General features: G+C 41.6%; 1 protein-coding gene across 2 annotated transcripts; it reads right to left on the bottom strand.

The window, feature by feature from the left end:
- Positions 1 to 32,514: 32,514 nt before the first annotated feature.
- Positions 32,515 to 71,794, bottom strand: LOC130831433 (cyclin-Y-like protein 1). 2 transcript variants are annotated; one of them, XM_057699562.1, is made up of 10 exons: positions 71,569 to 71,794; positions 62,525 to 62,599; positions 60,635 to 60,669; positions 55,512 to 55,612; positions 45,784 to 45,819; positions 43,526 to 43,577; positions 42,554 to 42,673; positions 38,165 to 38,331; positions 34,709 to 34,871; positions 32,515 to 33,586 (listed from the first exon to the last, which is right to left on the bottom strand). In XM_057699562.1, exons 1-10 carry the CDS (start codon positions 71,792 to 71,794, stop codon positions 33,470 to 33,472), a joined length of 1,092 nt encoding a protein of 363 aa, XP_057555545.1. In that variant the 3' UTR covers positions 32,515 to 33,469. The 2 variants fall into 2 exon arrangements, with proteins under 2 accessions (XP_057555545.1, XP_057555546.1); XM_057699563.1 differs by lacking the exons at positions 43,526 to 43,577; positions 55,512 to 55,612.
- Between the last annotated feature and the right edge of the window lie 295 nt (positions 71,795 to 72,089).

Genomic DNA, 72,089 nt, shown 5'->3' with positions numbered 1-72,089 from the left:
TGTATTATTCTGCTATTTTTATTCAGCATGCCCGGCACTAACTATAATGCCTGGCTTGTGGCAGTCATATTCAATATATCTTTCTTGAATGAAGAGAGAAATGAATGAAAAAGTCGAGAGTACCAAGAATCCCAATTTGAGAACTGTTATAATTATTTTTTTATTTTTCAGTCTTCTCTATTCTCTTTTGTGTCTCTGCTTCTAGTTTCTGTTCCCCTATAGCATTTCTAAAACAACAGTCATTTTCTAACTCTCACAATGTCGTGGGTCAGGAAATCAGGCAGGGCACAGTCGGACTGCTCATCCCTGTGCCAGGACAGCTGGGGCCTCAGCTAGAGTGGATCTAGCAAGTGGACACAGCTGAGATGGCTCACGCAGGACCACGCAGCTGCAGTGTCTGTTCCAGCTGTCAGCTGGGTTCCTCCGTTCCTCTCCATGTCACATCTCCTGAGGCTGGAATGTCCACAGTGGCTCCTTCACTCCCACATCAGATCCCTGGCCTGTGAAGGCTGGGACATCTGGGGCTGGCTGGACATCCCTCACCACATGGTGGTCTTGGAGTAGTCAGACTTCTTACTGGACACAGATACGTAATCCCAGTGGGTTTCACTTCTCTGGTAAACACATTAATCTAAAAATACGGGGGAGGGACTTCCTAGGTGGTGCAGTGGTTAAGAATCCACCTGCCAGTGCAAGGGACGCAGGTTCGAGCCCTGCTCCAGGAAGATCCCACCTGCCGCCAAGCAACTAAGCCTGGGCGCCACAACTATTGAGCCTGTGCTCTAGCGCCCACGAGCTGCAATTGAGCCCGTGTGCCACAACTACTAAAGCCCATGTGCCTAGAGCCCATGCTCTGCAGCAAGAGAAGCCACAGCAATGAGGAGCTCGCGCACCACAATGAAGAGCAGCCTCTGCTTGCCACAACTAGAGAAAGCCCGTGCACAGCAACAAAGCCCCAATGCAGCCAATAAATAAATTCATAAAAAAATAAAAATAAAAATAAAAAAATATGGGGGAGGGACTTCCCTGGCAGTCCAGTGGTAAGGCTCTGTGCTTCCAATGCAGGGGGTGTAGGTTCTGTCTCTGGTTGGGGAACTAAGATCCCACATGATGTGCAGTGCAGCCAAAAAATATAAAATATAAATAAATAAATAAATAAATAAATAAATAAATAAATAAATAAATAACAATATGAGGGAGGTGTCGTGAGCAACATTCCTTCAATTAGAGGAAAAAATCTCAGCGCCAACTTCTTCACTGTTATGAAGTTCATCCGGACCATCACCTTACATTGGATTATGCTAAACTTGCTGTAACTAAATCTAAGTCTTAGGCACCACCTGCCATTCAAATAAGTCCTTTCCCTGCTTGGTCACTGAGTTTTTTGGTAGCTAAAAAGAACACAGATTTCTTGCAGAAACAAATTTGCCATAGGTGAAGTTTATTTTGTGATGTCCTAACTTATATGTTGAAAATAACATATAGTATATTAAATCAAATGAAGAAGAGTAATAGAGGAAATATACTAAAGTTTACAGGCTAAGAATATAGTATTTTTCTAGTGATTACTTTGACAGAGCAACTTCGAATCTGTAGTTTCAGCAAAGGAGATGTCCTTTGTAAAAGGAAACCATTGATGAAAACAACATTCTGAATGTTATTATCACTGCTAGTTTTAACTAGCAATTTCCATGTGAATGTGTACTGTGAAGGGTTTGACATGCATAAAGGAATACCCACAAACTCCCATGAGACAGTACTATGAAAGCCCCTCGAGGAAGCTCTCCACCTGGGACCAAAGATCCACCTGACCCCATTACATAAGGGTCTTCCCTTCTCCTAGGAAGGAGGTGGAATGAACACGCTGTTTGCTACTGCCTGCCTTTGAAGCAAGGTATGCCAAGGTCTGTGTGCCCTTCCCCAGAAGTATCAGGGGAGGAGCCTGTCACATCTGCAAACTGTGTTTAGTGCGCTTTGGGGTAGAAATCATGCTCTGCTGGCATTTTATGTTTCTATAAAAGAATAGGGAGAAACTTGCCCCTCAGAGTCCTCAATGAGACAGGAAGACTGTGGTTAGGTAGCAATTGTGATTAGGTATCTGCTGGGGAGAAAGAAATCAACAGGATCAGAAAAATATACATTCCCTTTAGGTATCCTTACAGGGCCTTGACTGAGGGCCAAACAATCACAGAGAGAGCAATGCCAGTTCTGAGGCTCAGGATAATTTGGATAATTAATTATAATTAAGTAGCAATTAATAATGATTTGAATAATTGAAGGTTCCCCACCTTCAGTCTGCAGGCTGGGAGCAGCACCATGCTAAGCCGTAATGGAGCCTGAAACAAAGGAGAAATTAGTAATACTTATCTATCTCTATTAAAAGTGTTGCCATTTTGTTCATTATAGATTTTTAAGCATATTTTATTAAAAATATTCCATTAAATAGTATTTATCTTGATCACTGAGTGTCTTGATAGCCCCTTAAAAAGTTGGCACCTGTGGCAAGTGCCTCATTATCCCTCCCCCTGCCACCCCCGCCAACCAGGCCCTGTGCCCAGAAGCAATGTGAGGGGTACTCGGGATATTGCTTGGCCTGGCCTTGACAGAGAATAAAGGGAGAGTCAAATCCTTGCATTGGTCCCTGAATTTTGGTGTGCTAAAATTTCCAAATCACTGAGCTCCAAAGAATCAAATTCCAGTCTGGGCCAGAGGTGGAAGGCAGCCCCAAGTCTTGCATGTACCACTATGACCCTATTTTATAGATGAGAAACTGAGACTCAATATGATTGACAGGTATGCCTAGATGGCAAATCTAGAAAGTAGCACATGAGCACTTCAATCCAGGCTGCGTAGACTCCACGGGCTATGCCCTAAGCCACTGGGCTCCAAGCGACTGCCCACGCACTGTGTTTCCTACTGTTCCCCAGTGGAAAAGACAAATAATATCCTTTCTCTCTTACCATAACAGCCAGTTACATGTTATGAGAAAATATCTTCTATTAACTTTTAATAAATTCATGGTCTTTTTCCTCTTACAGAAGTAATTGATATTCACTGAAGAGAAATTAGAAAATACATATAAATGAGAAATCAAAATCCCACCCCTAGGGCCACCCACTATTAGCATTTTGTTGCTTATCTCTCCCAGCTTTTATTTATTTATTTATTTATTTATTTGTTGTTCTCTAAGCTTTATTTTAATAAAGATAAATTATATGTATGCGATTGTAAAATGAAACTATGCTATGCATGCAGTTTTTTAAAATATGCTTTCTTCACTTAACAATATACTTTGAACATCTTTCTCTGTCATTGCTTTTTTGCAGAGTAATTTGTAATGGCTTCATAATATGCATTCATCCTTTCATGAATATTTATTGAGGGCCTGCTACTTTCCAGGCATCAGCTAGGCACTGGAGACACATCGGTTAACAAAACAAAGAATTTGGCCCTCTAGGGTTGACACTGAAGTAGAAGGAGACCTTCAAAAATAAATGAATAGAGAGAGAAAAGATGGCGACGAAGTAGAGAGACGTGGAGTGCATCCCTCTCCACAGATGCATTGGGAATGCACGGAAGGACGCAGTCATTCCCACAGAGAACCAGCTGAACATCAGCAGACGGCCTCAGACACCAGAAAGGGCTGCGGGGAGCCAGACATAGCCGGTAGGGAGGCATCTATGAGGGCTCCAAGAGGGTGAAGCGGCGGAGCTGTGGCAGACGGGAGGGAGTGAGAAACATACGGAGGGTCCGCCCTGCAGCTCAGCATTCCCCGACCGAGACATCGATCCGCGGCTGAACGGAGGGTCCAGGAGCGGGAGCATGGGAACCGGAGAGCTGGTTCAGGGTGAGAAACATTGTTGCCGGTAGGGTGACGGACCGAGAGGACAGGAGGGAGGAGGTCCGTGGAGAGGAGTGACCGTCCCTGAGAGCTTCCCAGCCATGATGGCGGCCAGAGGCTGCAGGCTCACGGGCAGGGGGGAGGAGCCGCGCACGTAGCCTCTCCCTCTCTTTCGGAGCCTCTGCAACAGGCAGTGAAGTGGCGCCCCTGGGCCACCTAAGGCGCTCAGGGATAACAAGCACCCTCAAGCGCTCGGGCGGGGCTAAATTAAAACCCCTTGCAACGCCAGCAGTAGGGAGGCTGCCGAGAGAAAAAACAACAACAACAACAACAACAGCAACAACAACAAAAAAAACCCGAGAGAGACCCAACTCTAAGACTTTCTCTTTACGCCTGAGCCACCGGCCTCCCTCTGCAACAGGCACCTCCAAGCCCGACTGAAACAACAGTGCGCCACTGCTCACTCACTCCCAGGAGAAGGAGCCACTATTGTACCCTCTCCCTCCCCACACACCGACGCTTACAGATGAACAATAAAGGAACCTCGGCTGGCCACAGAATAATGCAAAAAAACCCAAGGCAAGGAGAAGGACACTTACAGCTGAGACGCTAAGGAAACAGAAATAGTAGTATCAATTCCTATTGAACTGGTCCATTCTGGGATCACTTCTGGATTTTTTTTTTCTTTTTCTTTTTCTCTCTCTCTTTTTTTCTTTATTAAATACGATCTTAGCCCTAAGGGATCTACAAGTTTTATAACATAATTTTTTAATGATATTTTTTATTCTTTTTTTTCTTTTTACTTTTTTGCCTTTTTATATACTTCTATATCTAGCTAAGTTTTTGGTAGTACGGACAAAATATCTCTCATACTTTCCTTTCATCCCTATCTTTTATACATTTCTATTCCTTTGTTTTTATTTGCATATTTCCAACCACATTATGCTCTTCTGTTCCCCTTTCTTCCAGCCATTTTAAGTTTATTTTTTCTTAACATACGTATAAGCAACACTATCGGTCTGCTCAGACTCCTTGCTCTATTCTCCAGATGACGCACTGCCTTGGTATTTAATATTAGGCTTTTGTCTTTATCTTACTTCTTAGTACAGCTGTCTAATTACATTCTGAGAATCTCCATTCTCTCTGGTGGTACTCTGGCTCTTTTCTATATTTGATCCTAGCTTACAAATCTCCCTGGATTAATGTTTGTATGTGTAAGGTGTTATTTGTTTGTTTGTTTGCTTTTGCTTTTGTCTCTGATTTGTTCTGTTTCAGTTGCCAATTTCTGTTGGGTTTCTATTTGAATATCTGATAGCACACTGGGGTTCTGTCAGGTCTTTCTAGAGCCTTATGTCCTAACGGATTCAGTAATTGTGTGTCTTATACATGTATGTGTTTCCTAGACCTAATATTCGTTTAATCCAATATTTGGACATTAGTCTGAGGCTTGGACAATCTTCTATAAACACCTCTATCGCCAGGACAAGCACCCCCAAAAGTGTGGACAACCATGAGGAAACAAAGAAACACCATGCAGGCAAAGGAGCAGGAAAAAAACCCACAAGACCAAATAAATGAGGAGGAAATAGGAAAAATGCCTGAAAAAGAATTTAGAGTCATGACAGTAAAAATGATACAAAATCTCGACAACAAAATAGAGAAAGTACAAGAAACAGTTCATAAGAACTCAGAAAAACGAACAGCAAGGGATAACAAAATAACTGAAATTAAAAATACTCTAGATGCTATAACCAGCAGAATGACTGTCACAGAAAAACGAATAAGTAAGTTGGAAGATAGAATGGGGGAAATAAACACCACAGAGCAGGAAAAAGAAAAAAGAATAAAAAGAATAGAAGACAGTCTCAGAGACCTCAGTGATAACATGAAGCATACCAACATTCGAATTATAGGCACCCCAGAAGAAGAAGAAAACAAGAAAGGGTCTGAGAAAATATTTGAAGAGGTTCTAGTGGAAAACTTCCCCAACATGGGAAAGGAAATAATGAACAAAGTCCAAGAAGCACAGAGAGTCCCATACAGAATAAACCCAAGGAGAAATACACCAAGACACATGTTAATCAAACTAATGACAATTCAACACAAAGAAAAAATATTAAAAGCAGCAAGAGAAAAGCAACAAACAACATATAAGGGAAAACCCATAAGGATAACAGCTGACCTTCCTACAGAAACTCTGCAGGCCAGAAGGGAATGGCAGGATATACTGAAAGTCCTGAAAGAGAGAAACCTACAGCCAAGAATACTCTACCCAGCAAGAATCTCATTCAGATTTGAGGGAGACATCAAAAGCTTTCCAGACAAGCAAAAGTTAAGAGAATTCAGCACCACCAAACCAGCCTTACAACAAGTGCTAAAGGAACTTCTCTAAGTAGGACACACAAGAAAAGGAAAACACCTACAAATACAAACCCAAAACAATTCAGAAAATGGTAATTGGAACACACATGTCAACAAGTATCTTAAATGTAAATGGATTAAATGCTCCAACCAAAAGACACAGACTGGCTGAATGGATACAAAAACAAGACCCTTCTATATGCTGCCTACAAGAAACCCACTTCAGACCAAGGGATACATATAGACTGAAAGGAAAGGGATGCAAAAAGATATTCCATGCAAATGGAAGTCCAAAGAAAGCTGGAGTAGCAATACTCACATCAGACAAATTAGACTTGAAAGTAAAGACTATTAAAAGAGACAAGGAAGGACACTACATAATGATCAAGGGATCCATTCAAGAAGAACATATCACAATGGTAAATATCTATGCCCCCAACATAGGAGCACCTCAATACATGAGGCAAATGCAAACGGCCATAAAAGGGGACATCGACAGTAACACAGTAATAGTGGGAGACGTGAACACCCCACTTCCATCAATGGACAGATCATCCAAACAGAAAATAAATAAAGACACACAAGCTTTAAAAGACACATTAGACCATCTCGACTTAATGGATATTTATAGGACATTCCATCCAAAAATGACAGAATACACGTTCTTCTCAAGTGCACACGGAACATTTTCCAGGATAGATCACATCTTGGGTCACAAATCAAACCTCGGCAAATTCAAGAAAATTGAAATCATACCAAGCATTTTCTCAGACCACAACGCCAGGAGACTAGATACCAATTACACGAAAAAAACTGCAAAAAATACAAACACATGGAGGCTAAACAATACACTATTAAACAACCAAGAAATCACTAAAGAAACCAAAGAGGAAATGAAAAAATATCTAGAAACAAACGACAATGAAAATACAACAACCCAAAACCTATGGGATTCAGCAAAAGCTGTTCTAAGAGGCAAATTTATAGCAATACAGTCCTCCCTCAAGAAACAAGAAAAATTTCAAATAAACAACCAAACCTTACACCTAAAACAATTAGAAAAAGAAAAACAAAGAAACCCCAAGGTGAGCAGAAGGAAAGAAATCATAAGATCAGAGCAGAAATAAATGAAAAAGAAAGGAAGGAAGCAATAGCAAAAATTAATGAAACTAAAAGCAGGTTATTTGAGAAGATTAAGAAAATTGATAAATCATTAGCCAGACTCATCAAGAGAAAAAGGCAGAAGATGCAAATCAACAGAATTAGAAATGAAAAAGGAGAAGTCACAACAAACCCCACAGAAATACAAAAGATCATGAGAGACTACTACAAGCAACTATATGCCAATCAATTGGATAACCTGGAAGAAATGCATACATCCTTAGAAAAATACCATCTTCCAAGACTGAACCAGGAAGAAATAGAAACTATGAACAGACCAATCACAAGTACGGATATTGAGGCACTGATTAAAAATCTCCCAACAAACAAAAGCCCAGGGCGAGATGGATTCACAGGTGAATTCTATCAAACGCTTAGAGAAGAGCTAACAACCATCCTTCTCAAACTCTTCCAAAATATAGCAGGAGGAGAAACACTCCCAAACACATTCTACAAGGCCACTATCACCCTGATACCAAAACCAGGCAAAGATGTCACAAAAAAAGAACATTACAGACCAATATCACTGATGAATATAGATGCAAAAATTCTCAACAAAATACTAGCTAAAAGAATCCAACAGCATATTAAAAAAAATCATACACCATGATCAAGTGGGGTTTATCCCTGGGATGCAAGGATTCTTCAATATACACAAATCAATCAATGTGATACATCATATCAACAAATTGAAGGATAAAAACCATATGAGCATCTCAATAGATGCAGGAAAAGCTTTTGACAAAATTCAACACCCATTTATGATAAAAACACCCCAGAAAATGGGCATAGAAGGAAATTACCCCAACATAATAAAAGCCATATATGAGAAACCAAAAGCCAACATCGTTCTCAATGGGGAAAAACTGAAAGCATTCCTTCTAAGAAAAGGAACAAGACAAGGGTGTTTACTCTCACCATTATTATTCAACATAGTTTTGGACGTTTTAGCCACAGCAATCAGAGAAGAAAAAGAAATAAAAGGAATCCAAATTGGAAAAGAAGAAGTAAAATTGTCACTCTTTGCAGATGACATGATATTATATATAGAAAACCCTAAAGATTCTACCAGAAAACTGCTAGCACTCATTGATGAATTTAGTAAAGTAGCAGGATATACAATTAATGCACAGAAATCTCTTGCGTTCCTATACACTAACAACGGAAGAGCAGAAAGAGAAATTAAGGAAACTCTCCCATTCACCATTGCAACCAAAAGAATAAAATACCTAGGAATAAACCTGCCTAAGGAGGCAAAAGATCTGTATGCAGAAAACTTTAAGACACTGATGAAAGAAATCAAAGATGACACAAACAGATGGAGGGACATACCGTGTTCCTGGATTGGAAGAATCAACATAGTGATAATGATTGTACTACCCAAAGCAATTTAGAGATTCAACACTATCTTGATTAAATTACCAATGGCATTTTTCACAGAAGTAGAACAAGAAATCTTACAATTTGTGTGGAAATGCAAAAGACCCCAAATAGCCAAAGCAATCTTGAGAAGGAAAGATCGAGTTGGTGGAATTAGTCTTCTGACTTCAACTATACTACAAGGCCATAGTGATCAAGACAGTATGGTACTGGCATAAAAGTGGAAAGGAAGATCAATGGAACAGAGTAAAGAACTCACAGGTAAGCCCAAACATATATGGGCAGCTTATCTTTGACAAAGGAGGCAAGAATATACAATGGAAAAAAGACAGCCTCTTTAATATGTAGTGCTGGGTACATTGGACAGCAACATGTGAAAGAATAAAATTAGAACACTTCCTAACACTGTACCCAAAAATAAATTCAAAATGGATTAATGACCTAAATGTAAGGCCAAACACTATAAAACTTCTAGAGGATTACATAGGCAGAACTCTCTATGACATACATCAAAGCAAGATCCTTTTTGACTCACCTCCTTGAAGAATGGAAATAAAATCAAGAATAAACAAATGGGACCTAATAAAACTTAAAATCTTTTGCAAAGTGAAAGAAACCATAAAGAAGACAAGAAGACAACCTTCAGAATGGGAGAAAATCCTTGCCAACGAAGCAACGGACAAAGGATTAATCTCCAAAATATATAAGCAGCTCATGCAGCTTAATACCAAAAAAGCAAATAACCCAATCCACAAATGGATGGAAGACCTAAATAGATTTCTCCAAAGAAGACATGCAGTTGGCAAAAAAACCCATGAAAAGATGCTCAATATCACTCATCATTAGAGAAAGGTAAGTCAAAGCCACAATGAGGTATCACCTTGCACTGGTCAGAATAGCCATCATCAAAACATCTAGAAAAAACAAATGTTGCAGAGGGTGTGGAGAAAAGGGAACTCTCCTTCACTGTTGGTGGGCATGTGAGTTGGTACAGCCACTATGAAAAACAGTTTGGCGGTTCCTTAGAAACCTAAAAATGGAAGTACCACATGATTCAGTAATCCCACTACCGGGCATATACCCAGAGAAAACCATAAACCAAAAAGAAACATGTACCATAATGTTCATTGCAGCACTCTTTACAATAGCCAGGATATGGAAGCAACCTAAATGTCCATCAACAGATGAATGGATAAAGAAGATGTGACACATATATACAATGGAATATTACTCAGCCATAAAAAGGAATGAAATTGAGCTGTATGTAATGAGGTGGATAGACCTAGAGATTGTCATACAGAGCGAAGTATGCCAGAAAGAGAAAAACAAATACCATATGCTAACTCATATATATGGAATCCAATAAAATGGTACTGATGAACCCATTGACAGGTTCAGAATTAAGATGCAGATGCAGAGCATAGACTGGAGGACACGGGGTGGGGGATGCAGGCAAAGGGGATGCTGGGACAAAGTGAGAAAGTAGCATAGATATATATATACACTACCAACTGTAAAATAGATATCTAGTGGGAAGTTGCTGTATAACAAAGGGAGATTAACTCTATGACTGGTGATGCCTTAGAGGGCCAGGACAGGGAGGATAGGAGGGAGTCACGGGAGGGAGGGAATATGGGGATATATGTATAAATACAGCTGATTCATGTTGCTGTACCTCAAAAACTGGTAGAAGAGTGTAAAGCAATTATATTCCAGTAAAGAGCTTAGAAAAAAAGAAAATAAATATTTGTTAAAAATCACACACATACACACAAAACAACTAAAAGTAGAACTACCATATGACCCAGCAATCCCATTCCTGGGCACATACCCAGAGAAAACCATAATTCAAAAAGATACATGTACCACAAAGTTCATTGCAGCATTATTGACAATAACCAGGACATGGAAGCAACCTAAATGTCCATCGACAGATGAATGGATAAAGAAGATGTAGCACATATATACAATGGAATATTACTCAGCCATAAAAAGGAATGAAATTGAGTTATTTGTAGTGAGGTGGACGGACCTAGTGTCTGTCATACAGAGTGAAGTAAATCAGAAAGAGAACAAATACCGCATGCTAACACATATATATGAAATCTAAAAAATGGTATTGATGAACTCAGTTTTAGAAGAATAAAGATGCAGAGGTAGAGAACAGACTTGAGGACATGGGGAGTTGGGGAAGGAGAAGCTGGAACAAAGTGAAAGAGTAATATTGACATTTATATACTACCAAATGTAAAATAGATAGCTAGTGGGAAGCAACTGCCTAACACAAGGAGATCCACTATATTACTGCTGATGACCTAGAGGGGTGGGATAAGGAAGTTGGGAGGGATGCTCTGGAGGGAGGCTCAAGAGGGAGGGGATATATGTATAAATACAGCAGATTCACTTTGTTGTACAGCAGAAACTGGCACAAGAGAGTAAAGCTATTTTACTCCAATAAAGAGCTTAAAATAATAATTTTATTTTTTAAAAAGGAAGGAATTAAAGGTGTCTGCCCTTTTTATATAAGCCACCACAAAAATTTTGTGATGAGTGCTACAATTAGGCAATAGATACAGTGACAAAATATAGTCTAGCTGTGCTCTGGGAGCTCACAGTCCAGAAGTGGAAGCACACGAAAAATGATCATTCCAAAACCTTTCATAAAGGAGGAAATGGTGTGGGATGTGTCCTTACTACAAACACCTAGAAACTGGACAAAATACATGAAATGACTTATTTTTGGTCATTGGAAACAGGCCTCTCAGCACAATGGGGCTGGTGAGGACCACCCAGGGACAAAACTGGTATTTCTTTAGGGCCATGTTGCTGAGTGTCTTGGGAGTCTAACCAGGATTTGAGGTTTGTCTAACAGACAGGAGAATCCCTGTGATTTTCAAAGAGAGTGAGGGGAGCAGTGGCGAGGTAGGTAGCACAATCAGGGCTCAGTTTTGCAGGGTTTATATCTTAAGACCACCAAAAGATAAGAGGTTCCCAGCAGCCCCAGAAGAGGCCCACAGGAGGAATCTCTGTCCGCTCACAGAGGACCATGGACTTGGCATGCAGGATTTGGGTGAATCATGGTGTCAGGAGGAACCGCCACACCTGACAGCTAGTGTGTGCTCATCTGCTGAATGAAGACTCAGAGACCCTCCTGCAACTGCAGGAACTGAGAAGTGCATGGGATTTAGATGAGCTGAGAGAGGAGGAAAGGGTTTCACACTTTCAAGAGAGGGGAATAAGGTCTTTCTGGGTGAGAAATGTTGATAGCTCAGCTCCAGCCTCCATCAAGGGAACAGGGGTCCTGGGCACGGAGTTTCTTAGATCGATGGGAGGAGATATTGGGAGAAAGTGAAATGCCTCTGAGACACTTGGGCCTAACACCCACCCATGTGATCTCAGCTCTGGGAAGTAGCAGAATATTATTTAGGGCTGTTCCCAAATCAGGGCAGCAGCTGTTTTCCCTGGGTCTGGTTTTACATCATTACAATAAAAAGGAGACATTTCTGGAAGAACAAGTGACCAAGACTTTCAGCAGATTGTCCTTCTGAACCAATCTATGACACCCAGCTGTCCTCACTACACACTCAGTGTATACTCACCCAGAACACATTCCCTCAGCCCCTACTGTGTGCCAGCCCAAAGCCAGATATCAGAGCACAACACTGGGTGAAACAGGTAGAGCAAGATTCTAATTCTCATGCAGGTGACAGACTCATGGGGGAAACATACTAAAAAATTTTTAAAAAATGTACACAAAGTCAGGAGGTGATATATACCATAGAGAAAAGTCAGGAAGGATGCTTGAGAAAATTTCTGAAGGAGTTTAGGAAGCAAGGATGTAGGGGACATAGTGTTCCAGGCTGAGATAACAGCAAGTGCAAAGGCACTGAGGTCACTGTGGGCTGCATGTTTGAGAGTCTTATCTTTTAGTCTGAATATACATGTCTTGTGTTGAGTCTGTTTTTGCTTTTATTCATAATTCTTGGTTTACTTTTCCTAGTTCTTTACCTTGAGCTTGGTCACATTACTTTAGTAAATTGAGCAAATTCTATTCCAGTGATTCAATGTAGAAACGGGTGAATTTGAGTCAAGTCAGCTCCCTGTGCCCAGCACTTTGTTAGCAAATAGGAGGCTGTGGACTGAACACTCTTGAGGACTACAGTTAATACACTTCCTCAATGTTCGCAGGTCCCTTCTACTCAACTTCCTCCCATCTCACCTGGGTCAAAGCTCTGATCCTGACCCTATGTAACACTTTCATTTCCTGTGTACTGCCCACCCATACAACTCTGCCCCCAAATCCCCCAAACTTCTCAAAGTCAGTGGGTCCCAAGCAGAGTTCATCTCCTGCCTCCTCTTCTTAAAGTCCTTATCAATGAGGGAACCCATTTGTGGCCCCAACCTCAAGTTCTAAGACATGACCTCTGCCCCACCCTTCCACTCCCATGCAACCCACACCATGATCCCACTGCTGCAGGACTCTCTGTCATCCTCTCTTTCCACTTTTATATCTGGAGCTACACAATGACCTTATCTTCTTCAACAAGTCCCCTTGACATGAGTGTGATTACACAAGGGATCGCTGAGGCCACATAGGTAGGTGTTGCTGGGAATGATGAGCAATATCCCAGGGCAGAGGATAGATGAGGGCTCCCTGAGCAGGCAGATTACAGGACACTGTGGTGGCAATGCACCCATAAGGGATTGAGGGAGGTATCATGCTGCAGCCCTTCCCTATTGATCCTCCAGTGTGCCCTGTGTTTCCAAGCTTGGGCACTGAAGGGCTGCCACTATGTGCTTTGGCTTCCCCCATGGACCGCTTTCCTGACCTTGCTCTACCTCATGTTGATATTCAAATTTGCATCCAGAATGAAGAGAAAGGACAGAATTGTCTTGAGCAATGCTCCTCTATGGCAGACCCAAGATCTTCTAGGCCTACTGGGGCCTTCTCTTTTTAAGGCCATACATGGCATTCAGACACTCTGGGGAGAAAAATTCATTCATGAAAGTGCCTGGTGTGTGGCATGTGTATCTGCTCATGGCTCAGAAGCTGCAGAAACAGAGGCTGGCTGTCCACTTTGAAAGCAGTGGCTGATACGATAAGAAGTCATTTCCTCATTGGGAAGCAAGATCTCTGTGTCCTCCAAGCTTCATGGAAATCACACTTGCTACCTGTCTTCTCTTCACTGCTGACAAGTGTCCCAGAGAACATGTGAGTCTACTCAAAAGAAACCGAGTGCTTGCCCTTCCTGGCCTGGATGGCATCCTGCAGCACTCTGTAATTTGAGGTGAAGGAAAAATGACTGATAGTCTCTAGGTGAGCTGCAGGTTCTCCAACCAGAAAGGGCTGCATCCCAAATGGGCTCTTATGGCTCCATATGGCAGAGAGATTTCAGGCTGAGAAGGCATAACAAAATTAAGGACCTTGGGAAGCCAAGGGGATACTGATACTTGCCGAGGCCTAGCAGTGAAAAGGGAACGTGTGTTGCAGTTCTCCAGGTAGGTGGTCAAATGCAGCTTCTCTTAGAGCAAGGGAGCTCTCCAGTAGGAACTCCCAGGAAGAGGGCTCAGCACAGTGCTTATGCACCACTGCTCAGGTGTTCTCACTGAGAGCAGGAGGCCTCACTAAAATGGAAATAGGGGCCTAGGTTGGTGTTCTTGAGGCTGCTGGAGAGCTGGAGATATCAACCTCTCTCACAAGGAGAGCAGGGGTAAGCCTTTCCTTCAGCACACAAGCAATTTGATCCAGAGGCCCCCGTGGCTGAAGCTGTGTTTCTCAAAAGCCCCACATGAAGCTTTTGGCAGACAGCTGTCCTCTGTGAAGAAAGGAACAGACTAGAGCTCTCATAGCCTCCTGAAGGCACAGAAGGGAGAAAGTCCACCATTCCATCTGTTATCAGGCAAGTGCTGCCTGTCTTGCTGGTAGGGAAAAGGGCATATCCCCTGGAGGCTAGTGGTCAGGTTGCATGTCCCCTCCAAGGAAAGAGGCTTGAGGGATGAGCGCCTTCCAAGGAATTGCAAGCCCCCTGTTTCATTTGGGAAAACCCTTTTCTCCTCCAGAGTCTTTCCAGCTGGTAAGTCAAATCAGGGAGCAAAGGTGCTCAGAGGTCACTTGTGAGACTGGAAGCCTTGTACCCTCCAAAGGGAATTTGACTGCCTTCCCTGGCAGGCACCAATGTCCGGGTTAACACACAGCATCTGTCCCTGCAGTTTCTGAGCTGTGATAAGAAACAAAGGCCCCACCCACAGTCTGTGCATGAAGACACTTTCCTCAGCACAAAGTCTGCAGGCTGAGAGGTCATAAAAAGTTAAGGCCTTGGGAGGCCTGAGGGATCCTCTGGCTTGCCAAGGCCTAGCAGGGCAAAGGGAGTGTCTGTTGCGCTTCCCCAGGGAGATGATTAGATACAGCTTCATTTAGAGGTAGGGAGCCCTGCCATATGAGCTCCCAGGCTGAGGGCTCAGCACAGTGCTTATGCAGAGCAGCTCAGCTGTTCTCATTTTGAGCAGGAGGCTTGCTGGAAGTGGAAAGTAGGGCCTAGGTGTGTGTTCCTGAGGCTATTGGAAAGCCAGGGACATCAACCTCTCTAACAAGGATAGCAGAGCTGAGGCTTTCCTTCGGCACACAAACAAGCTGTCCAGAGGCCCCCATGGCTAGACAGCTGTGGCCCAGCATTCCCAGAACATGCATTTGGCACACAGTGGTCCTGCATGGAATATGGTGCACACAGGAGCTGACACAACCTCTGAGGGGGCACAGAATCATGAAAGCAATCCATGGAGAATAATGACCAGCCACCTGAGGCATGCCTTGCTGGAGGCAGAAATGGAACCTTACCTGGAGGCTTGTGGTCAGGTTTCATTTCGCATTTATTGAAGGGACCTGAGGGATGAATTCTTACCAAGAATGCCAAGCCCCATGTTTCTTGGGGGAAATTCTCTGTTCCTGCCAGAAACTTGTTAGCAGTGAAGAGAAGGTGGGGAGCAACAGTGTTTGGAGGGCCGCTTGGAGGCGGCAAGCCTCACGCTGTGCAAAGGGGACATTGTTCTTCCTTTCTCACACTGAATGCCAGGGGAAACCAGAGCAGCTGTCCCTGCAGTGTCTCAACTGGGACAGGATACACAGTCCCAAGCCTCAGTCTTTACAGTGAGAAAATATCCTCGGTAGGGAGATGGCAGGCCTTGCAGGGCATAACTTAGCTCAGGCCCTAGGTAGGCCTAGGTTACTCTGGGTCTTGTGGAGGCCTAGCTGTGCAGAGGGAAAGTGTGTCCTGCTTTTCCAGGCAGTTTTTACAAGTTGGCTTCTGCTGGAGGTAGAAGCATCTCTGGCAGAAGCTCCCAGGGTGAAAGTGAAGCACAGGGATTTCTCTGTGCATCTCAGCACTTCCCACATAGGGCAGGCCTGACTGGCCCAGAAAGAAGGACCTAGATCTGTGTTGCTGAATCTGTCTGTAACGCTGACAAATAAGCACTTTAGCCAGCAGAACATGGCAGAGCCCTGAACTCCACACACAGCAGCTGTGGCCAAAGGCCATTGTGGTTGAAGGTTGCCAAGAACCTGCAGAAGAAGCTTTGGTCACACAGTGGTCCTCCATAGATCACTACTTGAGAGATCCATGGTGCTTGCCATTCCTTGTTAGGACCTCCTCCCACAACACGCTTGAAGTTGAGGGTGAATAAATATTGACCCATGGCCTCCAGATGAGCTGCAGTCTCTCCTTTCAGAAAGGCCTGCAGCAGGTTCCATGAAACCTTGGTCCAAGTAGTGCTTCCATCGGAGAGTGCCATCTATAGCAAAAGTGTGCTAGGTTTTGCACCATTTTCCATGACCAACCATTGTGTGCAGCATGTCTTCCCTGTGTGTAGAATGTCTCTCTCTAGTGCCCAGGGCCATGGATCAAGTGTGTATGCTGAGCAGTTTTATAGGCTGGCCTCCTTGATTGGATAGCTCATCTTTCCTGACTTTCAAACTCCCTCAGAAACACCTTTTTAGGGCATCTCTTACTGCCAGGCCTAACAGCCCAAAGGAGGAACATGGAGCTGCACTGAGAAAAACACTGTGCTTATGTTTCACCTTGGGAAGCCCTACCTGAAGACTTCAATCCTAACCCAACACCCTAATCCTCGCCTGACACCCTAGCCCTAAGCCTACACCATAACACCTACCCCAATACCCTACCCTGACACCCTACCATAGCACCCTGACTCTAACCTGACACCCTAACTCTAGCTTCCTAACCCTAACCTGACACCGTAATCTTATCCCTAATCATAACACCCAAACCCTGAACCTAACCCGACCCAGACACCCTAAAATGACACCCTACTACAACACCCTATACTTACTCCCTAACCTTAAGCTGACACCCTAAAACCCTAACCCGACACCATAACCCTAACCCTAACTCTCTAACCCTAACCTGACTCTGTAACCCAACACCTTAACGCTAGAACCCTAACCTGACACACTCTCTGGACACCCTAACCCGACACCCTAACTTGACATCCTAACACGACACCCTCACTCTAACCAGACACCCTATCCTGACACCGCAACCCAACACCCTAACCCCTTATCCCTATTCAGGCCCTGAAACAGGCCCTGACACTGGTCCTAACACAAGCCCTCTGTCTGGACTGATCGCAGGCCCTCCCGCTGTGCCTAACTCAGGCCCTGATGCTGAACCTAACTTAGGCCCTAATAATCTCCCTAACTCAGGCCCTAACACACTCCCTAACACAGGCCTGGATGCCGAACCTAACTCAGGCCAGACACGGATCCTAGCACGGATCCTAACACAGATCCTGAAGTTGTCCTGATCTCAGGCCCTGACCCTGTCCCTAACTCCGGCCCTGATGCTGACCCTATCTCAGCCCTGAAGCTGGATCTAATTCAGGCCCTTACACTGTCCCTGTCTCAGCCCCTGACACTGTTCCTATCTCAGGCCCTGATGGTGATCCTAACTCGGTGCCTAACACGGTCCCTGACACTGTACCTGACTCAGGCCCTGACTCTGTCCCTACCTCAGCCCCAGACACTATCTCTAACTCAGGCCCTGAGGCTGAGCCCAACTCAGCCCTGAAGCTGGTTCTAACTCAGGCCCTTATGCTGTCCAGTCTCAGGCTCTGAAACAGTCCATAAATCAGCCCCTGACACTGTCCCGAACACAGACCCTAATGCTGAACACAGCTCAGGCCTTGCCGCTGGTCGTAACTCAGGCTCTATCACTCTCCCTAACTCATGCCCTGACACTGACCCTAACTCAGGCCCTGATGCTGTCCCTAACTCACACCCTGTCACTGGTCCTAACTCAGGCCTTCACATAATTCCTACCTCAGGCCCTGAAGTTGTCCCTATATCAGGCCCTGATGCTCTGCCTAACTCAGGCCCTGACACTGTCCCTAATTCAGGCCATGACACTGCCCCTAACTCAGGCTCTGACCCTGACCCTAAACACTCATCTTAACCATAACCCCTAACCACTAACCCGAACCCCTACCCCGACCATAAAACCTGATCCTGACCTTAGACACTGACCCTGATCCTAACCCTAAACCCTAAACCCTACGCCTAAACCCTAAGCCTTAGCTCTATAACCCTAAGCCCAAAGTCCAAACCCTGCCCCAACCCCAGCCATATGCCCTATGCCCTATCCCTTAAGGAGGAATGACATGGTGCCTTTCTGAGGGACACAGTCAGGGCTAAAAGAGGGACACTCTCAGGGCCTTAGTGAAGGATACCATAGTGCCTTAGGTAGGAGCAGCGTCAGGGCCTTAGTGTGGTCCAGTATCATGGCTTAAGCTAAAGAAAGCATCAGAGCCTTAGAGAGGACCAGCATAAGGGCCTAAGTGGAGTGACAGCCTCAGGGCCTGTGTTACAGCCTCAGGGCTGAAGTGAGGCACAGTGTAAGGGGCCTAAGGAAGTGACACCACCAGGATTTGAGTGAATGACAACATCACAGCCTAACTAACTGAGTTACAACGTCAGGGCCTCAGTGAGGATGAGTATCAGGGCCTGAGTGAGGGTCTTAGACTCAATGTCAAGGCCTTCGGGAGGACCAGCCTTAGGCCTTGGTGACAAGAAGCATCAAAGTAGCATCAGGACCTCAGGGTGGAGCAGCATTAGGGCCTTAGGAGCAGCCATAGTTAGGGTCAGTGACAGGCCAGGGTTAGGACCATCATAGGGCCTTATGTAGGAGCAGCATCAGGGCCTTAGTGAGGAGAGGCACCAGGGCCTTATATATGACCCAACTTGTTTAGGCCTAGCATCAGGACTAGAGTCAGGACCAGGGCATGGGTAGAGGCAATGTCAGAGCCCTAGTGAGGGGAGGCTCAGGGTCTTAGTGAGGCACAGCTTCAGAGCCTTACGACCAGGGTCAGTGCCTAAGTGAGGGACAGCATCAGGGCCTGAGGGATGACCAACATCAGGGCCTCAGTGAAGGACAGCTTAAGGACCTCAAGGCCAGCATCAAGGTCATAGTTAGGGACAGTGTCAGGGCCTTAGTCAGCCACAGCATCAGGGCCTTTGCTAGACACAGTGACCGGGCTCAGGGAACCACTGTGATGGGGTCTTACTTAGCCACATACTCAGGGACATCGTTAACCACAGGGTGAAGCCCGTGTGCCACAATGACTGAGCCTGTGCTCTACAGCCCACGATCCACAATTACTGAGTCCAGGCACCTATAGCCTATGCTCCACAACGGGAGAACTCACTGCAATGAGAAGCCCGTGCAACACAACAAAGAATAGCTCCCCCGCTGAACACAACTCGAGAAAAAAGCCCACACATAGCAACCAAGACCCAAAAATGCAGCCTAATTGAATAATTACAAAGAAAAATAAAAAACCACATTGCAATATATAGTCACATTCACTAAAAGATTATAATGGAAAACCAATAGAAATATTAGCAAAAATGTAGGCAAATTGAACATTTAGGCTTTGCTTGTGGAAAAGGAAAATGGTGCAGACTATGTCCCATAGTTTGTCATTTTCTCAAAAAGTGGAAAATATAATTACTTCAAAAACTCCATTCTTAGATATACACCTCAATGAACAGAAAACAGGTGCTTGAAGAACTGGTACACAAATCCTGATAGCAACAGGATTCGCCATAGCCCAAAAGGTAGAAACATTCAAATGCCCATCAGTGGATGAATGGATATGCAAAGTAGCATAGATTTACAAACTGCAAAGCCTTCTGCTATATAAAACATAAAGTGAGGTGGTGCAGCCACTGTGCAAAACACTATAGCAGGTCCTCAAAAACTTTAACATGAAATGAAGATAGGAGATGGCGATTCCACTTCAAGGTGTATACCCAAAAGGTTTGAAAATAGGGACTGAAGCGCATATGTGTACACTGCTAGTCATACCAGCACTATTCATACTGCTCAAATGGAAGGAATCCAAATGTCCATGGATGGATGATTCCATAAACACATGGTGGTATGTACACAATGGAATAGAATTCTGCCTTGAAAAGGAAGGTAGTGCTGACACATGCTACAATGTGCATGATCCTGCACATCACTATGCTAACAGAAACAAACAAGACCCAAAGGGAGAAACCCTCCCAGTATCATTGAGCAACGTGGACTCTGGCAGCTGCTGGGAACTTGAAATGGGGATGCCCCTGGTCAGGATCAACCTACCATGGGCACAGACCTCATGGCTGGCTAGCTATAATTGGTAACAAAATGCCAGACGGTGTGCCTGATGCACAGTGAGGCCAAGCAACACCAAAACATTGGACTTTGGAGCAGAGAAATCTTTGCTGTAGAGACATGCAGGGAAATGGGTGGCTTAAGCTGAGAAACCCCCAACCTCGAAAGCTTTCAGTAAAGCCCTCTTAGAGGTAAGGTGATGGAGGGGTGTGGCTGTTTGGTGCAGATTTCTCCGTGTCTGATCCTTTGTTCTTGAGGACAGGTCGTAGTCAGGTTTTGATGTTCCTATCAATCGCCACCAAACAAGTGTCACTCTCTGTGTGACAAGAAAGGGCAAGGTCCTAAGGCACAAGTCTCACCCTCTGAGGTCCAGACCCACCTGAGAGACAGGGGTCCCTGTGAGGGGTGGTGCTTCTCCTGCCATAGAGTGTTTCTCCAGGAAGTGGTCTGGGTCCTCCCACCATTGTCAAGGCCTCACTGAGGAGGCAGATCTCAGCTGGTGGTTCCCTCAGGGCCTGGTGCCCAGACTCTGCCTAGCTGTCATCACTGAGGGAGTCAGGCACCCATGATCCAACAGGCCTTAGTGCTCCTCAGGCCACCTGAAGAGTGGCGGCCAGGTCCCCCAGACTGTGAGCCATCCCCTTAAGGTCACAATGGCAGGGGTGGGGTAGAGCTTCAATAATGCCTCAGGGCCTGCTATGGGAGAGTGGGCAGTCTGGTCCGAGGCCCTTGAGCCATGCAGGACACACCCCCAACCTGTTCTCTGGCCCCCCATAACAACAGCTGACCCAAGGCTGTGTGAGCAGAAGAACCCTGGGGAGAAGGCTGACATCTGCCTCTTACCTCACTCTCCGGGTCTGATGGTCACACTCCACTGACTGCTGACTAGAAAAATGGACCCCACTAACGGTGGCTGACACACAGTGGCTTACTTGGGGGAGGGGCCCTCTGCAATGCCCACCAATGGCTGAGCAGGGTGGTCACAGTGGCATTAGTGGTCTCCTGATAACCATTGCCTGGTCACGGGGCACGGGGTAACAGTGCACAGCAAGGGTTGCCCGTGAACGGCTGTACTCAGCTGGCTCTGGTAAAATTCCCCCCTTTTCTTCGATACTCTTCAGTCCTGAGGAGAACATGTGGGTATGATTTGGGTAGAGTGGTTAATCATAAACTCAGCAGAGAACTCAGTTTTAGGGCACTTGGTTTCAACCTCCATTCCTGGTTCATCTTTTCCCAAGTCTTTCAGGGAATGGGGTGATGACCACTCTAGCTACGTCCTACTGGAGAAAAGCATAGTCCTACAATGCATTCTGAGTTGGAAGCAATGCCGTGTTCCCAGTCCTTGATCCAAGTGTTACATAAACTTGTATAAGGAATTCAGGCGAATAAAGCTGAAAAGCAGTGTGAGTGTGGCACACTGGGGGAGACATCCAGACATGCAGAAGTAGAATTTAACAACTTGTTGTAAGTTGTTAGGAAGTTGAGGGGAAGAGCTTCCCTTATCTGGAGAACACAGATCAAAATCAGGATTATTCCAAACCAAATCCATAAACTTTATTACCACATGCACCCGTTTACTCAGTGTGTCAAAAAATCATTGGTATGAATCTTCTTAAAGCCGAAGCACTTTTGCAAAGCCTCAGCTTAACCATCTGTTAGAGACTTAAACAGGCAAGGTTAAAGATGGGATCACAAGGTGTTGAGAAGGAAGCTTAATCAAGTTGCTCTCACGTAACCATCATTACGGCCGATAGATTATCCAAAGACATACCTGCATTTCAGAAACTTTGTAACCTCTGTAAAATATCTATCGGTGGAACATGTATCCATCCTGTGTAATTTTAGAAGCTTATCCCCCATTTCACAATGTTTTCTCTGTAATTCAACATACCAGATACACGACTTAAATATTTGAGTTGCCTTAAGGGCCCCCTAACAAATCCCAAAGTTAACAAAAGTTTCAAAGCACCTGGTCCAATAAGATCATCAGTCACTGTAAGAGAATTCTTGTTTCTTATCCAAAGTGAGAAAAGATCTTAAAAGCGAATAGAGATCCCTTAAAGACAAGGCAGTTCACATACCATGTTATTGAAAGCAGCATTCTAAGTAAACGTGTTCTCTTAGCATAGAGGAATCAAATCCAGTCTGGAAAAAAACTTACTTTTAATAACAGTATCCATGTCCTTAAGTTTAGTTTAGTTTCAGCCCAACCATGAATAAATTTTTTTTTTTTGCTCAACACATTTATCCCACCTTCCTACTATATACTGAAATGTTTTCCTTTTAATTATTTTTTTATTTTTAATTACGTAGTTCGATAACAATCCTCAACTCTTTAACACCTTCATTTTCATGGAAACCAAGAAGCAAGCAATTATGAGCTGGATGTCATACCAGCATTTCTGATTGGTAATGTGTGCTTTCGTTACCTTCTCCTAAGTAGGCAAATGTAGGGAAACATAGATTTGCCTAGCATGCAATGTTCCAATACTCTATCCTCTTTGAAAGGACCCAGATAGTCAACAAATTCTTGCCGTTTAACTTGGTTAAGACTCAAGGTACCAAAATCTAGAGAGGCAATTTCGATAGACAAAGTTTCATCATTTCAACTTATTGTCCTTGCTATCAAATTTGCAAGAGATATAACATCTTTTCTGATCTCTAATAAACCTAGGTACAGCAGAAGGCTTATACTTCAGAAACCAACAAGCTTAAGGCAGCTTCAATACGAGATATCAATTCAGTACTAGCTATTTGCCAGACCATGAGGACCTGAAATACAGTTAGGTCAATTTTCTCAAGAGTAGGAAGTATTTAATTGGTAAGTGCTTCCTTTTCAGTTAAATAGAGCTCACTTACATGTCAACTCATCACTTTATATCAATTTCCTTATACCTGACAATGGTCCAAATCTTGAGAATGCACCTGAAAGGAGTGCATGTGGGAAACACATTTGAATTTCCCATAGCCGGAACACTTTCACACAAAACAAATGGCCTCTTTTGAGGCCAATACTGGCCAGCAAAATACTAAGGACCAGGACTGAGTGGGGACTAAACTTAAAAAGCTAAAAAGGCAAAGGCACCTAAAATTTGGGAATGCCTCCCTAGAAAAACAGCGAGTGTTGGGATTTGTGCTTCATTTATACCAAAGTTGGAAAAGTAGGATTTAAGCCTAGGCCAGTTTTTACTTTATGGATATTAGGTAAACAAGTATATAGGTCCCATAGTGGATTTAAGCACTTTGCTGGTGGAAAGAAGCCTGGTGTTATAGTTTTCATGGACTTTCAAAAGCTGTTCACGTTTGTAAAAATGCACTGCTCTTACACACTCAACCTCTGAGTCAAAATTAAAATTTCAGTATATTTGACAAAACCTAGTACACAGAGCTACAGAATTTTTGCACATCTAATTCCTCTACTTATTCAGAAGCCTCTTAGAACCTTGAAATAGATCCCCTGGCTGAGGGCCAGTCCTCTCCTGTTTTTCAAATGAGGACCTTTTGTGATCACCTTGACCTCTTCCCTCGTTTAACATGTCTTCCCAGAAAGTACGTAGATTATTCCGCTTTGGTCATTGTGCCGAATTTGGGTTGTTCCTGTTCCTTTTATGTTGTTGTTGTTGAGTGTTAAAATGATGCAGAATGTATCAAAGTTGTGGGATGATGTGGTCGAAGTGATTTAATTCTTCCTTTTAAAACAATTATTTTTCGTTTTGTCAACATACCAAACCAAAAGAGAATAACCAATTTACTTAAAAAAGAAAAATAGACGGTTAAGACAAAGGATACTAAGCCAAGGAGAGGCAATACAAGTAATGCATTTAGAGGTCTAGGTCCAGACCAACTCACAGAGCTGCCTCTCTTTTCAGTCTCTGTTCTCACCCCTGCTCTCCCTCTCCCTTCCCTCAAAGATTAAGCCCACCTGCTTCCCTGAAGTCTTACAGCAACCACTCCTCCCCCGACCCAGGGCAGAGAAACCCATCTATTTTATGGTCACCCTCTATTTCCATCCCATATGCTATTTTCTCCTGATTTTTATTTTTATTAGGCAAACAATCCATACTCATGAAAATAATTATAAAATGAAAAGTTGTGGGTGGTTGAGCAACTTCTTCACAGCCAGCTCTGTGATTTTCGGAGGATTTAAGGCCCAGCTTCGTCTCACATGTACAGCTTTCGGGCTGTCCCTTTCACGGTTCAATTTCAAGCAGTGTCTCCTGTCGTAGATTAGAGGGTAAAGATTTAGAAGGAACTAACATGCGACCTCTCAGTGAATCCGTTGACAAGACTTAGGAAGTCTTTTTAATTTACATTACTAACCTCACATTTTGAAGGTGCCTAATTGGCTGAAAATAAGTTTTCTTGGTGTCTTCTTGGTTTATCCTTGCAAACGTTTGTCGTATTTTCTCGTGGTCATTTCCAGCGATGGGCCTGTGTGTGTTTTGTGTGTAATTGTGCGCATGTACAAGCTTAAATGATGTGCCGACAGCACTGTTTCCAAGTTGGTATTCATTAGGCCGTTTCCTCCTGGGCTAGGGCTGCGCTAATCCTGACACTGGCTGCCAGGAGAAAACCTCGTGGATTCCACACGGAACCATGATAACAGCATCCATGACCTGCCGTCTCAAGCACAGAATGAAAACCCCAGAGCTAGGAGATGTAGTTGTATATTTTAATGAACTGCTACCCCTGCTAAAGAGGCTTCTTTCACTTTTATGCTCTACAGAAAGACCAAGGGTGGGGGGGTAGGAGGGACAAAGCTTTGACTAACTGCTTTCTAACACCGAAGGTGGCCGACAGGACAGAGGACATCGCAGATCTGGGCAGGTGTGAGGTACAGTGGCTGAGAATTGCCCGCTCTCCCTGTGTGCCCTTTCTTGCCTCCAAAGGCCAATCAAGGGATCCTGGGAAAGAAATACGCCTGGGTTGAGGAGGGTGTTTCTGAAAGAAAAAGCTACCAAGACATTAAAGCAGGGTGAAGGGTAGGCAGGATGAAAGTAACTAAGTAACCTGACTCAGAACCCTCAAAGGCTTCTAGCAGCTTGATGACCATTACAGGATTTATTTCAGCCAGGATAATGTCTGTGGTACATCATTTGAAGACAATATTACTTCATGTTGTTACAAATTGTATGTATAGTATGTATGTGTTGTGGGTGTGTATATAAATAATATATATGATATATATGAGAGATTTAGTGACTTTTGATACAGGTTTGGTGCAGGTGAATTTATTACTGAGCCCAATGAGGCACATACCGAGTCAGTAGTTTGAGTCCAGGGCATTCAATACTTTTTCTGATTTCTGTATTCGTATAGTGCCTGTCCCACATGGTATTGTTGGTGTCATGTCAAATCCAGAACTCACAGAGCAGAGCCAGCAATATTTTATTTGTAGACAATCAACGTAAACCTATAAATTATTACTGGAAGACGATTATAATTCTGAATCCCTAACACTAACAAAAGGAAACCCAGAGCATCTTGATGAGAAGTTTTTTGTTTTTTGTTTGTTCCTGGAAGTCAATCAAACAACAGTTGTATGGTTATATTAGTTTCAAGGTACTTAATTTGGTGACCTTATTATTTCAGAAAAAAATTTGTATGTATTATATTTGTGGGAAGCTAAAATAATGGTTTGAGATTTTTATCAAATATGGAGTAGTTATTTATGAAAAACAAAGAAATGTCTATTTTTGTTTCTTTGTTCCCAATTAATGTAGATAAATGTTAATGTGCATTAAAGCAATGGTAAAGCAAATAAAAAGATGCTGTACAAGTATTTTTCCCCTCATGCTTTTATGGAGAGACGCACTGCTTTCTCAAGAGTATCTAAAGGAGATACGTGGATTCTAACTTCGTGATCAGATTCCTCAGATTTACTTAAAATATAAGCATCAATGCTTTTATTGATAATAAAGTCAAGCAAGTTCCAATCGCCAGAAGCAGAACTAATGAAAACATGTTTTACTTGAATATACTTCATAGGTCCTCCTGCTGATCCTGTGATTGCTTCGCTTGAAGAAATGAAGGGAAAAACACGTAAGAACAGACGTTGCCTGAGATGGTGTTCTATTTTATCAACCCTCCGTCTATATCTATACTGAAGCAACTTGGATAGAATTAGTGCTGTTCTGTGTGTCTGGTTGGCAGTCAGGAACTCCCCAGACTTTATCATTCAGCAGTTAGATCCACAACATGGTAATAAGGTCTAAATACAAATCAGGGAGCCTAGGTAAGAGGATATATAGCTCTCCCTCTATATTTGTGGGGAATTGGTTCCAGGAGTCTCCCTCCCCCCATCCCCCACCCAATACCAAAATCCATGGATGCTCAAGTCCCTTATATAAAATGGTATATAAGTGCACTATGTGCATATAACCTAGGCACAATCCTCCCATCTTCCCCTGCATCCTCCCCTATACTTTAAATCATGTCCAGATCTCTTATAACACCTACTACAAATCCTAAGTAAGTAGTTTTAAATATAATGCAAATGGTTGGTGGTGTGTAGCAAATTCAAGGTTTGCATTTTGGAACTTTCTAAAATTTTTTTCCCTAAATATTTTCAATCCACGTTTGGTTGAATCCGCTGATGCAGAACCTGCGAACACACAGGGCCTAATCAACAGTAAGTTGATTTAGAGTTGGCACTTCCCTGACAATGTGGACGGATGCTTAGTAAACCAGAAATAATTGCGTGAGTGTCAAAGTGAGTACTATGAGGCATTGCTAGATTGGTACACGTTAGGGCATTTGGGAGAATGGGAAATACAGCAGTTGACCTGGATCCTGGTGGAAGATCCACCGGGCCTTATCCGTACAGGTCTCTGTAGTTGGCACATCTTCCCAATGCTTTCTCATTGCTCGTTTCCCCCCAGTGGAAAAGGGGGGGCACTGTTGGACTTAGGAGGTCGGAGAAAAAGATAATGCTTCTTTTAGTGATTTAGTTACAGAGCTCTTTCATTTGTCATGCCCAACAGAATGAGAGGCGGTAGAAGGGTTCTGTGCATAGAACTGAGAGCTTTACTGACGAGGGATTCAAATCCCAGCCCCATCATTTATGGGCTGTGTGATCCTCGACAAATTACTTCACTTCTTAGTACTTCATTTGTGTACTGCATCTTAATACTTTCTCATCTGTGAAAGGGGGATAATGATAGGACTTATATTTTAGGGTTGAGAGGACCTAAAAGATTAAATCAGGCTAAGGTAAGTAAAACAAGGAGGAAGCAGCCGTTCAGGAATAGAATGGAAAGAGAACTGAAAGACTAGTTTTCAAATTTGTATCTGCATAGGAATCATTTGGGGTTCCTATCTGAAAGCTGGATTCCCAGCCTTCGGCTCCAGAAATTAATTCCAAGAAGTGGGCCTTTTTGTTTTGTTTGCTTGTTTCAGTAAATTTTTAGAATTATTTTAGGTCTACAGAAAAGTTGCAAAGATAGATCCATTTTATCCTAATACTAACATGTTATCACAGCACATTTGTTAAACTAAGAAGTCAACATTAATACCTTACTGTTAACTCAGGACTTCATTTGGATTTCACCAGATTTTCCACTAATGTTCTTTATCTGTTCCAGGATTCCACATTGCATTTAGAGAAGCTTCATTTCTTACAGGCACTTTCAGCCCATGAGAGGCAGGTGGTCTGGGGGCCACATCTTGCGAAACACTAGGACATGTAAAGGACTGAGGAAGGTCAAATTGCCCCATCCTCATGTTGGGAAGATGAAAGCAGTTTTGAAGCAGAAGGGAATAAACTGGGGGTGCGGGGGGGTGGATATAGAAGTTTGATTTTAAGAGTTGGGATGGAATCTCCTCCATTAGATGGGAGGGGTTACCTTAAGAAGTGAGGCATTGGACTTCCCTGGTGGTCCACTGGTTTGCATGCTTCCACTGCAGGGGACACGGGTTCAATCCCTGCTCAGGGAACTAAGATCCCACATGCTGCATGGCAGGGCCAAAAGAAAAAAGAAAAAAAAAGGTGTCTATTCCTAATGCTTGGAAGGTGGGGTTACTGCCTAGCCTGAGACACATCTAGGGTTGTGGGCAGGACAGGGGAGTGCAGCAAATTGGGAACAACTATTGATACTTTGGGGGAACACAGGAGGGCCCAAGTCATTGATTAAAGGGGATTCTTATTATTATATTTCCTGCAACCTGGTGATAATGTTTTGGAAATGGGTCATAGTAGTAACTGACATCAAGCATTGCCACATCGGACACTTGCAGAAAGGCAAAAGGTGAAGCTGATGTGACCTTGTTGAGAGAGGGCAGTGAGAGGTGGACAAAACATGGAAGCTCTGCCTTTGGACGCGTCAGTTCCCACAGTGAGGAGATACAGGGCCACCATCCGGGGAGCTAGAAGTAAAGGTTAGTAGAATTGAGACTGTAAGATGAAGGAATAGATGTTTTAAGAAAAAGCTAGCGAATAATTTGAGGTCTTGAAGTAGATAATCAACACATTCTTGAGGACCTTAGGTTCTGAGGCTGTCACTGAACTTGTCTAATCACATTCAACTTCCTTAGCTCCCTTCACAGCAGTTACAACAATCACCTAACTTGTTCCTGTTTTTAAAGAACATGAACCGCTTCTCATTTAACTCTGGATTCCTCTTAATTTCTATAGTTTCACTTTTCCTAGTTCTTTCTGCACCCTAGAGATCCTAAACCATAAACTGGTATACTGAAAATCTGCTTCACATTAAGTACATGTCATCTGTCAAACCCATTTAAAATAGACTAGTGGACATTGCCTCAGAAACCAAACAGACTGCACCTGCGTACAAGGGACCAGGCTTCGCTGAAGCACTCCTAGATCTTTTGTATTCTTGCTGGCACAGAGTCAGGCTGGCCAGGTTGGTAAGTGGCAAACAGTTAAGATGTTAGGTGATCTGATCTTTCACTTGAGAGTTGCTGGGTATAATCTACAGATGCTCCATAGAAACCAGCACTTAGCTGGGAGAGCCTCTGCCGGCTGTCGAGTGCTTTACCAAGTAGCTCTCTACTCAGGAATGTGGCTTCTGGGTGAGGGAGGAGTGCAGCCATTTTACACGTGCTTAGAGAGGAGGCTTGGGGGATGAAAGATTTTAGCTAACCTACATGCTGTAGGGAAACATTTCCAAAAACACCGCATAACCTGAATACAGAGTGAATTGTTTTCCAGTAAATACTGGCTTCAGCATGTTTTCCCCCAAATCAAGGAATGTTATATTTTATAGAATGGGAAAATGAAACTGAGAATGAAACTTGAACTGTTCTAAAACTAGGAATTAGAGCTGTTGGATTTCAATAATGTGCATACAGGATACACAAGGAGTAAATGTGAAAGAACTGTGTCATGATGGAATCTGATACAGGATGGAAAAAATTCCTTAGCCATAAACACTGGGCCCTAATAAGCAGTTGTCTTAGGGTGAACCATGTGAATTTAACGTACAAAAATGGCAATTTCATTTGGTTCAAACATACATTTCAAACCTTTGTCTTTTCCTTGTAAAGAATAAAGTTCAGTTCACAGTATACCAGAGTTAAAGTTGCGCTGATGTCAGTATTCCAACAGAAAAAAACAAAACAAAATTTGAGTTGAGGTAGTCAGATATTCTTTTATTATAGTCTTACTATTTTAGGGAACAAACCCTTCCTGGGTATAAAATCGTGAAAAAACTGCCATAGTTGCGACCCAACTAGTAACTAGTTTCCATGCCCCACCATATTTGTCAGAGAACCTACTTTCAGTGATGTTTAAATTTCTACCTTAAGTTGACTCAATTTCCCATGTATCAAAATGGCTGTATGGCCTCAGAATTAAAGCTGAAAGAGAAGAGCAATTTTTTAGTGATTCTCCTTATTCTAGCAACTTATTCTTGAAGCTACAGTTGTGTCCAATGTTCCTACCCATTTTTTTCTAACCTTCGACCACTCAAGATATGTCAGCATTTCTGCTTAGTAACTGGCATATTACATGATGCGAACTATCAGTGATTGGTGATAGATTTTTTTTCCCTTCTGTACTAAATCAGACCATTTCTCCCAATCAACAACTGATCCACAGGGCAAGAATAAGGATGCAGATGCAGAGAATGGACTGGAGGACACGGGGTTGGGGTGGGGTGGGGGGCGAAAGGGAAGCTGGGACGAGGAGAGAGAGTAGCACAGACATATATACACCACCAACTGGAAAAGAGGTAAATAGTGGGAAGTTGCTGTGTAACAAAGGGAGAGCAACTCGATGATGGGTGATGCCTTAGAGGGCCAGGACAGGGAGAGCAGGAGGGAGTTGCGGGACGGGGGGGATATATGTATAAATACAGCTTATTCACTTTGGTGTACCTCAAAAGCTGGTACAAGAGTGTAAAGCAATTATATTCCAATAAAGAGCTTAAAGAAAAAAAAAAACTTATTGAGAACAAAGTTAAAGATCTGACCTTAGGTAGTGAATTCAGGTGGATGAAAACACAGCAATACTATCAGGACTAAGGGAATATTGCTCAAGCGCAGTGGCTAGAGCCTTAAAGAACCTTATAGAGAGTTGGTATATTTCTAACGGAAAGGTAAATAAAATAGCATGTTAAAGCACTATTATGTGGCTTATTTAAAAGTCACCCTCTTTACAGCAACCACAATTCTACTACTTCCTGTTCTTCCATTTTCTTTTCTGTTCCATTGCTTGAAATCCGCAAATAACTCACGTTCTGATTCTACAGTATTCCTGTAATTCCTTTCTCTCCCTATTCTACCTACTTTTACTTCTCCCTGCTTTTCCCTCTTGGCACAAAAACAACTGAAAATGCCATCTAATGCACTCTGCCACTGAGCACTGTAGCCAGCGATTTTCAGTGTTCTACATTATCTTCAGGTTGAAAACAGCATAAGCCAAAGAAATAAATGACTACATCTGAACTAAAGGCAAGGGTCAAAACAACTTATGAATGGTTAGTTTGAAAGTGCTTTAAAGCCAACTATCAGAGCTGACTGAAAATATCCGAGTTAGGCAGAGGTGTAACGTTATGTGAATAGGGAGAAGTGTTACAAACACAGTAGCCAATATATTTTAATTAAAATAGAGTTTATTAGCTTTTCTTTTAATACAAACATGAGGAAGAAAAACCACATAAGTTGTAGCATTCTTTTCAAAAGAAAACTGCAATCAATACTTGAGTTTCCGAGCTCCAAACTCCATAAACAATATTTTTTGAGGTGGTAGATTGTAATATTTTATACACCATTATTTATCATTAGGTCTCTGTCCTTTAAAAATGATGGAACCTGCAGCACTCAATATAATGTGAAGCCTTGCTATAAAGAGAGAAAGTATTTCTGGTCCAGAAATGCTTTGTTTACAGGCAAAATTCCTAGGACTGTATTTGAGAAGATAGGCAGAAAAAGATTTCACATAGTTGAGAACACTAACCTTTCCTTCCTTCCTTCCTTCCTTCCTTCCTTCCTTCCTTCCTTTTTTTATATTTCAAGTTTAGGTGACATCATTACCAATCTCCTAAAAGACTGATTACTGGACTTCCCTGCCTTTTAAAGCCTGAGGTAAGGCTTCCTAAGGTTTATATATTTCCTCTTAAAAATAGCAGAACTTGAAGTGAGACCCCTACAGCCAGGTTATTAACACACAGGATAGAAAAGCTGTTTTACAGCACTTACTTTCCTATCATTACTATGAGGGTCCAATTCCTTTCAATTTATTACTTGTGTATTAACACTGTTGTTCATAATTCTTTTACCAAATCTAGAAGAAGAAAAAAAAAAAAAAACTTAGGTGATCAAGCAGGTTAACAGCCCAGCCTTGCAAAGGATTTTAAACAGAGGAGGGGCAGGTCTATGAAGATATAAAGTATCCCCTGAAGTCTTAGTGCAATTTTAAGCCTCAATACTTGTAGATGTATAAATGCTACAGACTTACAAAACATCATCTGAAAGTTTAATTGAATTTCTTCTAAACTCATTTAAGCTTTGTAAATTTTAAATACTAAGGTCTTAATTTTAGTTTTTTGTTTCGGCCCATTGTTTGCTATCTTCAAGAGGGGCTGAAACAAAAAATTAGAAGCTTAATGTTTAAAATTTACAAAACTAAATGAGTTCAGAAGACATTCAAGTAAACTTTCAAATGATGTTTTGCCAGTCTGTAGCATTTATGCTTCTGCAACAGTGTCCTGCAGTGTCAAGCACACTTATAGTAAAGCTTAAAATTGCACTAAGACTTTTGGGACACCTTTCTATTTTATTACCTGCTTGCTAGTTACTGGACTGCCATGTTGGCTGGAATTAGGAAAATATCCTTTAATACAAGTATTTAACAAAGAGGAAAACCATCAGAAAATGAGAAGCACCATTAGAGTCAAAAAGAAATGCAGCACAGACCCAACAGGAGTAGATAATAACATACTTTCTCTGCTTATGATGCCAAACACGCTAATAATGCTCATAAGTAGTGCTTGCAAAGAATTTGAATGACAAGTGTTATTCAGCAGCTTTTTGGTTTAAATCGATTGCCAATAATGACGAGCAGCTTCAATGATGTAGTAGGGAGGAAGAATCCTTCAAACCGAACAACGCTGCAACAGTCTGTTCCTAAGTGGCTTTATGAGTTGTTAGGAGTCCCATGTTTTAATGGTAATACTGCATTGATTCTAAAGGAATATGCAGCAATATGGGGGAGTGGGGCAAGAAAAGCAGGGAAAATGTCAATGTTATATAGTTAGTGTCTTTAAAGTCTAAAAATTTAAACTGGTAATTAAAAAACGTCACATAGTTCACAGCTATTGGCCCACAGAGTAAGCCAACAACTGTGTGTGGGTTGGGAGCTTTAAGCTTTGGAGTGGTTTTTGTAACTCTGTTTACATCAAAAAGGACAGAAGAGTGTGTTGCATTGACAAGGTCCCGTTCTTTCCTATGAGCATAATCCTCACTGTCCATGAGTCTCTTGAATTCAATGTCTTTCTTTTAGGTGAAAATACTAACTTTGCAGGTTTCTGAACAGGAGAGGTGATATTTCTCCAGTCCTTGTTGCGAGGGGTTTCTGATGTTACAACCCCTCACTTCTTCCTTAAGAGAGGATGGTGTTGGAGTGCTGAATACCGATTAAATGATCAGCACTGAGGGACCTTCTTACAGCAGCACTGCACACGTCTTTGTATTTGTCGTCACACAATCTGGAAATGGCCTAGGAAAGTCACACAGAACACAGATACGATTAGGAGGAAAAAAAAGTTCCAACCTTTAAAAAAAAAGGCATCATTGATAAGCCACACATCGACATTCTTTTAGACAGTTCATAGTTGCTGCTACTTTGGATAGCTGATATCTACACTAACTGCCAATTCCCTAAGGTTATAAGGGCTATGATTAGATTGCTGGGGTAAAGGGGAACTTAAGAGTTATTGAAAAATTGGGTTCCCAAAGATAGGCTCCTAATAGCAGTATCATCTGTTACCTACACGCTTGATCCTTAAACATAATGAACATACACTTGGGCTGAATCAGTGTTTACTCAGCTATTCAACTTCTATTCAATCTTCATCAGTAATTACATACTCTGAGAAAATTTTAATGAGGTAGGTGTGTGCTAAAGGCAGGAGAGGTCTCATGACTGAAGCACTGAAAGGTGCTATTTCACTTGCATGTAAATTATGATAGAAAAGCATCTTACTCTAAAGTACCACCAAGGTACCACAGAGAGTGTCAATTTTAAATGTGTTCATTTCAGTTGTGAATTTTGCTGTATGCCCACCAAAAATCATGAGCCATAAATTACTTCGTCCCATGTACATTACCATTTCCATTAAAAACTTATGTACTTTCTACATCCAGTATCTGAACCCACATTATACCTTCCAAGTATAGGTCTCTCAGGTTAGCCACTGATGCTTTGTCTAACAAACTCATGGGACTGAACTGTGATACACACACACAAACTGCAAGCTGAGTAAAAGACAGCTAAGAGTGCTAAGTAGATTATGTATATACCTATGATTAGGGATAAAACTGTAAGAAATTATTCATGTATGGTTATATGTAAGTGTGGAGGTTCAGATGGAAAACCACTAAGAACAGATTAAATCTAATTGAAATATTCTGAATTATGGTTAAAGAAGAGAGAATATCTATTTTTTTTTTAATAATGTGAGATCCCTGTATAAACCATAGGAAATATGATGCCAGGGTTAATAAGCTCTTCAAACTGTTAATTTAACAGCTTTCCATTTTCCTAATCACTGCTCAATACAATTTGGCCACAGACGCTGGCTCTGGTGGCTGATAGAAAACCCCAGTGAGCACTCCTCACCTCTAGGCTCTGCGCCCGCTCTTTGACGCAAGAAGTGAACAGAAAGCTCAGGTTGTTGTCATCTGCTAAGCAGCAAAGGTCAAAGTAGTACTTGGCATAAACACTGGCAAGAACATTAATATTAAACTGAAGTCGCTCCAGAAGGTGCCTTTCCATCTCATCCCTGGGGGAGGAGAAGACAAAACCAACACAGGACAATTTTAGTCAACTGGGCTATTTTCAAAAGTACCATTCTGAGCTACGAGGATGGCTCTAAATACTGTTTTGAAACAAATAATGGCTACCCAGCTGGATTAATACACTAATGTTCAAACAAGGTACAGCTATTTGTGGTCCTTTCTGCATCCCAGCACTTTGAGTTTGGGACAAGGGGGAAGAGGTTACGGCCCTCTTCTGCTCTCGTGCTGCTGACTTGGGGGCTTATTCTTCGGAGTTCCATGAGTGCAGCTGTAGGATTCATGCTCCACGCTCGCTCACAAGGCCCCGCTATAGTGATCAGATGAAAGGAATGATGTATGCTTGTTTATTCGTTCTGAAGAACTGGCAGACATTTTCACCGGGCGGTAACAGGAAGGGGCTTACTGAAGTAGATACGCGCCAACAAAAGGAGGGGGCACATCACCACGGCAACAAATGGATCCATCGAGAGCCACTGCTATTATCTCTGAGGGGGGAAAACTCTTGAGGCAACAGGATTCATCTCAAATCAATAAACAAATAAGCTACATTCGATGAGAAAGGGAATCCCTTCCCCCTGCTCCAGTGCATGGGGCTGTGTCAAAGGGCCTAATGCAAGTTTCTGTTCACCTTAACCTTACTAGGGTGAGAAGTTGTCACTATGACAGGACAGGATGTACTTTCTAAGCTTTAGAAGGCAGTAAGCTTAAAGATAGCTGTCTTGGCTGGACTAAACCCACTTTATGATATAACCTCTGACAGAGCAGCCCCGGATGCTCAGCCCCGCAGCCCCCTGCCTGGACAGAACGCGCACATGCCCGCAGAGGGCGAATTCAGTGAAGTGGGAAAGCAGAGTGCTGGCAGCAAGCCTTTGCTACATAACCATATACAGCCATTTGCTTGCCAAATGTTTAAGTAAATAAACATAAAATTAGAGTAAATCTTACCATTTTCACAGCAATCACTAAATTTAGAGAGTTAATTGTATAACAATGGTAAACACCCAAACATGAGAGTGGCTTATTTTACAATATATTTGGTCTCTGGGTTTTAAACTGTTAATATCTTATCTATTGGATAAGGCAATAAATGCTTGATGTTCTCCTGTATGGAGAGCAGAGTATGCGCAGAAATGAGGTTTCTCATTTGTTGAACTTTAAACCTAACTGAACCTAATTCCAAAATTAATTTCCTATTCATATGGCCATAAGTCTATAGAAACATAAATCAGTTAATGTTTTGATAATCAGCAATCAGGACTTCATTTACTACAGGAATAAATGCACTTCACTCTCCCTTTTATATTCTCTCCACGAATACATTTTAATTGTCTGGAAATACAGTACTTCATAGGATTAACATGTCTATTAATAGAGCCTTAATCACTGAAGAAAAGCATTATGCCTACAGAATATGCACTTTCTGTGTTTTCTGTTGTTTTTTAAATGGCTAGATGGCTGAAGAGCAGACCATTTACAGGCGCAGCAAATTTTCTGAACAGCAGCTACTAACTTTAACTTAGTCTTTTGAAGGGAAATATACTTTAATAAGACATAAATGTTAGAAAGTTTTAAAGAAAAGCTGTTAGACACCAATTTTTCAATTTAGACTCAAAATGAGACCATTACAAATAGTAGTCAACAGCAGAGCAATGAAACAAATGTGTGTTCAACACTTTGTGGTAATGCTTTCCAATTTCCAAAGATCATCAACAAAAGCAGCCTACTATAAACATAACTCTGGGTGATTCTCCGTTCTACACAGAAAAGCGCTGCTTAAAATGTTTCTTCCTGGAGCTAGACACTGCCACCAAGGCTCCTGGGCTCACATCTATGAACACCCACACATTGCCCTGCATGTTCTCTGATGTTATCATTGGAACCAGAGCGCTGGTCACCTTAGTGGCAGGTTCTCAGAAAATTTCAGCGGCCATCATGGTAGGGTTGGTGTTTATGATTACAAATTTTCCTTCCTTCAAGGGACCAGTTTAAAGACTGATGATGCCGATGGTCAAAGTCACTTTAGTTTTTGCAACTTCCAAAAGTACTTCTATTCATTTCAAAGCCATTATCCGCCATCACACTGTTTACTACGATGGCCACCAGCAATATCCCCATGACTACTTAGTTTACATTATCACCAAAGTGGGCATTTTCACCAAAAGCCACTTTGACAGCTACCATCCCAACAATCCCTGGTCCCTTCACTTGGTCACAAGTTTCCTCGCTTCAGTTTTAAATATGCACTTTGGCAATTCTGAATTATCTAGAGTAAGGTGCAAAGGTACAAAAGCAAACTCTGGCCACTGCCTGCCATGATCTTGATCAGCCTCTTCCGTTCAATATAATCCAGACGTGTCCTTTCACATTTTCCTACACGCCACCCACAAAGACATTGTCACTGTCAAGTGAGCACTTCAAGAGTCTGCTAGAAATACCTCTCTGGCTCATCCTGCCTCCCACCCTTGGGGCCCTTCACCACAGCCAGACTGGAAGCCTGGTGTTTCATGCCCATGTCAGCATGACATCTGTGAGGAGCAGCTGCCTAGTTAACTGAAGGTCCCACAAAGTGCTGCTGAGGTTGCTGAGTGCCCTGGGTGAGGCCCGGGTGATGCTTTCCGGTCTGAGAGATCAGAGTTTCCTAACTCAGCAGACCTACTTCTAAACATGGGCAATACTCCTAAATAGGGGAGGAGACAGGAACACAGGGATCTGAAACCTTTATATGTGGCTATCTGTATATCACGGTTTCCATAACAACAAAACCTCAGGTAAAAAGGAGGGGAAAAAAAAAAAAAAGGAGGAAAAAGACCAGCAAAAGCAAATATACAATGTGTGACTCAGGCTGAAGTTATAACCTCGCAGTAGTCTAGAGCCCTGAGACCTTAACGGTGGCCACTTACTTCACAGGCCAGATGTGTGCCCCTTAAAAATGTTCTGAACCTGGTAGACAACTTTAAGAAAGCCGTGAAGTTATTTACTATACCATGTTGTTCTGTAGTGAGCTTGTAAAATGTCTGGCAAAAACCACTGGAAAAATAATTTCCATTTATCAAGCAGAATATTACAGCAATAACATATCAAGACCTACTAATTAATGATGGGAAATACGAATTGTTATACTATAGCTAGACAGGGAGAAGTCTGTAGTTTTACACCTATTTCAGCTCTTTGCACAATATAACCTTTCTTCAAATGTAACATTTCTTAAAATGTAAACGGTATGGGAGCAAATGAGGTATTGGAAAATAGAAAGTTCACCATAACCTTACAAACTCACATGTCCTCAACGGTAATGTCCTTGAAGACCTGGCAGTCGTCCACATTCCATATAGCCGGATGATCCCAAACGCTGGAGGCAAGAAAAATGGCTCCCAGAACAATTCTTTTCCAGTTATTAGGGCAAAGGTCGATCTCAGCATAAGTTAAAAGTCTTTCTAAGTATACCTGCAAAAAGTAGAGCACTGATCTTTGATTTTAGTTCCATTTAAGTGCTGTGATAAGAATTGGTAGGAATGACAGATTTCATCTGTTTCTGACATGCCTTTTATTCTTAGCTTCTACAGACTTTGCTTGGCCAGCCAAGGCCAGAAGCCAAGTCACAGCTGTAGGTCAGGTATTTCTGTTGGTCTGATATTTCTACTCTGCCCATGTGAATTTCCAACCCAATTTTGGTCACAGGAATGAAAGAACAAAGGGCATTCGAAAGACAGGCATTGTGTTATTACCTTCCCACTTGTAAAGGGCAGCACATACAGCCCAGCATGGATTTCAACTGCTCAGTAAATGCCTGAGTGCCTGCATGTGCAATGTACCTACCATACCTGGTGGTGGTTACACGGCAATTTTACATAACGCTTGAGTATGTAAAACTCTGGTAAGACTGAGCACGTCTTTATCTCCTCATCAGAGTAACTAGTCCTTTTACGGCATGAACGTGAAGATGAAAACTGGTGGTCGAGAGCCTTCCAGTGGCGGCTGTGTGGCACAGCAGGACAGGCAGTACAAAGGGGCTTTATAACTGTCGAGCATTCCCATATTCAATACCTTCTTAAGGAACGCACATGCATACAAAGGATAGTCTTTTTCATATCCTCTATTTTTCACATCTCCATTATCATTTAATAATTCATTTCTGTCTTACATAATCTGCAGCTTATTCAATTCTTTTGGTTTTAAGGTGGAAAGAGCTGCCGGTGTTTGTAACCCTGAGGCCCCTCTAAACCTGCCAGGCAGTTTGTGAGTTAATGTCATGATTTCTTTTCCATGTACCAAATGTCTATTCTACAAAGAAATGGACAAAGTTAACAGTTGGGTAAAGATGAGAGAGGTAAGCTGTGATTTGTGGTGACCTCTGCAGAAGAGTGTATATGCCATTTGACAAAAAGAAAAAATCCAATTTTAAAGAGTATGTTTAACGATCTGAAGGTTATCAGACTGACAGCTCAGATTTGCCAGTGCTCTCCAAACTCAACTGTGTTTTCAAACATGGATATTGAGATTATATGTGTATGTTCTGAGTGAAGTTCTGCTTTCATTCCCCAGAGAACTCAGCACTCTCCAGTACCCTAAGAATGAATCTTCCGAACAAGGTTCAATTCTCTATGGGACTAATTAGAGGCACTTAAAAGGACATTGACAATCTCTCCATTTCCTCTCACCTTTACTGGCAAGCCTGGTATGTGCCCACACTCATTTATACCACTTGCCCTCCTGTCTCAGGGGAAGTGAGATTTCTTTCTTCTCACTAAAGCCAACTCTTCTATGAATGAAGTGGATCCCATCTCACTTCTGCAGAATACTGTTCCCACAATTAACCTCTTTTTGAACAATTTCTCCCTCTCTGTCAGAGATTTCCTCCACTGGGAACACTTACCTGTTCCCAGCCTATGCCCCACGACCCCTAGCATCTGTCCTCAGGAAACGCCCTGACACTGGCTCCTCATCGCCTCCTCTCCTTAGCGCACTGGCGTCCGTCCCCTGCCGCCGTGGCTCTGCTGAAACTACTCTTGCCACGGTCACTGGTGTCTGCACAGGGCTCTTCATCCCAACGCTCCCCAGCCCAGGCCTTCCCTCACAACTGAAAGACACCTCCATTTGAGTTCTCTTGCTCCAATCTGTTGGAGATTCTTGTTGTCTCTACCTTCCCTGGTAACCAGACCACTTTTCTCTTCTCCTGGCTTGGCCAAGAAGTTCGTTTGGGTTTTTGCCTAAGATGTTATGGAAAAACCCAAATCAACTTTTTGGCCAACCCAACATTTGTCACTTCTGACTCGTGTGACTGCTGTTGCCTCCGAACTTCTCTGCCTCCACTCTGACTCTCAACAGACTACAGTCTCTTCTCCCCAAAGCAGGCAGGAGAGCCTCTTAAATTAAGTGTACTTCATGTGCCTGCTTAAGATCTGCCAGAGTTTTCCCATCAAACAAATAACTTCTTGGCGTGACCTGTAAGTTACAAGGCCCTGTGCGGTATGGCATTGTCCTGCGACCTCATCACCTATGTTCTTTCCCTCATTCCCCACTCTGATCACAACAGCCACCTTGCTGTTCCTTGAACACACAGGCCATGTTCCTGTCTCAGAGCCTTGCACTTGTCCCCTCTGCCTGTAATACCGGCAACTCCTGCTCTTCCTCGGTTCGGCCAGGTCCCAGGTTCAAACGTTACCTCTTTAAAGAGGCTCTTTCTGATCTTTCCAGTAAGCCCCTCTAATCACTTTATTCCTTTACCTTGCTTTCTCTTCCTGAGTTTTACAACTACTTGAAATATTCATTTTTAAAAATACTCATTACCAAAGATACTTATACTTTGCTGTATACCTGAAATGAACACTACATTGTAAATCAACTATACTCCAATAAAAATTAAAACAACAACAACAACAAAACTCAAAAAACCGGAGCAGGACTTCCCTGGTGATGCAGTGGTTAAGAATCCACCTGCCAATGCAGGGGACATGGGTTTGATCCCTGGTCTGGGAGGATCCCACCTGCTGCGGGGCAACTGAGCCCATGAGCCACAACTACTAAGCCTGAGCTCTAGAACCCACAAGCCACAACTACAGAGCCCACATGCTGCAACCACTGAAGCCCATGCACCTAGAGCCCGTGCTCCTGCAACATGAGAAGCCACTGCAATGAGAAGCCTGCGCACCACAACAAAGAGGAGCCCCCCGGCTCGCCGCAACGAGAGAAAGCCTGCACACAGCAACAAAGACCCAACGCAGCCAAAAGAATAAATAAAATTTAAAAATTAAAAACAAACACAAAAACTTATGTCTTCCACACTTGCTCCATAAAGGCAAGAATTTTATTCAACTCTTCTCTCCTCCATCCCCAGCACTCAGAATAGGGACAGAGTAGGTATTAGGGGGGATTTATGACACGAGCAACTCCTTGGCAGCAACTAGCACTTGGACCACACTCTCCTTCCTGAACCTCTGCTGGCGTCACTTATGATGCCCTCCTGGGTTTCCTACCACCCTAGCCACTCCTCTGGGGACTTGCCCCTAAGTGCTAACAGTCCCTACAGGTCTTCTACCCACTTTTTATTTTACATTCTTTCTCTGCATTTGAACAGCTCTACCTAATGCCCTCCCTCTAGCTCAGACTCATGATCCCGTCCCATACACTCGAATGATCACTAGACATCGCCACTCTGCTGTCTCACAGGTACGTCACACTCAACATGTCTACAAAGAAATGCCCCTCTTCCAGCCCCAGATGCTCTCCTCCCTGCATTTCCTGGCTCTCCACATGCAAGCGCCACTGCTGCCTCTCTCAAGCATGTGCTAAGCACTCCAAGTGGCTTGTAGCTCCACGGAAAGGCCTGTGTCTGATCCAGTGTCCACGGAGGGGTCTCTTTTCAAAAGGACAAGCCTCCTCTGCTAGATTCTGCCTGGACAGAAGCGGGCAGTGGCCTAACTATTCCTTCCCTCCGGACCACGCAGCTGACTTTCCCGTACAGGTGTGCTATAGGGAGGAGTAAGTAAAACAATCCCAACTACCTCTCACCTGAATATGATTTATTATTCAAATGATCAGATCTTACCGTAGGAATTCAGTATGGATGACACAAAGGTCCTCACGCAACTGCAGTTTAGCAGGCTAACGAGAGTAAAGCCTTTCCAAGTACTGCTGGCACCCTAATCCTGGGCGACTCCACATGCAGGCACAAGAGGACAGCGGGGATGGTTAACACCATCATCCAAGAACAGAGAACTGAGGGCAGCAGTTCTCAGTCAGCTGTACATCAGAACTGTCTAGGTAATACAGCCTGGGACTCAGCTTAGAACTACACGGAGTCCGTTTCTGCGGACTGGGGGACCAGAGGTGTCATCGGCCCCATCCTACCACCACTGCACGCCTCGTCTGTGTGTATGTGTGTGCACTGTGTGTGCATGTGTGCCCTGAGGTGTGCAAGGAGAAACCAGAACTCTCTCCTGCTGCCTTTAACAGCACCTGTTTTGTGATAAGAAGAGCAATGGCAACATTTTAAATCATAATGACTATTAAGCTCAAATGTGTATATTTTACTTTCTTTTGATAGGTTTCTCTTAGTAAAGTTCTGACGATCATTTCAGGAACCTACTTTCATTTTAAAAACAGGACCACCCCTTGTGTACAAGACAGAAATTTCTACAGATGCTTTATGAAAGAAAACGTATCTTACCAAAGTTACTACTGCACACTCAGCAGTTAGTTGTGCAGCACTAAACACAGTGCAAACAAATCTGTAAATGAATTTATGTTCAGGATCATGCTTAAAGTATTCCTCTGGAAGCTTTTCTTGCTAAAAGAAGAAAAAATGCAATATAAGCATCCACTGAAGAAAAATACTTAAAAGTACCCTTAAGGTAGCAGTCTTCACATTTGGGCCCACGTGCCCCTTAAACTAATTTTGGTTGGGTGACATGTCTTGGAGTCTTTTAAATATAAACAATGGGATCCTAAAACACTACAGTGATTTCATACTCACCACCGTTCACTAAAGAAAAACACAGGCGCAACCTCAGAAAATTTACATATTTCCACCTTTCTCCCCACAGAATTCTAACCAAATGTCAACTCTTTTTAGGTTCAAAAGTCTTGCTGATCACCATGGGTCATCATACTTTTCTGCCATCAACTTTGAAAAAAGCACTTCCAGGGTCCTGTAACCATAAGGCTCTAAGAATGCTCTGTCCTATACAGCAGTCACCAGCCACACGTGGCCACAGAGCACCTGAAGATGTGAATTTTAAAACTTTGTCATTTTAATGGGTTTAAAATTTAAGCAGTTTTCTAATTTTCTTCTTAGAGGTCTTACCACATTTGTTAGGTTTATTTACAAATATTTACATTCTTTGATGTTATGGAAAATCATCCTTCAAAAAGATACATGCTCTGTTACTTGGGTATGTTTACTTACCTGCTCACTAATCATACAAAGCACAACTCAGTTCTTATCCGTCACACCCCTTATACAACGTGCCTTTGGTAAAATAACGAGACACAACATGGGGTGGGGAAGAGGACTTCAGAGGAAGATGATGTGGACCTTGAGCTGGAGGGAGTAATTTTCTTCTAGTAACTAATTTCAAAGCAAATCAGCATGAAATAAACAACTATAAGAGAAAAATACTTCAATAAAACTGACACTTACTGTGAGTGGATGTGAGCACTCATCAAAAATATCCAGGGATCTATTTCCATCTCTATAAAATAAGAATATGCATGTAGAAAGTTAACTCAGGAGTTACTATCTTAGTAACACATCTGCTAGGAGTAGAGAGAGGAGTAGAGGAAGCTTAACCTTTGACAAAGTAAACAGTTTTTTACAAATTCTCGTCCTGGATTCTGCCATTAGAAAGGTTTCCTGACCTATTTTTATTCAACACATCAAACTCTGAAATCTTTTCTACAACCACCAGCCAGAGTTGCCTTCACAAGCACTAACCCTCCCGAACAGGCAATGCTAGCAAACCAATATATTTCCATTCCTCTAACCTCACACTGAAATATATCAATACAAGAACATTTTATAAAGCAGTGGTGGTGGGCAATAAAGTCTTCTCACTTCAATGAATGTGAATATGAGATTCAGTTTTTTTCCTCGGTTTCTTTCTCTTTATTTCTTTAAATTATATTCTTACTGTTGTATTTCTTCTTGTCTCTTAAATAGTTTGAGTTAAAAATGTAATTCTTTTTATTTTAAAAGACACCAGGCTTTTTATTTAACATTTCACCACACTAATACACTGTGCTCAAAATTTACACAGCAGTTCTCCAAATGTGGTCTGCAGGGCTCTGGGATCCTCCCCATCCCCTCTTCAGGAGGCCCAAGATGTCAAAACTGTTTTTATAAGAATACTAAGACATTACCTGCCTTTACATTGTTGGACATTTGCTGTGACTGCATAAAAGCAAAAGTGGGTAAAACTGCTGGTTTCTGAGCAGTGGTACCAAACTCAATTAGAAGTCATTCAATTATTCACAGCTACTTGCAGTTAAAAAAAAATCTGCTTTACTTAAGAACACCCCTGATAAAATAATAACAATTAATACTGTTCTTAAACCTTGATCCTTCTTTTTAATATTCTGAGTAAGTGGAAAGTATGCATCAAGCACTTTTACAGACTGAAATACGGTTGTGTGAAGGAAAAGCATTGGTGACTTAGTGCTAAGTCACTTTTTTCATAGAACATCATCTTTATTTGAACCATTTACTTCATAGAACACCATCTTTATTTGAATGTACAACTGACAGTCATTCTTCCAAAAATGAACAAAGTGAGCCTGTTACTTCAAGGAAAATAACGCTAACGTATTTGTTGCTAATGATAAAATTCAAGCCATCAAGCTAAAAATATCAGGATTTTTGGAAAACTTATAACTCCTATTGTGAGCTTGATCTACTGTGAGCTTGACAACTTCTCAATATTTAAAGACTTTTCTGGTAAGACTGGTGGTGATACTACCAAAAGTGAGTTTTTGACACTGTCTAAAGAAATGTGAACCAATACTTTACAAATGACCGATGTATAATAATATAAAATCATGTTCAGGTAAAAGATCCACTCCGTATGCATGACAGTTCAATGGGCATTCATTTAACATAGTATTTACTGCAAGTTCATGGATATGATTTAGAATTCCATTTTAACTAATTTAAGAAACTAGCACATGTGGACTTTTAGCACAGTATCAAAGAATATACCAAATTATCTGAAGGCTTTAAAAATACACCTTTTTCCAACTATATATCTGCATGAGGCTGGATCTTCATATTGTTTCTTCAAAACAGATGACTGAAGACAGAGTCGATGTAAGAATCAGCTGTCTTCTATTAACAATGAGATCCTTTTCTCTCAACTTTTTTGTTGTGGAAAACAGTTTAAAAAATGACCTATGTTAAACCCTGAGGTTCCCAATCAGGGGTGATTTCAGCCCCCAGGGGACTTCTGGCCATGGCTGCAGAGTTCTGGTTGTTGTCATGTGGAGGAAAGAAGAAGGCACTCCTGGCATCTAGTGAGCAGAGGCCAGGTGTGCTGCTAAATACCCTACAAGGCACAGGATGACCCTCCCCGCCCCCAACAAAGCATTATCTAGCTCAAAATTTCCATAGTGCTAAGGAAAACCCTGTTTTAACATACAATGGATGTAAGGTTTTAATTCTCAATTTCAATTTCTAATATAGTAAATATCAATATAACCCACAGAAACAAATACTCTGAGATACCCAGTAACTTAAGAATTCAGAGTCTTGAGATAAAAATAAAAGACTCGCTTCAATATTATAATAAAAGCATTCTACTAATAAAAGCGTACTCCAATAATGTCTATAGTCATCACCTAACACTAAACATGATACCTTGTAAATTAATTAGCTGGAATAACAAGATAGGATTTAAAAGAGCTCACCTGTTCTTTATGTGATAATAGATTGCTAAGGTCACACTGTGGAGGGAAAAAAATATATTGTAATAATTGATTTTTATCATATGAGGCCTGAAGACATTTTGGAAAGGGGCTGGCGGGGAGGGAAGACCTTCCAGATGTCCAGTGGCCCTGACATCCTCTAATTCAGAACAGTACTCCATGGGTGCTTTCCCTCTGGTTTTAGGTTCTTCGGCTTTTAGCGAAATTAGGAGACCCAAACTGCCAGATATGCTGTGAGAAGACGTGTTTTGGTTATTATAATATATAAATTATTACATATTTCCCCTGTCATGTGTCCTTCTACCCACAGAAACTTTCGTCCTGTACAAGCTATATTTATCTATACACATGCTTAGATTCAAGCCATACAGGAGGTGGTGTGTGCGTGTGTGGCTTTTTTGTTAGGCCCTGCATCTCACTTGATTGAGTTCACTATCCACCTGCCCATCCATTTTCCATTATTTCCCTAAAAGTAAATAATAAAAGTGCTCTATACCAAATAAAATGATTTAAAATCACGTTTACCTAAGTATTAGAAATTTTAATAGCAAAATTTTACAGCCACAAAATGGATGCTAGGTCTAGCGACCCTGCAATAAGCAGTGCTAATAATGCAGCATACTACAACACAGTATGTTACCACTGATAGGTATTTCCAAATTACTTAAAATAAAGTCTTAATGAACAGATAGATACAAGTCCTCAGATACTCTTTAAGTTCCTGTATTTCTAAGTTATTCACAGATGTTGTGTATGAGGCAACAAAGGGGTTCTCTGGTTAAGTTATATGTTTCCCTTTGTTCTCAGTGTCTAAAATGAAACTCAAAATAATTGAGGGAAGGCAAATCTGAATTTTATAAGTAGGTCCATAGAATCTTAGCACTTTTATAAAGGCCTGCAACACTGTGAGCATCAAAGATGGATACTTCTCTAGTGCTTCGAAGTTTCATCTTCCAACTGATTTTAAAATCACAGAATTAGAAGTTATATGATGAAAGGACCACTGAACCTTAGATGACATTTAATTAAACAACTCATTTTACAGATAAGGGAACCAAGGCTTAAAACTGGCTTACCCAAGGTCCCACCAATTATCAGAAGCAGTTCTCTTTCTCCTACCCCAAACCAGACAGTGGCTCCCAAGCTCAGCTGCACACTGGGATCACCTGAGAAGCTTTAAAAACTGCCTGGCTTCTGCTTCAAAATGTTCTGATTTCACTGGCACTGGGTATGACTTGTGCATCAGGATTGTTTTTAAAGATCCCCAGGTGGCTGCAATGTGCAGCACAGTTTAGGATGAATGAGTTAGGGTTAAGATCAGAATCACTCGGGATGCTTTTGTCCATAGAATCATGCCTCGCAACATTCCCCCGCTTCTCAAAAAGTGCGTGTAAAGAGAGAGAGACAGACACACAGACACTGTGTCTTGGGGGCCGGGGGGAGGCGGAATTCATGTGTTTAGAGACACAGATCTTGAAAAAGTTGCATAAGTGATTCTAATAAGGCTCACCTACCCCACTGAGGACAACTACCCCACTGAAAACTAATCTCATGATAAAACATTTTCCAAAATCATTCCTAAAAGCCAATTGGCCCTATTAACTAGCTCAGTAAACCTTTATTTCACCAATAATGATTGTGCTGAATGATCATTTTTAAAACTTAATGAGAGCTAATTAAACTTTACTGTACTTCCAAAAATTAGACGAGATTGGAAAAAAAAAGGCATGAAACCTACTTGTCTGAGCAAGGTTAATCTTTAAAGCTACTTTTGAAGTATATACTAGAACATCAGGCTCTTTTGAATTCGAAAGAAGCTGTGACTCTAGCCAAAGTAGTGATTTTCTTTACCCACAGATTTAGTGTCTTGGCTAAATTAAAACATCAGTGCCAAAACTCAGGACTTTAGAGACAGACAGGGCTCCGATTTTGCTGAAACATGATTTGACCACAACTATTATCCTAAGTAAGACAGGAAAGTTGCATTACTATGATTGTGAACTTGCTGTTTTTAACTAGAAGTTACTGATAATTTACATAGCTAAAAAAAGGCTGGCACATTAAATACAAATTACTTATCTTTTTAAGACAGAAAATAAAATGAAGGAGATTAATATTTTCAAATAGCATTTCCCAAACTGTGCTCTGCAAAGTCAACCTTCACATCCTAAGGAGACATTAATGTTCCGGGGACAACACCAAGGGAGTCAGAAAGCTCTGCACCCTGTTTGGTTTTTCCTTCTCTCTCTTAAATAAACTCGAAAGGTTCATCATTAGGGTGTTTTGAAAGTGCATCTCCATTGTGGACCATGAGGTGCTCCCAGAAATTAAGGAACAGTTTGCATCATCATGACACTGTTCATGTCTTAAGTATACACCTGACCACAGCCATGTTTCCAAAACTTCATCTCTTTTATTGTTCTTCTGCTGTGATTGATACGGTGTGTTGGAGACATATTTATAGATATATAAACAAAAATTAAATGTATCTCAAGTTAAAACCTCAGTCGAACAAACTGCATCTACAAAGAAATTAAGCTTGAGAGTGTGTTCCTTAAGACTGGTTTGATATATTTTCCCCCTCTTTCAGCATCAGGAAGGAGAAGTGAAATTTCATCCAGAAATAGTGCAGGAAAAAAAAATGCACAGTGGGATAAATCTGACAAAATCCAATGAAATTTAAATGCAGATTCACTATGGTGCCAGTAGGGGACAAGTGTTCCTCCTTCTAAGAGTAGCTTCCAAAGTAGTATACATTGTTTTAGGACTACAACTCATAAAGAAATAATTTTTTCTAGAACTATCCAATACAAAGTCCCTCTCCTTCTCATTATGTTCAACAAGGTCTTAACAACAGAAATGGGGGGGGCGGAGTCAAGATGGCAGCATGGGAAGACGCAGAGATCGCGTCTCCCCACAAATAAGTTACCGGAGGCCAGAGGGGGACCTGAGGCCCAAGCAGACTGCAGGAACCCCGCAGCAACTGGGTAGGACCTGGGGGAAGTCAGGGGGGTGGGGAAGGGGAAGCCTGACCGGACCAGCACCCCTGGGGGGTGGCTGGGGGAGGGGAGAGGTTCCTTCCTGGAGGGACTGCTGGGGGCTGGGGAGATCGGGGAAACCGCAATTGGGTTTCTCCCACCCAGGAGGCTGGAGGGCCTGCTGAGCTCCCTGGCTTGGGGCCCTGCTGGGCTCCCCAGAGGGGTCCTCCACCCTCCAAGGCCCCCTCCGGGCTGCCTGGGTCCTGGGGGGTGTGGAAGGAGGGAGGAGGGGCGAGGAGGTGGAGAGGCAGACAGGAGGGGGTGGGAGCTTTGAGATTGGGGGACAGGGGAGGCTGGAGGGCGTTTTGCCTGCTCTCTTGGCCAGGGAGGCCAACTGGGCTCCCGGGCCTGGTCCTCCATTCTCCAGGGCCCCCTCCAGCTGCTTAGAACCTAGGAGAGTGGGGGCCGGGGGAGAGGAAGAGAGGCAGACAGGGACCCTACCAGACTGGGAGATCTGGGGAAGTGCACAGGTGTTACCCTAGCCCAGTTGGCCCTGGGAAGCCTGTTGGGCATCAGAGTCTGGTCTCCTGCCTTTCAGTGCCCCCTGCAGCTGTAAGGGTTCTAGGGGAATGGGGGGGGGGGGGTGGGACATAAGAGAACCCAAGGGGGAGGGGCCCTCCGAGACTGGAGGACTGGGGGAGGTGCTTGCATCTCTCCCACCAACTTGGGCCCAGGGAGCCCGCTGGGTACCTTGACCTGGTCCTTTGCTCCCAGGACCAGAGGCATTTCCGGACCCCTTTACCTCACTGGACCTAAGCCCCATTCCCCACCATGCCCAGGGCCTTCTCTAAGGGGAGGATCGGCCCACTGCCTAACATCCCCCCCCACCCCCACCCTTGTCTAAGCCCTGTCCCCACAGCCAAGGCCTTTTCTGGCTTTTTTTTTTCTTTTTCTTTGTTCATTTTCTTTTTTTTTTCTTCCCACCCCCTCACTTAGGATATTGCAATTGTTTTACGATCCAGTTGTTGCTCCATCATTTTTTTCCTAACACATCTGTTAGTTTCCTACTATTGTATTTTTTAGCTTGCTATTGTTCTCCTGTTCTCCTACCTTCTTTTTTTTTTTCTTCGTTTTCCCTGCTCCACACAGCTTGTGGGATCTTGATACACAAGCCCAGTGTCAGGCCTGTGCTCCTGAGGTGGGAGCTCTGGGTCCAAAACATTGGACTAACAGGGAAACCCACTTCCCAGGAACTATCCTTTACCGTGAGGTCTCCCAGAGGTTCTCAACTTAACACCAAGACCCAGCAGGAACACAATTCCACCCATCCAAAGTGGGGGGAAAGTGAGACGACAAAACAATATGCCACAGATGAAGGAACAAGGTAAAAATACACAAGAACAAATAAATGAAGAGGAAATAGGAAAATTGCCTGAAAAAGAATTCAGATTTATGATAGTAAAGGTGATCCAAAATCTCGATGACAAAATAGAGAAAATACAAGAAACAGTTAAAAAGGAATCAGAAGAACTAAAGAGCAAACAAACAGTACTAGATAAACAAAATAACCGAAATTAAAAATACTCTAGGCGGTATAACCAGCAGAATAACTGAGGTAGAACGAATAAGTGAATTAGAGGATAGAATGGGGGAAATAACTGCCACAGAACACAAAAAAGAAAAAAGAATAAAAAGAATGGAAGACAGTCCAGAGACCTTGGTGACAACATTAGGCTCACCAACATTCGAATCATAGGCATCCCAGAAGAAGAAGAAAAAAAGAAAGGGTCTGAGAAAATATTTGAAGAGGTTATAGTGGAAAACTTCCCCAACATGGGAAAGGAAATAATTAATCAAGTCCAAGAAGCACAGAGAGTCCTATACAGAATAAATCAAGGAGAAATACACCAAGGCATGTATTAATCAAACTAACAAAAACTAAACACAAAGAAAAAACATTAAAAGCAGCAAGAGAAAAGCAACAAATAACATATAAGGGAAAACCCATAAGGATAACAGCTGACCTCTCTACAGAAACTCTGCAGGCCAGAAGGGAATGGCAGGATATACTGAAAATCCTGAAGGAGAGAAACCTACAGCCAAGAATACTCTACCCAGCAAGAATCTCATTCAGATTCGAGGGAGACATCAAAAGCTTTCCAGACAAGCAAAAGTTAAGAGAATTCAGCACCACCAAACCAGCCTTACAACAAGTGCTAAAGGGACTTCTCTAAGTAGGAAACACAAGAGAAGGAACACACCTACAAAAACAAACCCAAAACAATTAAGAAAATGGTAATTGGAACACACATGTCAACAAGCATCTTAAATGTAAGTGGATTAAATGCTCCAACCAAAAGACACAGACTGGCTGAATGGATACAAAAACAAGACCCTTCTATATGCTGCCTACAAGAAACCCACTTCAGACCAAGGGATACATATAGACTGAAAGGAAAGGGATGCAAAAAGATATTCCATGCAAATGGAAGTCCAAAGAAAGCTGGAGTAGCAATACTCACATCAGACAAATTAGACTTGAAAGTAAAGACTATTAAAAGAGACAAGGAAGGACACTACATAATGATCAAGGGATCCATTCAAGAAGAACATATCACAGTGCTAAATATCTATGCCCCCAACATAGGAGCACCTCAATACATAAGACAAATGCTAACAACCATAAAAGGGGACATCGACAGTAACACAGTAATAGTGGGAGACTTGAACACCCCACTTCCATCAATGGACAGATCATCCAAACAGAAAATAAATAAGGACATACAAGCTTTAAATGACACATTAGACCATCTCGACTTAATTGATATTTATAGGACATTCCATCCAAAAACGACAGAATACACTTTCTTCCCAAATGCGCATGGAACATTCTCAGGATAGATCACATCTTGGGTCACAAATCAAGCCTTGGTAAATTCAAAAAAATTGAAATCGTATCAAGCATTTTCTCCGACCACAATGCCATGAGACTAGATATCAATTACAGGAAAAAAACTGCAAAAAAACACAACCACATGGAGACTAAACAATACGCTATTAAACAACCAAGAAATCACTAAAGAAATCAAAGAGGAAATCAAAAAAAAACACCTAGACACAAATGACAGTGAAAACACAATGACCCAAAACTTATGGGATGCAGCAAAAGCAGTCCTAAGAGGGAAGTTTATAGCAAGACAGTCCTACCTCAAGAAACAAGAAAAATCAAATAAACAACCTAACCTTACACCTAAAACAAGTAGAGAAAGAAGACCAAAAAAACCCAAAGTGAGCAGAAGGAAAGAAATCAGAAAGATCAGAGCAGAAATAAATGAAAAAGAAAGGAAGGAAACAATAGCAAAGATCAATAAAACTAAAAGCTGGTTCTTGGAGAAGATAAACCAAATTGATAAACCATTAGCCAAACTTATCAGGAAAAAAAGGGAGAAGACGCAAATCAACAGAATTAGAAATGAAAAAGGAGAAGTAACAACTGACATCGCAGAAATACAAAAGAGCATGAGAGACTGCTACAAGCAACTATATGCCAATCAATTGGATAACCTGGAAGAAATGGATAAACTCTTAGAAAAGTACAATCTTCCAAGACTGAACCAGGAAGAAACAGAAAGTATGAACAGACCAATCACAAGTATGGCAATTGAGACTGTGATTAAAAATCTCCCAACAAACAAGAGCCCAGGGCCAGATGGATTCACAGGCGAATTCTATCAAACATTTAGAGAAGAGCTAACACCTATCCTTCTCAAACTCTTCCAAAATATAGCAGGAGGAGGAACACTCCCAAACTCATTCTATGAGGCCACCATCACCCTGATACCAAAATCAGGCAAAGATGTCACAAAAAAAGAACATTACAGGCCAATATCACTGATGAATATAGATGCAAAAATCCTCAACAAAATACTAGCTAACAGAATCCAACAGCACATTAAAAAGATCATACACCATGACCAAGTGGGGTTTATCCCTGGAATGCAAGGATTCTTCAATATACGCAAATCAATCAATGTGATACACCATATTAACAAATTGAAGGATAAAAACCATATGATCATCTCAGGAGATGCAGAAAAATCTTTGGACAAAATTCAACATCCATTTATGATAAAAACTCCCCAGAAAATAGGCATAGAAGGAAAGTACCCCAACATAATAAAAGCCATATATGACAAATCAACAGCCAACATCGTTCTAAATGGTGATAAACTGAAAGCATTCCCTCTAAGGACAGGAACAAGACAGGGATGTCCACTCTCACCATTATTATTCAACATAGTTTTGGAAGTGTTAGCCACAGGAATCAGGGAAGAAAATGAAATAAAAGAAATCCAAATTGGAAAAGAAGTAAAATTGTCACTCTTTGCAGATGACATGATATTATACACAGAAAACCCTAAAGACTCTACCAGAAAACTGCTAGCACTAATCGATGAATTTAGTAAAGCAGCAGGATACAAAATTAATGCACAGAAATCTCTTGCATTCCTATACACTAACAATGAAAGAGCAGAAAGAGAAATTAAGGAAACTCTTCCATTTACCATTGCAACAAAAAGAATAAAATACCTTGGGATAAATCTGCCTAAGGAGGCAAAAGACCTGTATGCAGAAAACTATAAGACACTGATGAAAGAAATCAAAGACGATACAAACAGATGGAGGGACATACCATGTTCTTGGATTGGAAGCATCAACATTGTGAAAATGACTATCATACCCAAAGCAATTTACAGATTCAACGCAATCCCGATCAAATTACCAACGGCATTTTTCACAGAACTAGAACAAGAAATCTTACGATTTGTATGGAAACGCAAAAGACAGCCTAAGCAATCTTGAGAAGGAAAGACAGAGTTGGTGGAATTAGGCTTCCTGAGTACAAACTATACTATAAGGCCATAGTGATCAAGACAGTATGGTACTGGCACAAAAATAGAAAGGAAGATCAATGGAACAGAATAGAGACCTCAGAGATAAACCCAAGCACATATGGGCAGCTTATCTTTGACAAAGGAGGTAAGAAAATACAATGGAAAAAAGACAGCCTCTTCAGTAAGTGGTGCTGGGAAAATTGGACAGCTACGTGTAGAAGAATGAAATTAGAATACTTCCTAACACCATACACAAAAATAAACTCCAAATGGATTAAAGACCTACATGTAAGGCCAGACAGCATAAAACTCCTAGAGGAAAACATAGGCAGAACACTCTATGTCATTCATCAAAGCAAGATCCTTTTGGAACCACCCCCTAGAATAATAGAAATAAAATCAAGAATAAACAAATGGGACCTCATGAAACTTAAAAGCTTTTGCACAGCGAAAGAAACCATAAACAAGACAAGAAGACAACCCTCAGAATGGGAGAAAATACTTGCCAACCAAGCAATGGACAAAGGATTAATCTCCAAAATATACAAGCAGCTCATGCAGCTGAATACCAAAAAAGCAAATAACCCAATCCACAATTGGGCAGAAGACCTAAATAGACATTTCTGCAAAGAAGATGTACAGAAGGCCAACAAACACATGAAAAGATGCTCAACATCACTAATCATTAGAGAAATGCAAGTCAAAGTCACAATGAGGTTTCACCTCACACCGGTCAGAATGGCCATCATCAAAAAATCTAGAGACAATAAATGTTGGAGAGTGTGTGGAGAAAACGGAACTCTCCTGCACTGTCGGTGGGAATGTAAGCTGGTACAGCCACTATGGAAAACAGTTTGGAGGTTCCTTAAAAAACTAAAAATAGAACTACCATATGACCCAGTAATCCCACTCCTCGGCATATACCCAGAGAACACCATAATCCAAAAAGAAACATGTAGCATAATGTTCACGGCAGCACTATTTACAACAGCCAGGACATGGAAACAACCTAAATGCCCATCAACAGATGAATGGATAAAGAAGATGTGGCACATATATACAATGGAATATTCCTCAGCCATAAAAAGGAATGAAATTGAACTATATGTCATGAGGTGGATAGACCTAGAGTCTGTCATACAGAGTGAAGTAAGCCAGAGAGAGAAAAACAAAAACTGTATGTGAACACATATATATGGAATCTGAAGAAATGGTACTGATGAACCCAGTGACAGGCAGGAGTGGAGATACAGAAGTAGAGAATGGACTTGAGGACACGGGGCTGGGGTGAGGGGTGAAGGGGAAGCTGGGACGAAGTGACAGAGTAGCATAGACATATTTACACTACCAGTTGTAAAACAGATAGCTAGTGGGAAGTTGCTGTATAACAAAAGGAGATCAACTTGATGATGGGAGATGCCTTGGAAGGCCGGGATGGGCAGGATGGGGGGGGAGTCGGGGGAGGGAGGGGATATGGGGATATATGTGTAGATGCAGCTGATTCACTTTGGTGTACCTCAAAGACTGGTACAAGAGTGTAAAGCAAATATATTCCAATAAAGAGTTTGAAAAAAAAAAAAAAAAACAACAACAGAAATGCGTCAAATAAAGATTTATATTTGCTATCTGGCTTGCCCTTCTATCATGCACTCTAAGATTAAAATGGAAACTGAAAACCCATATATAGGTCCCTGAAATCAATACATAGTTGACACCAGTTTCTTAACCTGATCACTAAAAAGGACAATTCAAATGAATGAAATTGTGTATGGCTTGGGTGCTTTTAGCAATGAGGGGGTCTCTGTCACTCAGCCCTTGGCAATCTAGTTGTACTCACCATTTTATTGTGGTTCTAAGATTAGGCTGGCTGACTGTGCTGTCATCTAGATATATTGTTGAGGATGAGCTATACTTTTTAGTAAGCTGCCCTGGCGATACCTGAAGGGGAAGGCAAGTAGAAGAAAATGTCACAGTAAGTTAAACCTATAAAAGTGTTTTTTCCTTGCTTAAAATGTCAAACGATAAAGCATTAAGATTTTTCTTACACTCCATGAACTGTCTGAGTGTGATATCCTGTGAAGCTCTATGGGAAACCTCTACACTCTAACTTCCACAGATGAGATTTGAGAAATGGTTTATAAAATGCTGCCCTTGATATAGTACCTACAATCCAACCTGGCAAGCACCTATTATAAATTACCTTTATAATAATGTAAAAAGTTTAGAATAAGATTTCAGTGTTTTTTCCTTCAGCAAAGAAATGCAGCTGAGATTTGCTATTTCTATTCATTTACTACAATAAAATGTAATGCTTTATTTAATATCAATGCAGGAGCATTTCACTGCAGTAAATGAATGCCAATAATGAGACAGTGTGACGAAACAAACATTTTTGAATCAGAGGCTGGGCATGCCAGGGGTTCTCTATCTCTAACTAGCTTGGGGCCGTAAGTCTCTCTGGGCCTCAATTTCCTTATCTGGAGGACAAAAAGGTACTGCTTGAAGAGTCTCTCACATCCAAAAAACAGATAAAACAACTCTGAGAGTTTAACTTCTCACTTCATGTTTGAGGAAGACTGCCACTACATTACTCAATTGAGAACCTCAGAGAATACTTTCCATTCATTTCAAAATTTCATCAATTCTCTTCTACATATTTGACACTCCTCAGGACACTTTCCTGCCTCACGCCTTCTGCTCTCTGCCTGCAATGCCTTTTTTTCCCTCCTTGTCCCAGCAAGCTTGACCCCATCTACCTCCAGCATGTATCTGCCAGCAGCCGCATGACAAAAGTTCTCCCATTCTCTACACTCAACACATCTAATTCACCAGCTGTTACATGGTCTCAACTGCTTGCATGGTATCACCCTCATAAGTAAGCAAGCTTCTCCAGGTTAGGGAAGATTCTTCTCCTACCTCCAGCTGCTGAGCACAGAATGTGGAACACATTAGGATTCAACAAGTGCTTGAGAAATTATTTAAGATCAATTACAACTAGAAGGTAAATCTTACTAAAGATACAAATTCGTGAGAATTTATCTGCAGTGGTATTGAATAGGTGACAAAGAACTTTTGGAGGCCCTCTAGAGAATAAACTATCTTTCAAACACTTTAGAAGTATCCATTTATTTGTGAAGAGCCCAAGAATACAGCAACAGTCAAATACTAAAATAGCCTAAACTATGTTAGGACAATTCTCTTTCTTAAAGTAAGGCCAGTAACCAAATCCCAGTCACTGTCAGCAGTTGAAAGTAATAGTAGCATTCTTTAATATCACAGAATACAAACAATTGTAATGCTTGGTTTTGTTTTTGGTTTCTGTTTGTTGACTCATTCAGATAAGCCTTCCTGCCTCCTATTAATATAAAATAGTTTTCACCATGCTGTCTCGCTCTCCCATCAGTGTCCTCCACAAATACACGAAAGGTGAGGAAGGGAGAAAATCTAGTTGATGCTTTTTAAAATACACAGCATTTAAATAAAAATTGCCAGCAGCCAATAATCAGGAATATACAAATGGTATAGAAAACACCATTCTGCTTGTTTCAGATGTTTTATGGCAAAGCCACTTATTCCTTATTAACAAAAAGTTCTAGATGGAACATATTTGAAAAGTATCACTAGTTGGAGGACTAATTTATCCTTCAAACGAGAACTGTTTAAAACTCAAACTCTGATATGGTCCTTAAGCTACCTGGTTAATGTGTAATTTTAGAACCTCAAAAAACAGATACAGCATGAAAAATGAAAATTCATTCATTCAAATACTTTTATTCTAAATGAAGCAGGTTATCTTTTAAGGTCATTGCTACTAGGGTATAATATAACATACACTCACATAGTAAAAGTCAATTCTGACCAAAAATCTGTATATGAGGAGAATACAAATAGTAAGGAAATGCTATTTCCTTACTAGAGACTAGTTGGTAGAGCTTTGGGTGATAGTTACCTTGTTTTCCTCTATTAAAAATTTCTTTTTCTATTGTGGTCTTACGGCCCTATGGGGGCTCCTTTAACGTATCAGCAACTTACAGTCTACTGGCTTGATCCTACCAAAGAAACACTTCCGCAGGCCTACTCCTAAAACTATTCAAACTTTTTAGCATCAAGTATTCACTAAAGGATGGCAGAATTAAAGCCTCTGCGCAAAGCCTGGATATGTTACCTGCCAGCAGGTTACTTTTCTCTCACCTTGCTTGAAAATTTAAGATAACTGTCCTTTATGATTAAAGCCTTACCACTGCTGGCTCAAAACCTCAATATTAACTACACGGACACACATAAGGATATAAAATTCAAATCCAAAAAATAAAAAATCAAACAGCTACTGACAGTTTAATGTTCACAAGTATTATTTCAACTGGTTGCTGAAGAACAGTATTTATCTTCATTCAGGACAGAATAGATGGAGTTTTACAACCTTTACAAGGGGAAAGCGTTGCTTAGTAGACTTCAGGTTTAATGGCAAAGACTAAAAAATAATCCTACCTAGCAGGCTAGTGACAACCCCCAAAACTGCTGAAATCCTGCCCCCACCCAATCACTCTTCTCGCTGTGCCTAACGCCTCTGACTTTAACCCATTAAAAAAATAAAGCTGAAGTTCACTTTTGTCCTCCCCCTTTTCACAAGTTTTGGATATGTTTATTAAGAATCAATGACTTTAACTTAAAAATCTGTAATACTTCATGCATAATATTCCATCTATGTTGCACATGAATGAATATGGTATGGTGAGTGGTTGGAATTAAAGTCTTAATAAAGGCCTTAGCAGAAAAGTATACTATTTTAATTAAGGTATAATCAAACATATTATCTGAATTAATATCATTATATGGAATTAAAACTGTAAACGTAGAACCTATATTCAAAGTATAAATCTAAGTTTGAGTGGATTGACCACAAATCTATTTCCTCTTCCCCTTCTTTCAGAGATATCATCTCATTGGAATTAAAGGCATTTTTTAAAAACGCTGTAAAGGCTATCCATAAGACAGGATAAAGACAGCAGGTGATTTTTAACATTTGAAAGATGAAAAGGCTAGATAAAGCAGTGGTAACTGACATGGCAGGAGAGAGGAAGCACAACCTTGGTACCTACAGAGAATGACTGGGACAGGAACAAGGAAGTCAATTTGCCTTACTGAACCCAAAGCAGGCTCAGAATTCAGAGGCGTGGTCCCCCAAATCCTTACAGTGAAGCCCATCAGTTAACAAGTTCTCTAAGTGATGCTTCCAATTAGGTCTTAACAGACAGTCAGGGCCCACCACACGTTTGAGGGAAGGCCCCAACAAGTAAGAGATCAAAACAGGGAGAAGGAATTGATGAGCGTGATAAAATTCAGAAGTAAGTGAAAACTTTAAACAAAAATCTTAAACATCCATAGAAAGATGAGAAATTGCATCAGTGGAAAAAAAAAAGAATGACAGGATGTAAGAACTCTATAAAAATAAGGTAGACAAAACAATATATTCAATAGAAGGATTAGAGTACAGTCAAGGAAATCTCCAGTACGTGGGACAAAAAGACAAAATGCAAAACAGAAGGGGAAAGAAATTAATTAGAGATCTGTACAGGAACGCTGCTCTAGGACTTACAACATCTGAATAATAGGAATCCAGGAAAAAAAACCAAAAACAAAACAGAAAATATGAAAGAAACACACAAAAAAGGTCTATACCAAACCATGTTATGAAATTTCAAAATCCCAGGGAGAGAAGGTACTAAAAGGTTCCAGAGAAGGAAGGGATGGGGGAAAAGGACTAAAATCGATAATGTACAATGTATCATATGTCGACAGACTTAAGAGCAACACTGTCAATGAGAAGAAGAGAGGGAAATGTCTTTAGAACTGCAAAAATTAGTTTCAAGCTAGAATTCTATACTTTATCAAACAGGAGTTTCAGAGAGGCTAGATCTCTATAAAATTTCTGCTCATGTGCCCTTTCCCCAGGAAAATGTGTCCAGCAAACAAGGGAGTATAACAAGACAGAGGGAAACACAGAATCTAGGACACCAGGCACCCAACACAAGAGAGCAGTTATGTGAGATCCCAGATGACTTCTCACAGATATCCCAGGAAAACAGACACAGAGCCGGCCTAGGGGAAGACTAGTCTATATGGGAGCAGGAAGACAAAAGGTTGGGGAAGAGCGTCTCCAAGGAAAAAAATGCAACAGATGTGGCTTAGTAGATGGAAAATACTTTTGATAGGCATGTGACAAACGTTACAACACTTGGGGGGAAAAAAGAGCTGTTAGAAAACAGGCAAGTGAATATAGTCAGGAAATTAATTCCACAGAAAAAATGAAGAATGTGAAAGCAGGGAGACCGGCCAGGGAGCTGTATGAGATCACATTGGCTAGGAAAAGGGCGAGTGGAGTATCCTGGAGAAGTGCAGAAGGGCTCAAATGTCATTAATACTTAAGAAAAAGAATGGTGTACAAGGAGGAGGCACAGTCATAGAACTATAGGGTTCAGCAATAAACAACATCTACAGTCTTAATAATGTAAACATTGATTCTGATTTCATAAAAACTGATACACGTTGAAGGAACAGAGGGAGGGAAATAAGGTCATGGTGGGGTGAGGAAGCTAAGCTTTCACCTGCTATGACAAGAAGTTCATGAACAGTGCTAAAAATTAACTTACCTATTACACGGTTATTACTTTGGTTCAAAAAATAAGATCAAAAGATTAAGGCAAAAGAATTTAAGGCAGATCTTTATACCACAACCATATTACTGAAATTTAACTTGAATGTCAGAATCCTTAAAAAATGGGCACTACTAAGTCAAAGACTTTGCTGAATACATTGGATAATTAGGAAAAGAGAGCTAGAAAATCTACAAAAAAGAGGTCCACGCTAACAGTACTGGATCCAGCATATTTTTCAGGATTCATGGCAGACATATTTTTAATTCAAACCATTAACTTCTTAACTTTTCAACTGTTTACTCACATGGTTTAAATGGTTGCTCTTCCTCTTCTCTCGCACTAAGAATAAAAAAAATTTACTGATGAATTCTGATACAAATGCCACAGAAAAATAAAAGTAGTCACTATCTGACGGATTACCAATAACATAATGAGATAAAATTCCATTTTATTTCTTAAAATAATTTCCAACAGAATATATAATTTAAATCACCCAGCAAGATGAGTGCTACAAATAAAATCTAAAAACTTAGTTTTACTTTTTGACCTAATAGATATTCTGTATTAGGGACAAACGAAAGACTCTCCATTTACAAAGGAAAAGAACAAAGCAAATTAGGCCAGGTAAGAAATTTAGCTCATGAAAAAATTTACCCTGCTGCACAGCTGAACTACTATTCAGTAGTATATTCTAATTCTACATTTACACACAGCTTACTTTCATTACCAGCATCTAACAGATGACAACTCTAAGAACCAGTTGGCCAGGCACTCATCTCTAAATGCACTAGTATCCCTGCAAGCATCCTGAATCACTTATTGGTAACCTACTCAAATACCTTACTGACAAAATACATGGGTCTTTACACGACTGGAAAGTAACTTATCTTAAATTTAAATTTTAAAATGAGTGTGCTAACTTAACTGAACATTATCTACAGCACACAAAACTGTTTTGCTCCAACAAAAGCCAGAAGAATAAAAGGTCGAAGAGGGTCTTAGGCCACACTCTTTCCCACACTACCCCCTTTAACTCAGGATGGGCATTACAGGCACAAATTCTTTAAGACTGAAGAGAGAGATGGGCATGGGGCAACTTTTCTTTTACTGTCTCCACAGTCTCTCTACATGTGAGCAGCTCATGGCTCTGGAAGAAACTGAGAAATATAGCAATCCTAACCAGAAATGATTGTCTCAAGACAAAGTACACGCACTGCAAAAATGCCAAGTTAAAAACCCTAGCAGCTTCCAAGCTGGTGAACATGCGGTGCCCTCGGAGATGGCACGAAAGCTCTGCACCCTGTCCCTGTGCCTGGCCCTCTGCGTCTCTTCCACCTGGCTGTTCCTAAGTTATATCCTTTCATAAAAACCAGCGATCTTAATGGGGAAAAAAAGAAAACTCCATTTTTTATTGTGCTGCATCACTTCAAATATTATGGAAGGTTCCCTTGTATTTCTGCTCTGGTAATCAACTGAAAAAGTTGGTCATGGATGGCTTTTTAGCAAATAAACTAGGATTTAACATAACATTAAGGAAGGCAAGCAGGAGTGCAAAAAATTCTACACTTCTCATTCTCTTAATACAAGGACACAGGAAGTTTACATGAGTTTCACATGCTTAGGATAATCTTCTGTGAAACCCCATAAGGCATGTTGCTCTGATTACCCTGGCACAGCACTACACTAGGATGAGAAAGTTTTGAATAGCTTAAAAGTTCTGAGTAGCATAATTCCGGATGTGAGATATGCTCATCTGGTTGAGCACTGTGTAAAACAGGGCCAAAATCACAAGACTCAATTCCCATGTATAACAACTGATGTTTTTGACTTGATCAAATGAAAACCTAACTCTGACCTAAACCCTATCATTCATCTTTAACACATGTGCTCTTTGGAGCAAGGGGGAAAGAACAAACTATCATGGAGAAACAGACCCCATCTAAATCATGTGGCCAGGTGACTATGTTGGTAAAGAAGTGGCAAAATGTATCAACAGATGGTTTAAGTGTTCTCCTCACTAAAACAGTGACAACTAAAGGACACTGAATCATCATATATGAAAATAAGATGAGTGAATACATGAAAAAAAATGAAACATTTAAACCATTGTAAGAGTTTTTCTAAATCCTTCCCATAATACAAAACAAAAGCAGTTTTCAATCTTTTTCTCAGGGGAAAAAAAGCATTGTCTCACCATCCATTTGAGATTTGCTCCAGAAAAGTGTGCTTGCCCTTGGGTGGTCAGAAGGGTTTGATTCCAAAGCGACATCTGTGTAGGAAGAGAAAAAGGTGTGATAATTTAGTTGAGTAGAAAAATACATGATTTTAAAAATAGCTACACACTGATTTCAACCACTTTTAAGAGTCTTGAGAAGAGCTTCTAGTCATGACAAAAAGGCAATTTTAGTTAAAGGCAACAATATAAAAATTCTATTGGGAAACAGCAAAATTGTAGAAACTCGCCATACAGGTGGAATAAAACCATGGCTATGACTTAAACTTTTCTTAACTTGCACCTAAATAATCGATGCTACTTTTAGATGAATCATATATGTGACTCCCCTCCTACTTATCAATTAAAAATTCAGTCACCCTCCTTTAACCTGATATTACTAGCACATTCCAGAAACAGTCTCAAGAAGCAAGTTATGCTGTGGCCAGCTATTGTCAGATACCAGCTCAATATATCAAATCTGCCAAAAACTAGCGAGTTGCTTTTGGCAAATGTTCTTCAGACAATCAAATGGCTAACTCTAACACCATTCAACAAATGAACTCATTTAGTTGGCTGTGGTTTATGTGGGGGCTATTCATCATGGCAGACTGAAGAGGACTACATAAAAGTTCAATGTTCTAATCTACAGGAACACCTCCATGATAGGGACTTTTAACTTTGTCCTCTGTTTCCAAAGCTAAACTCTCACTTCTTCATTCCATGCTGCATGATTAATTTGGGGCTTCAATAAGAGTACTTTCTGGAGCAGATCATAAGGCTACTTGGAAAAAATTTTAGCCATACCTACGTAAAAAGGTGGGTCTGCCTGCAGTCCACCTTGCACCAAGGTGGGATAGTCTTCTATTTAGGCAGAAATACAAAACAAGCGCCAGCCACCACATTGGATAGTAAGGTTATGGTTTCAAACAAACAAATAAACAAATATAAAAGCCCTATGACACTTCCTCAGCAAAGTCCATCTCAAACCACTTCACCCATCTTTTAAGACACTGGACCAAGATTCAGAGAAAGAGTAATGGTTAAAGCAATATTTCCCAAACCACATAATAATTGTTTTCTTTTTTAAAGAGGGATTTGGTGGTCAAAGTGAAATACAATATATCCCTGACTCTCAGAGAATCAAAAGAATACACACTGATATATTAAAAACTAATCAGTCTAGTAGTGAATTCTGTCTAACCCCAGTATTTCACAAATTTGTTTACCTAGAATCCCATTTTCCCCCAAAAAAGAATTTGGCACGAACAGTAACTTGGGACTTCCCAGTTTAGCAGGAATCTGAGCCACCCATTTTAATGTTACTGCCAGCATTAGAAATTTACATAGCTAAACCAACTGCTTTGTTCTTCATGAAAATTCCTTCACTGAATTTGAAGTTTATTAAGCTGCTTTGGGAGAAAATAATTCATTCAACATTTTTATGTAAAAGACCCATACAATTCTTTTAAAGTTTTTTCCCCTACATATTTGAAAAATGAGACAATGGGAAAATAAATTTCAGTTGTACACAAAGTGACAGGCAGAGACTTTCACAGCTGCCTCTAACCTAAGGCTTCTGAAAGGATTCATGACTACTTACCTGTACCAAAAAGGAAGTAAACAGACTACACTTGAATCTAAAAAATGAGCAGAAATGTTTGCAAAGTGGCCAAATTATTTTATCAGTGTCTATGGCATGGTAAAACTTAACAATTTTCAATGGTAGTCCAGGAAAAGTAAGTGCCAGAATCAAACGGAAGCAAGTTTTAACAACACCCCTACCCCCCGCCCCCCCAAGATGTGCTGCTATGGATCTAAATACAAAAATCAAGAAGGCTGGGATAAAAGAAATGACAACATGCAGAAAAAAGCAAACTTAGCCCAAGTGACCAGAAAAAAGCTGGCACTCCCCCAGTCTATCCTAGGGGGTTCAAACACGGGCACATGACCAAGGACTGGCGGATCACAGCTGTCCTGGGACTTCCCAAGAAAACAGAGAAAGGCAGAGCTGTGCTCCAGGATCCTCAGCGAGTCTGGAGCTGCCAGACACTCCTCTTGCTATCACGAGGGGAAAGCCTTTTCAGGAGACATCAAGAGAGGAAAGCAGAACTGCCACAGGCTCTAAGGACATCATCTTAACTCCTGGTCAAGCAGCGCTTAACTTACTCTGTGAACTCTGGTTCTACAGGTCAATACTTTTTAAAAAATGTAAGCTGTTGTGAGATCGATTTTCTTTAACTTGCAGTTGAAGGAGACCTGGCTCATCAGCAGTACACATGATCACAATAAAGGTGGGGAAAGGTAAAAGTCACTTGCTCGTTCCTTTAACAAATATCATGAACAGATATCTGAGCCAAAACGATGCTCTGTTTAAAACTTAACCCATAAATTCACAATCATTACTTTTAGTTGCTTTTCTTACACATTTAAAATAAAAGCTCTAATTAGTCTACAATTTAGGTCTTCCTGTTCTAACAAGTGCTCTCCACCCCACGGTTGCATATTTACTGTATAACATAAGCCATTAGACAGTAAACTCATACTTATGACACTTCTGCACTCTCGTTAACCGTTTTCCCAAGAACCTAAGGAGACTATGATAAAACCTACTACTCTTCACTATCACAGGGCAAGACTGCCAACCGTAGTAAGCAAAGCATTACCACCCACCATCCCGCTCATCCCCGCCCCCCAACCACCACCACACACACCCACACCCACACACAAATTGAGAGAGATTTCAGGAAATTACTGTGCATTTTATATGTGAATTCTTCCTAAAATTATTTCTTTAGACACCTCTAAGAATATTTTAATCCAGAAGAAATATTCCTGAGCTAACGATTAGGGGTTATGATGTAAATTGCATTTTAAGACCCATCACTCTTGTATTATCAATTTAAATTGCAACTTATTTGACAGCATGATAGGTCGATGTAGAAAAAGTATGATTAAAAAAAATTAAACTCCGGTCTTAATGTAAATATTCCTCAGAGGAAACCTGTAAAACACCATTGACATTGAATACTGCTTTTCCTCCAACCTAAGATTCTATCCGTTTTCAGATCCATCTCAATTGCAGATATTAAAAATGTGACAATATAGGCAACTTAAAACAAATGAAATGCATTCCTGAAGGCTAAAAGTGTTAAAATTATGCTATCAAACTGTCAATAAATAATTTTTCCTTTGTCAAAATATTAGAGGGAGAGGGACGTGACCAAGAAATCATCTGACAGAAGCACCATAGTTCAGAAAAAGACTAATTTCAACATATTGATTTCAATATATTCCAATTAAACAGTTTCTGGGCCAACTGCTGGGCACCAGTTTACTTAAAGACTTACTGTGTTTACTGAACTGCCCTAGCATCCCTATACTGCACAGTGTATTAGTTTTATGGCTCATAATACAAACATTACAATTCTTACAATGACCATGTAAACTGATGATTTCATCCCTTTGAGTCCACACTGGCCACCCCAGTCAGGGAGTTCCTGCCCACCAGCCCTGAGCTGGGCTGCCTCACCAGAGGGCACACAACAGGCTCCTGCACCCGCCAGTCTACTGCTCGCCCAAGCCTTGTTCCTGCTTTTCCAGCTTCTGACAACCCTGGCTTCCAAACTTCCCAACTCTGGTTTCCAACTGCTTCTGCACCTGCCTCTACCTTGGTTCTCACTCCTGCCTTATTTTAATCCTCAATCAGTGTGTTAGTGATCATGACTGAGAGGTGACATATAGGTAAGTATACCTGGCTTTGTATATTTCCAAAGAGCATTTTACTCAGTTGCTTGGACTTTTAAGAACCTTTCTGGGTTGTAAGTTACCTTCATTTCATTTCACATTATGTAATGTAACTGTTTTCACGCTAAAGTTTTATTACTTTAACACACTAAAACAAACAAAGAAAGGGGGGTGAGCAAAAAGGCAGTATTCCAAAGGAGCTCACATAATGTCATCAAATAAATTCTGTTCCTCTATGCTGTACATTTGGAATTTACAGTGCTGATCTATCAAGACTCATTTTTATAACCTTGGACAACTCAATGTATACCTCAGAGAAGAATTCCTACACAACCTGACTCAGAACATGGTAAGAACATTTCAAATGAAATGCAAGAGCAATTCATATACTACATAAAGCACAATAAATGACAAAACAAAGCTTTCACAAATTAACTCAAAAGCAGAAAGCGAACACTTAGCATTCCACAGGAAAGGGTACATCCACTCATCATGCCCACCCAAATGCCGTCTTAAGCAAATAGTGCTTCGGCTACCCACTAAAGGAAAAGGGGATAACAGTCACACACCCAGCAGGAATGACTCCTCGGGTTTTTTTGTTCTTAAATAAGCACATACATATTACTTCTCCTGCTGCTGTCATGGAGATTACTGTATATGCTTTCCTTGCTTTTTTCATATAACATCTCCTGGAGATCAAGTCACAGCAGGAGAGCCCCCTAATTCTTCACTGTGTGGATGTGCCAGTTTATTTTACCAGTCCCTTACTGGACACTGAATTATCTCCAATATTGTGCTATTGAAGAAATGCAACCAAAGTTTGTGAATATGTGGTTTCATATTTGCGGGATATAGCTTCATTATAAATTCCTTTAGTGGGATCTCTGGATTCAGTGAGATTCTGTCAACTTCCCCTTCATGAGGTCGAACCATTTCACACTTCCACTAGCAATACATGAATGTAACTTTCTTCAGTCTCACCAAAGAAGGCAGTGCCAAGTTTTTACATTTTCTCCCAACAGGAGAGAAAGTATAATAATTTTATTTTGCATTTCTCTTATGTGTGAGGATATGTTTAAAGGCCATATATATTTCTTTTTCTGTGACGTGTCCCATTCACACCATTGTTAACCGACTTTTAGATTCACTCAATTGCTTCAACTCAGCCTATTTTAGGCCTTTATTAGTATCAAGTTTTTGTTCAAGCCACTGTTGGCTCTCTCACCTGAACAGGCAGTAGCACCAGCCTAACTGGTCTCCTTGCTTCCTTCCACTCTTGCCTGCATTATCATCTATCTTCACACAGACGCTGGTCTGATCTCCCTCCACCCTCCCCAACCTCCCTCCCTTTTTTAAGGAATTAACATCATTCCCCTGCACATAATCCTTCAATGGTTTCCCATTACAATTAGACGAAAATCCATCTTTTTTCCTCAAGGCCCACTAGGCATACAAGGTCTTAATCCCCCATATTCTTCCACTTAGTTGCAGTCACTCGTGTTTTTCGGGCCTTTGCGTGCACCAAGCATATTCCCTTCTGAGGAGCTGCACAGAAGCCCCTTCTCCCGCATCCTCACATGGCTCCCTCTCTCTTAGGACTGCTCACAGGTCATGTAAGGAGAGCAGCTGTCTTTAACCACCCCATGTAAAACGGCCCTCCTCCCCAGTCCATGACCCTCATTTGCTTTCCTCTCAGGGTCTCACCACCTGACATGATGCTTGTGTTGTCAGCCCCTAGGCACCACTAGAAAGGAAGGGCCTGAGTTAGAATACAGGTTTTGTCTTGTATAACCACTGTTTGCCCTGCCTCTGGAATGGTGCCTATACTCATCTGTTTCAGTGTACCCAAAACCACTGACGTTTCCCAATTTTCCCACAACATCTAAGATTTCTTCCAATGCAAAATGTCTTTTGATGTGTCTGTCACCTAAGACCAGCATTAATTTTACATCTCTTAGAGTAGTAGTTGAGTTACTCAGAATCAAAGACACGAGAGAGGTTACCAAGAACCACAAAAACCTAAAAGAGGAAATCTAATGTTTAGTGAAAAATCAATGGTAACTTTAATTTGGGAGAAGAACACTTAATGTTAAAATACCTTAACTACAAAATGACCCTATGAATTTAATTGAGTCATAAGACAATGTGTACCATCAGAATTCCATAGGGAAGTATCAATACAACGCATCCATTTTTCTCTGTGTCTCCAGAATAAAGCATTATAATGGTATGATAAAAGATGCTCAACCATAAAGGGTGGATAAATGAATGATGCCCCAACCATTCGATGGCACAGGAAACAGCTGCTAAAAGGCAGGCAGTAGAGCTACTTGCAATTGCATGCAAATGCATCCTGGAGCTCTCTCTAGATGCCAGCACACCTCTAGGAGCGTCACATCATTTTCCTTTATAACAAAAACTTACAAAGTGGCACATAAAGAACAATCTCATTTTTGTAAAATAAACACGTTATGTGTATATGCATACAAAAGGTTCAGGAAGAATCAACACCAAAATATTAATAAAAATTCTGGATATTCTAGTATGAGTGAATGACTTTTCCTTATTTTCTAAATCTTTTACGTCAAATGTTTATTAATATTGTCAACAAAAAAAGTAAAAAAAAATAAAGTGTTTAAAACAGCTACTGGAAAGAGGAAAGATCTGTTGCTCAGAGGTTTTTCCACATCATATTGCCAATTCCTTCCCTGCCCACTCCTCTGGAGGATGGGAGGAAGGGGTCACTTGAGACAGCACCTTGCACCAGAAAACTAGCAAAGCTCCTAAGGTCAGGACATAAAGGCTCTATGAAAAGTTGATGAATAATAATTAATCAGATAATAAGACCGTAGCATCTTATTTTCTATTACTGACACTACCATCAGTTATATTAGATACACTGTTAAAGACAAGGTAGTAAAAAAATTCTTTTGAGTCTATCTGAAATCTATACTAGGTCCTGAGGAGTTATTGCTATCTGAAATCTATACTAGGTTCTTAGGAGTTACTGCTTTGAAATGGCTTGAACAAATCATGTTCTTCTCAAATGTTTCTGAAAAACAAGACAAGAGCATCATTTATGTATGATTCTGTCTTAAGTAACCAAGTAATTCTTCATTGCAGGAAAGCCAAAATGTTTTATAGCGAAGTAGGTATTTCTCAGTTTCCAGGGAAATGGATATAAAATTGTCTGAAAAAAAGACATTAAGAGCAAACTTTCAATGTGCCTGTATTTTATATTTGGTGTTCTGACCTTGTTTCTAGGGAAACAATAGGCAAATGCTGAAACTGAGGTTTCTCTTATCACTTTATTATGCCGAAAAAAGACAAACTGAAATGAAATGTTAACAATCATGTGAAACATAAAAAGGTAAATTCTGTGCTCATGAACTCTGTTTTTCCAGTTCCTGGTCTAGCACTCTTCATACCTTAGTCGCATGCTAAATGCTTAGTACCTTCCTTACCTGCCTGCTTACCAGCTTCTTCTAATGTCCCTCTGTCCAGGGCATTCTCGGCTTCCACTGGAGGTCACCAGAACAAACTCTTTAAAATACATCAATGTGTTTACCTGACTGGTAAATGTAGGCTATTTCATGACTTCTACTTTTCGTCATAGCCATTGTAATGAATGTACAGACATAGAATGGAGAGGGAAATGCTGCTTCTGAGTTGTGTACAATAAACTTGAATGGAAATAATCAAAACTGGAGTAAGTTGAGATAGGTCTACTTTATGGATAAATTATAAAATATAAGGTGCACTCTAAACAGTTTTTTAAGCACCCCAAGAACTGAATTTGGTGTATCTATCACCTCCCAAGTCTGTCTCTCCTGATGAGAAGCTGCGTTACACAGTCATTTCAGATCTCTAGGTCTTGGCTTCTTCATCGGCAACACAGGGAAAATATACACGGGCCTCATTTGTAGATGGAAGGGCCAAGTGAAATACACATGAAAATATGTTGTAAATCTTAAAAGAATTAAATTTTGGCCTCTCATCCCATGCTAGTTTTTTAAAATCACTTAGAGGCTTACCTTACAGTAACAAGCAGAGCAGTTTTCACAAGGACTTACATGATTTGCGTTTAAAGCTACCATTAATTCACATAATTTGTTCATTATTTCACAATATCTGACTATTCTGAAAAGGGAGTACCTTCCACTTACAAAGCCACATCCATCATATGGATGAATCCACAGGCTTCATTATTCTAACTTTTAAAGAAATTACGTAAAGACAACTAAAATTTAAATACAAGAGCTATAAGACATTTCCTTTATGAAATCATCTCTGGCATTTCAATGAAACAAATGGTCCAGTGGGGCTTTAACATCTTTATGATACAATGTTTTATACTTCAAAGAACACAGTCTATTATAGAGCCACTGTGTTACCCAGAATTGTTTTTTTTAACCTACAGCCACCCCTTTCCAAAATTCTGGAGGCAAAAATCAAACATTTCCTCTCTTCTCTCTCTCCTCTCCTCCCTGACAACCCGTCCACCCCCCAGCCATTTAGTCTTCAGAACTTTTACCTGAAATGTTCAAGTTGAATAGGATTCGGGGGGGGGGGGGGGGGGGGGGGGGGGGGGCGGGGGGGGGGCGGGGGGGCGGTTGCCACGGAAACACTTTCCTGCAGGAAAAGGTATCAACTCGCAAACCTTTATATTACGAATTACAATCAAATTTGTTTTCTCTCCTTTGAAACTTTTGACCAACAGTCTCAGGAACCACTCCACCCCTCCCTTAGAACAGGCAACGTGTCAATGAAGTCGGTTAATTAAGGCTATGGGGCTGAAGACATATTTGTGTCAAAGTGGGAATTTTAAAGTAATCAGAACTCCCGTGGGGGTCTCCTTTGGGTAAAAAAAAAAAACCTATTCTCTGCAGTCCTGGAAGTAACATTTCACACCGTTCCCAGTTATTTTAAGACACCCCCCCCCCCCACTTTCTTTCCTATGGAGTTCAAGAAGGGCCGCAGACGGGAGGGTCTCAGGCCCGGCTGGGAAATGGGAATGGGGGAAAGAACTGGGCGATCAGGTAGCAAAGAGGGAAGGAGACTGGCTGGACGTGAGAGGGAAAGAATAAGTGGTGGGGACGCCAGACAGAGCCAGCCCTCGTCCCTGGTGCCCAGCCCTGGGAGAGCCAACTCGGGGCACGAAGAAGCCCTAGGCGGCGGCTCCCTCCCGGGGGACCCTGCGAGCGGTGGGTGCCACAGGGAAGCCCAAGAGGTGACAGCGCCGGCCCCGTGAGGGGCAAGGCGCGCCCTCCTCTTCTTACCTTCGCGCATCTCCCAGTCGCTGCTGTGCTGCAGGTGGTGGCCTTCGCCTGCTCCCAAGTCCAACTCGGCAGGTTCCATGGCAGCTGGCACTAGCACTATAGCCTCCGCGGCCCCGGCCGCCGCCTCGTAGACCTCAGACTCATCGTCCAGCTCCACCGACTTCTTGCACCAGCCCAACTTGGGGCTGGCAATGGGGCACACGCAACAGCTCAGCGTGTTCCCCATGGGGCGCCTCCGCTCTTCGCAGCCGCCGCCGCGGCTCCTCCCCCGACTCTGCTGCGCTCAACAGCCACCCCCTCCCCCAACAATGGCGCTGCGGGCACCGGCAGCCCCGGGCTATGCCTGGGCTGGGCTGTGCAGGTAGACGCGGCCTCGCCCGCCGCTTGCCCGCCTGCCCTGGCGCCGGGCCCCGGGGCTCAGGCCCCGGAAGCAGCCCCGCCGCCGCCTCCCCTGAGCCAACTAGTCTGTGAGGGCGGTGACCAGACCAGTTTATTTAAAAGGGGTGGGGACCGGACAAGCA

The sequence above is a fragment of the Hippopotamus amphibius genome, chromosome 11, assembly GCF_030028045.1.
Source record: "Hippopotamus amphibius kiboko isolate mHipAmp2 chromosome 11, mHipAmp2.hap2, whole genome shotgun sequence".
Taxonomy (NCBI): Eukaryota; Metazoa; Chordata; class Mammalia; order Artiodactyla; family Hippopotamidae; genus Hippopotamus; species Hippopotamus amphibius.
The sequence above is the reverse complement of the archived record's forward strand: the minus strand, read 5'-3'. Positions and strand labels throughout refer to the sequence as shown.

Coding starts and splice junctions, on each gene's coding strand:
- LOC130831433 (XM_057699562.1), bottom strand. CDS start 71,794: ATGGGGAACACGCTGAGCTGTTGCGTGTGCCCCATTGCCAGCCCCAAG. Junction 38,332..42,553: donor AGTGTGCAGTAGTAACTTTG/GTAAGATACGTT, acceptor TACTTTTTGCAG/GTATACTTAGAAAGACTTTT. Junction 34,872..38,164: donor GACATTACCGTTGAGGACAT/GTGAGTTTGTAA, acceptor CTCCTCCCCCAG/GGATGAGATGGAAAGGCACC.